The sequence below is a fragment of the Pyrus communis genome, chromosome 2, assembly GCF_041283825.1.
Source record: "Pyrus communis isolate YQ-2024b chromosome 2, ASM4128382v1, whole genome shotgun sequence".
In the NCBI taxonomy this organism is placed as follows: Eukaryota; Viridiplantae; Streptophyta; class Magnoliopsida; order Rosales; family Rosaceae; genus Pyrus; species Pyrus communis.
In genome coordinates, this window is record NC_142566.1 from 15,261,842 (window position 1) to 15,333,930 (window position 72,089).

General features: G+C 36.6%; 3 protein-coding genes and 1 long non-coding RNA gene across 4 annotated transcripts; 3 read left to right on the plus strand and 1 right to left on the minus strand.

The window, feature by feature from the left end:
• Nucleotides 1-32,872: 32,872 nt before the first annotated feature.
• LOC137748663 (brefeldin A-inhibited guanine nucleotide-exchange protein 2) lies at nt 32,873-42,000 on the plus strand. The gene is made up of 11 exons (XM_068488831.2): nt 32,873-34,432; nt 35,454-35,771; nt 35,966-36,311; nt 36,385-36,807; nt 36,905-37,194; nt 37,479-37,752; nt 38,514-39,013; nt 39,099-39,420; nt 39,547-39,928; nt 40,052-40,734; nt 41,157-42,000. The coding sequence occupies exons 1-11, from the start codon at nt 33,261-33,263 to the stop codon at nt 41,766-41,768; spliced, it is 5,322 nt and encodes a 1,773-aa protein (XP_068344932.2). The 5' UTR covers nt 32,873-33,260; the 3' UTR covers nt 41,769-42,000.
• Nucleotides 42,001-43,213: 1,213 nt separating this feature from the next.
• Nucleotides 43,214-44,232, plus strand: LOC137748662 (putative calcium-binding protein CML18). The gene has a single exon (XM_068488830.2). It carries the CDS (start codon nt 43,367-43,369, stop codon nt 43,982-43,984), a length of 618 nt encoding a protein of 205 aa, XP_068344931.2. The 5' UTR covers nt 43,214-43,366; the 3' UTR covers nt 43,985-44,232.
• Nucleotides 44,233-62,439: 18,207 nt separating this feature from the next.
• LOC148698628 (uncharacterized) lies at nt 62,440-63,333 on the minus strand. Its single transcript, XR_015955779.1, has 2 exons — nt 63,078-63,333; nt 62,440-62,918 (listed from the first exon to the last, which is right to left on the minus strand). It is a non-coding gene; the product is annotated as an uncharacterized LOC148698628 (long non-coding RNA).
• A 6,717-nt stretch (nt 63,334-70,050) lies between these two features.
• On the plus strand, nt 70,051-72,003 carry LOC137746474 (AT-hook motif nuclear-localized protein 22). The gene has a single exon (XM_068486492.2). It carries the CDS (start codon nt 70,675-70,677, stop codon nt 71,623-71,625), a length of 951 nt encoding a protein of 316 aa, XP_068342593.1. The 5' UTR covers nt 70,051-70,674; the 3' UTR covers nt 71,626-72,003.
• Nucleotides 72,004-72,089: the final 86 nt, after the last annotated feature.

Sequence of the window (72,089 nt, forward strand, 5' to 3'; positions counted from 1 at the left end):
TTCCTCAAAACCATCAGATTCGGCATCTTGCTCAATTTGCTCCACCTAAGCTTCTTCTTCATCTGAATTGATTAACAGGATCTTTGTTACTTCAATTTCAGCATCATCCTTCTTCTCCTTACTGCTCTCGACTTTATTCAGAAGCATGGTTGTCTCATCAAAGACAACATCTCAGTTGACAACCTTTTTCCTATTGTTGATATCCTTAAGCTTGAAACCCTTTACTCTTTTCTTTAAACCTAAGAATATGTAATGTGTAGACTTTGGTTTGAGCTTGGACCTTTCATCACTTGGAATACGTGTATAAGCACTACAGCCGAACAACCTGAGCTTGGAATAGTGCACCGGCTTCTCAGACTATACCTCTTCTGCACTCTTAAATCGAGAACTATAGATGGTGATTTGTTAATCAAATAACTTGCATGATTAACAACCTCTGCCCAAAAACTATCAGGCAATCCTACATGAAATCGCATGCTCCTCACTCTCCATGAGAGTTTAGTTCATCCTCTCAGCAACTCTATTTTGTTGAGGGTTCTTTTTTACTGTGAAGTGCCTTATGATGCTTTCCTGCTTGCAGTAATCGGTAAATTCATTACTTGTATATTCACCTTCATTGTCACTTCTCAGGTACTTGATCTTTCTTCCAGTTTGATTCTCGATTTCTGTTTTCCATTCCTTGAACTTTGCAAAAACCTTAGATTTTTGCTTCATGAAATATACCCAAACCTTTCTAGAAAAATCATCCATGAAAGTAAAAAAATACATGGCTCCACCATTTGATTTAGTTGGAGAAGGGCCCCAAACATCTGAGTGAATATAGCTGAGTTGCTCTTTGCTTCGGTTATCTACATTGCTACTTATGAACGATACATTTCTTTGCTTCCCAAGAGCACAGTATTCACAAAAGTCCAGTTTGCAAGATGACGTGCCTTCCAACAGGCCCTGCTTGTGTAATTCTTGCAACCCCTTCTGGCTTATGTGCCCGAGCCTATGATGCCAGAGTTCAATCTTGTCTTCTGTACTCTATTATATAGAAACAGCTGATCCCCGGACTATAGTGATCCCAATTAACTTATACAACTTATTAGGTTGTAGGTCACCCCGCATTACCATTAGCGATCCTTTGGTTACCTTGAGTCTTTCTTTTCTAAACTTGTACCCATAACTGGCCTCATCTAAAGTACCCAAGGAAATCAAATTTTTTCTTAGTTTAGGGACATATTGGACGTTCCCCAATACTCGTATCATCCCCTCGAACATTCTGATTTGAACAGTGCTGATTCCTTTTGCAGGACATGTAGAATTGTCCCCCATTAAAACTTCCCCGTTGCTGACTTCTTTGAAAGTATCGAACCATTCTTTTACTGCACACATATGAAAAGTGCATCTGGTATCCAAAATCCAATTTGTGAAAGCCTTGGAGCCTGATGTTATTGAAAAAAGCTCCCCATCACGCTCAATGACTGCACTAGCTGAACCTGAGCTTCCTTCCATCTTGGCTTTTTTCTCTTTCCAAATCTTGCAGTTCCTCTTCCAATGATCAGCTGAACCACATTCAAAGCAACCTTCCTTCTTTTCTTTTTTTCTTCTTAGATTTTGACCTACCTCTGTTGCCTGTTTTCTCTTCCTTTGTCTTTTCCAGCCCCTTGTCCTTGCCTTTGGCATAAAGGCCTTGAGAGCTTTCAGTTATATCATCTAGTTTAGCATATGACTAAAGAGCTTGAATTACATCTTCATACTTTAAGGATTATTTTCCAAATATTAGAGTTGTTCGAAAGTGCTTGAAAGACGAAGGTAGAGACCTCAACAAAATGATAGCCATATCATCATCTTTGTAAGTTTCTTCGACCTTTCGAAGACTAACTAAGGAATTCTAGAACTTGCATACGTGATCTTCAATATTACCTCCTTCTTCTAGTCGAAGCCCAAATAGTTCATCTTTTAGAAAAAGTTTATTGGACACAATTTTTCCCATATAAACATGCTCCAACCTTTCCCATGCTTCCTGGGCAGACATCTTTTCGGTGATGTGTGACCGAACTGATCTTATAAGATGGATCTCGATAGAACTTTTGGCCTTCTTGAGAACCTTATTCCATGCTGCTTCTGTCATGCTTTCCGGCTTCTTACCATGGAGTGCATCATCCAAATCCTGATGTATCAGTACGTTCTTCATCATCCTTTGCCAGTCCGTGAAGTCATCCTTGCCGTTAAAGGGCTTTAACGCAGGTCCTTGATCCACATTCATCTTCCCTTTTGACATCGTTGAACACCTTAATCCTAGCTCTGATACCAATTGTTGAAAAAACCTACACACTAGACCTTGTTCTTTAATGTAACCAACGGTAATAGACTAAACTAGCAAATATTAGATAACTTAGAGACACACAAGAATTACACTAGTTCGGCAGAACTTTTGCCTACGTCCAATTGTGATTTCTCTAGGTAGAGAAATCACCGCTCATTTAATTAATAAAGGAGATTACAAAACTTTTGCAAAACCCTAGAACTAATCTCTCTTTCTTGTCTTGGCTACCACAGTTTTTCTACCTCTTAAAAATAAGCCTTACCACACCCTATTTATAGGCATAAGGTAGGCTTACATGTCCCAAGGCTGATTGAATTCCTATTTCTAAGTGGACTAGGAAATTACACTTATCCAAATCCAAATAGACTTCTAGAAATCCAAACCTAAATTGAATAAGGAAAACTGAAATTCTTTCCTAATCCCTCTAGGACAAGAATCGGTATACCTCTAATTTTTCTAAAACAATCATAAACCAATTAGGACATATTTGTAGAGCCAAAAACCTAACAGTCCTTTGCCAGGCACTTTACGTAAAATCTACACCAATGTCCAATTTCTTCAAGGTGATGAGATGTTCTGGAGATTCTTCAATATAGTCTCTTTCCATTTCTTCTATTTGTGGACAACGACGATAGTAGATCTCCATCTGAATACTTGCCCTCAATGTTGTGTCATGTTCGGAATGCAGCAAGGTGGGCATAGGGCTGGACGATGATATTCGTTTTTACTTCCAATTTTTCTTTTTTGCTAGGGGCGGGGGCTTGTCTCCCCATTTATGTGAGAATTTTCCTGTCTTGTGCATCATTTTTCATAAAGAATTTCTAATCTAATAAATGTTTCCAAAGTAAATGAACTTCGAGAAATAAAAAAAAGCAACAGAACGAAATGCGAATAAGTTTGTGGGTCCAAGACAGAGTTAAAGAAAAAACCCCCTTGATAATGTTGGCTTGGAAAAACATTACCTCCAAAATTTTGCATCTATAAAGGATTTTCATCACGATGTCTGGAGTACCACCTTACTCCGGTACCAGAAACTGAACATTAAACTCGTGAGGAACCCCGCGCTCCGAGCTTTTTTCTTTGCATTTATCATATTTGAGACTACCATGCTTGCATCGAAAATATTCTGCAGGAAACAAGTTAGCAAAACCTATTAAACATCTCATGTGTTTATGCTAAGGGTTTCGATAATTGCAACACAGTAAGGGATTTTTCTTCCTAGACTGGATTGCATGTCTATTTCCAGTGAATCTTAAACTAAAGTTCTTCGGAAACATAGCCGCTAGCAATGTGGGTTGGAAACACTTTTTGAATCCTTTTGCCAAACCCTATATGTTGGACTTGAGCGTTTACGATCAAACTACTTTGAACTAACTAACCCAAAGTATTTTCGCGTATCTGAGCTCTTTTGGAATAATTTCACTTGGGGATTGCCTAGTCTGGCTGCCCCTTTTCAGACCTATTAACACATGGCGATGCAGAGCATACTTGACTTAGTATATTGGTCAGGGATAAAAGTAGTCGTACTTGGGGTCGGAGTTCAGAGCCACCCTCGAATGATTTCTGGACCACCCTTTTGACTTCCCCTCAAATGTCGTAGAGCACAGGTTTAAATGTTATAACCCACAACCTTGTTGGTTATATAAACTTTCTAGGGGCTAGATGATGCATTAGACTTCCAGGTTAAGGCATACATGTGCCCATGCCTGTAGCTCGCCAATTGTTATCGCACTTATTACGGTATCGGTTTCCTAAGCTACTAACCATTCAAGACGGACTAGGCTAAGGGAAACTCCTCTTAAAGTGTTACATTGAACTTTTTTTAGACTTGCATTTTTGCAAAGTTTTTTTTTTCAGATTTGGCGCCTTGTTTGAAGTAAGTAAGGTACTCTATTGCATCACAACAAAAATGAACAACAAATATTTATGACAAATAACTTTTCTTTATTCATAAATTTAAAGTAGAATTAGATTGATGAAATGGTGTGATTGAATCCGAAAAGGATTGCCTACATATCTCTGGTATGAAGAATCAATTCAATGGTGTAGTTCTAGGGGAAAAATGATGTTATGTAAAAATTACATCAGAGATCATTTTTGACAACAAGCCTATGGTGGGGTATGAGAAGCTGTCTCCATGGACTTGTTTTCATGTAGATGATGGCGTTGCAATTGTGCCTCGCAAGGACTTCCTATATTCCTTAAGAGGAAATTAAACGACATGTAGTTCGTGTGGGGTGTTTACAGATATACTTTCTGAGCTTGGCAATGTTCCATTTCTTGGTGATCAGGGTTCCATCCATATGTTCTAGGTGATAGGGCCCATTACCCCCCACTCTAACGATCTTGCAATCTCTTAGGCTTGACTCCTTTATTGTTATAGGATCGGATCTGTTGGTAGTCTACTAGTCGAACTTGAGCGCATTCTCAACTTTCTTTCATGAACTCAAGATCAATTTTTAGGATCCCTGCATTTTCCAGGATAGTCTGTTCTTCGGTATGAAAATTCGGCATGGTTGTGACTTGAACTAGGATGACGACCTCTATTCCGTAAGCCACAAAGAATGGTGTTACTCCAGTGGCTTTCCAAATCGTCGTGCAATATGCCTATGAGACTCCAGGTAATTCTTTTGGCCACTTGCTTTTATCTGCTTCCAATAGTTTCTTCAAACATTGCAGGATGGTTTTTTTCGAGGCTTTTGCCTGTCCATTGCCTTGTGAATATTCTAGAATCGATGAGAGGTGACGGATCCCGAGTTGTTTATACCAATATCTAACACAGACCTGGTAAGCTGTAGCTCGTTATCGATTAGTATGATATAGGGAATCCCAAACCGACATATAATGTTCTTTCAAACAAAAGAATTGATGACCGTGACTATGTTCATTGTCAGTAGCTCTTATTCTATCCATTTCAAAAAGTTGTCTGTTGCATTGGCGAGCCAATAATACCTTGCATTTAATGCTTTCTAGGCCAATGACCTTCCTGTAGTATGATTTCCACATACCCCGGAATGAATGTTATCTAGAATTTGTAGCTCGGTTTTTGGTGTGACACACTGATGCGAGAATTATACGCACACTTTTTGTCAAGTTGTAGTATAGATATAAGTAGGGATCGTTCTTAATCGGGGATTAGGAGGGATTGCAAAATCACTTGGAAACTGACTCAAAAACGTAAAATAAAGTTTAAAACACTAAACTAGACTCAAAGAATGCAAAACTAAACACTTAAAACACTAAAACAAACCAAAAGACTCAAACAGCACCCAAAACACTCAAAACTGCCTTAAAAACACTTTCTGGGCAGTTTTGAGCACTTTGACTACTTTGGACGAATTTGGGAAATAAATTGATTCAAAACACTTAGAAACACAAACTAAGATACTTTCTAACTAAATTGGACAATAAAGTAAAGGGGGATTGAGTTTTGGACGAAATTAAACTAAATGCACAGATTGCAATTTAAAACAGAATGTAAATATGAATTTGATGGAATTGAATGGATGGGAAGCTAGCTAAGGGGTTCATCTCCACACATGTTATACTTGCATATAAAACGATTTCCAATTGCTTTTCAATAAGCCATGAATTCTCAACGCCCCAGATTAACCGTGAATTGCACTAATTAACCCTCAGATTTTCCTAACGTTATTGAATTGGATGATTGCATACGACAACCCAAAGCATTCCCCACAAGTTCCCTACATGAATTACATAATAGAGATACAAGCAAGAATCATTAAGTTCTTTGAAAACCATAAGCATTGACGAAGCACTCGTTACTATGAACTGCATGAAACTTATGCCAAGAATTTACTTAACGCAATTGAGATCATCAACTTTTACTACTTGTGAATATAAGTTTGTAACGATTAGGTGAAACTTCCTTATATCCTAGCATTAGATTTACGCATGATAATTAAGCGTGGACTCTCAACCAACACACACAAATCAATGTAATCCACATAGATAAGTAAATTGAATTCACAACTTATGAAACGCAATTAGAAGTAATCAAATCATATCGTAAGCATAAACATGTATTTCGAATCCCCCCCTAGCCAAGGGGGGGTTTAGTTCCTCATACGTACAAGACAAAGAAAATTGAAATTAAACATTGAAATCAAAGGAAAAGAAACACCTAAACATTCCAACAACTCAAACTTGAATTGTATGAACGTTTAGGCCCTCTTCTCTTCCTCTTTGTTACGGCACAAGGTTTAAGGATAGGTTTTGGGGTGGTATTTGTATGGAGGAATGGTTGTGTGATGGTGTGAAGTGTGTATGAATTTCTGGAATGGTGGAGGAAGGCACGACACAAAGGGATGAATGGTGCTGGAATGTGTATGAAATGGTAGTGTTTTGCACGGCTAGGTGTTGTGTTGGTGTGAATGGCTGAATGGAAAGGTATGTGGATGTGTGGAATGGAGTGAATGGATGAATTTCTGTGGTGAATGGGAATGGTGTGTATGAATGTATTGCATGGTTTTATAGGGAGAGAATGGATGGGAGAGCATGTGAATGACAGCTAGGATGAATGATTAAAGGGTGCTGCTAGGTTGGAAATGCATGTGGAATGGCTGGAATGAAGGAGTAATGCACGGCACAAAGAAGAATAAATGTGTGGTTGAATGGTTGAATGATTAAGAGTGCATGTGGGTGAATTATAGAATGGGAAAGAGTGGAAAAACAGCTAAGGTGAATGATTTAAAAAGGGAATGCATGTGCAATGACAGCTAGGTTGGTTGTAGAAAGCTGGAATTGCAAAAGGGGAATGCATGTGCACGGCAAGGTGTGGAGAAAAGGGGTGAATGGCTGAATGTGGTGCAATGATGAAGGAATAATGTCTTGGTGGCTGAAATGATGAAGTGGGATGGCTGGAATTGCAAGGGGATGCACGGTTTTGGGAGAGAATGGGAGAGAATGTGCTGCAATGATGAAGGAATAATGTCATGGTGGCTGAAATGAATGAATGAAAAGTGAATGAATAATGAAATGGGAAAGCATGTGAGTGACAACTAGGTTGAATGATGATGAGTGCATGTGGCTGAATGAAAATATGTGAATGAATGAGAATATAGTTCGGCTGCAAGGTTGTAGTTTAGGGTGTTTGAGTGAATGGTTGAGATGGTTTGATGAATGAATGTGTTTAAATGGTTTAAAACAGGAAACAAGGCCCTTCCTTGCCCCCTTCCTTGCACGGCAAGGAAGGGAAACACCAAGGGACACACGGCAAGGGTTTTAATGTTGCAAGGGACATTGTTTTGTGACCTAGAATAGGTAGGAGTCCTTGATATTGCTCAAACATAAGATCTTTAGGTCTTCAATTTCGTCCATTCCTTTTGCTCCAAACATAAGTTATCCATTCCAAGTCCAATTTTGCTCCAAAATGCTCCAAAATGCATCTTTTTGCTTCCTTAGCCATATGAACCTAAAAACACACGAAAATGGCTTAAACTACTAAAACAACTAGGAATTAACAATATAAATGCACGAAAACAAGCTAAGTAAGTCACCTAAATATGCTCCTATCACACACAAGGTATGAGGTCTGGAGTAGGAGCATATATAGAGCTTTTCGCGAATGACTGTGCATCTTGACGAGTTCTGGATTAGATTTTTGGCCAGGTTGCTGTCCTCAGGTAATTTTTTATCTCATATGTAGTTGATTGTTTTGTCTATCCAATTTTCTCGAGCGTCGATGATAGTGACTACCTTAGGCTCCATCTTATGGATACTAAGAGGGCTTATAGATATTTGAAGGGGATCATTCTTCGGAATGAGTAATCTATGTTTGAAGTTATCCCGACGAGTGCATCAGCGTGACTATTCTCTCCCTTAGCGATATGTGTGATCTCATATTTTTCGAACTTCTCGAGTAGCGTTTTAACCCTATCCAGGTACAGCTTCATGTTGGGATGGTAGGCAACATAGTCGTCTATGACCTAATTAATAATGAGCATCGAGTCATAATGGATTAACAGTTTTTTTACTTGAAGTTCTTATGCGACTCTAAGTCCTGCCAGGAGGGCCTCATACTCCGCTTCGCTGTTGTTTGCTTTGCCCATTTTTAAAGCCTATTCAAGTATAGATCCGTCCACCAACCCCATGTATGTTAGATGACCCGTCTGTGTAAAACCTTTAAAGGCGTGGGTTTTCAGGAGGGCCTTGGGAGCTTGCTACATTTGTGGTAATTCGAGTTGCCAGTGTCTTGGGTTGATAAATTATCTCATATTGCCCTACTTCGATAACCTATTTAGTGACTCTAAACCAAACATCGGGGCTGTGCAAGATCGATCTCAATAAATACTCTGTCATGTAGATTACTATCATTACTAATGTCAAGATGCATTTTTCCATTTTCTGATACCTCTTCTCTAGTTTGAGAAAAGCTTTTGATATGTAGTACATGGGTTTCTACTCTGTCGAGTTTTCTCGAATCAGAGCTATGTTTATCACACAGTTAGATACGACCAAGTATAAGTACAGGTCTTCTTAGTCAAATGGTTTAAACAGTAGCGAAGGTTGGAAATGTACTCCTTGAGTTTAGTGAATGCCTATTCACATTCATCCGTCAAGAGTAGACCTTTTATCTTCTTTATTGTTTTGAATAGTGGTTTACACTTGTCAATAGATCATGAAAGGAATTTGTTGAGGGCTGTACCTCGCCCATCAGGCCTTGTATTTCTTTTATGGTTCTGGGTGATCTCATTTCTATGATAGCTTTGATCTGACCTGGGTTAGCCTCTATTCCAGGTTTATGGACTTTGATAATGAACTAGGCATCTTTGAGTTTGTCTACTTTAGCTTCTATGATTTTACTGCACTATGTTTCACGGTTTCATTTATGTTGGATAACTGGTCTAGCAGTTGGATCCAGTTAGAAATAATGGCAAATTACAGAATGATCGATTTCGAGCTTGTCCTTTGTTGACAACGTGTAAAACTTCTTTGTTAGCCCGTAAGAAGTTGGTGAACAATTTTTTTTGTTTTGTTTTTTTTTTTTTTTTTTTTCGGTCGGTCAATTTCAAGCGATCTTGGCTTTCCGTTCTAGTATATCAGCATTGAGGTGGATGCAAACGGCATCTTCGTCTAGTTTTGAGTCTGGTGTGCTGTCGTCTTGGGGATCAAGATCCACGTCGAATTTCGTATAACTTGTCTGCTGACCCCTTAATTGTGATTATTATGCTAACTCATTGATGTGATATATTCTAACACACAAATTAAACCCTATAATTGTAGTATGTGTAAGTAGGGATCGTTCTAGGCCGGGGATTAGAAGGGATGCTAATCTACACAATTTAAACTCTAAAACACAAAACTAGACTCAAAAACAGAAAACTAGACTCTAACAACTCAAAATAAGCTAAATTGACTCAAAACACACAAACTAAGTTAAATTGACTCAAAATAGGTTCTAGAAAGTGATTCGGACGAAAATTAAACTAAAAAGACTCAAAATACTCAATTTGGACAGATTCTGACGAATTGAAACTAAACTAACACAAATAGGAACTAAGGGGTTATTTAGACGAATTTCAAACTTAACTTGATTCAAAACATTAATATAACTAAACTTAAACAAATTATAACTAAGTTAAAACACAAAATATTAAAGGGGGATTGATTTTGATGAAATTGAAGTAAAAACAAACAAATTTTAAAGACTCTAACCAACTTGGAGGAAATTGGGTGAAATATGGGTGAATGGCTAGCTAGAGGGTCCTTCTCCACACATGACACATATGCAAGACAAATTGATTTCCAGTTATTATTTCTTTAAACCATGAATGACAATGCCACAAATTAATCGTAAAAAGCACAAATTAACTTTCAGATTTTCCTAAATTCATTGAATTGGATGGAATACGCATCGGCAACCAAATTATTCTTATCAAGTTCCCTACATGAACAGCATAATAGAGATACAATCAAAGATCATTAAGCTTTATGAAAATGATAAGCATTGACATGACATTCGTAACTATGAACTACATGATACTCCTGTCATGGATTTACTTAACACGATTGTGACTAGCAACCTCCACTACTTATAAATATAAGTTTGTAACTATTAGGTGAAACTCCCTCATATTTTAGCATCAAATTCATGCATGCAAACTAAGTGTGCACCCTTAATCAACATACAAGAATAAGTTATCAATCAAACAGATAAGTAAATCGCATTCATGTTTTACGAAACAATAACTGGAGGAAATCAATTCATATCACATATATGTTCATGGCTTTGAATCCACCTCTAGCTAAAACCAGTTTAGTTCCTCATGTTCGCACTTAAACAAAGATAATTTAAATTAAACATTGAAAGCAAAAGATAGAATACACCTAAAAACACTCCAACAATCCAACTTCTTGAATGTGATGGCATGGCTAAGGCTCTCCTCTCCTTTCTCTTTGCTAAGCTGCAGCACAAAAGGGATTTATGTGTATGATGGATGTGTGTTGTGAATTGTGGTGAATGATAGGGTTGTGAATGAAGACTGCGACACACTCTATTTATAAGGTGAAAGGAAGGCATGGCAAAGTTCAAAAAGAGGAGAATTAGGACTTCAAATCACCAAAGAACAAGGACACTTTCAATCAGATTATAGGGAGGACAAGGAATGGTCCTTGTGGCAAGAAACATAGCTTCTAGAAGGGATAGGTGCGGCACCAATGTAGGGGAAGGATAGGGCTTCTAGAAACCGGATATTTAGGTGTTCTAATGTCATTTGGATGTCTTCCTTGCAACAGGAATTAAGGTAGCAAAGAATAGGATAGGATAAGATAAGGTTGGATAAGGTTTGGATAAGATAAGGTTGTTTGGATAATGTTCCATGTTTCTTGCTTTTTCCTTATCTTCTTTGTCTTGAACTTGTTTCTCCAGATTTGTAACATGTTCGTAGCCTCTTTTGACTTCAAATTCGTCCATCCACCTTGCTCCATGCATATGCAAGCTATCCATTCCAAGCCCAACTGCTCTAAGTAGCTCCAAATTGGACGTTCTTGCCAACTTTGTCATTTGAACCTACAAACACACGAAAATAACTTAAAACACTCTAATAAATATAAACTAACAGAGTAAATGCAATAAAACAAGCTAACTAGGTCGCATAAATATGCTCCTATCAAATTCCCCCACACTTAGCTTTTGCTAGTCCCTGAGCAAAACAAAGAAAACAAAACAAAACCTAAACCTTTCAACAATTGCCTTGGGGATTTCCAATGCAACATAACATGTTAAAAATCACTACTCCCACATATTTTAGCTATCCCTACCCTTGAGCATATACTTAACCGCAATCACCACTCACTAGCTTGCATTTAATCAATTAAAACAACATTTTGAATGTAGTAACATGCCTTAGATAATCCCTCAATTCCTCATCAGATGTACTCTCTATTTTCACATATATTTTCTGACTACACTTCCTACATTAGGTATATGTGAGAAGATTGATGTAAACATGTAGACTAACACTCACATATGTTATAACAAAGAAAGCATTTTCTGGAATTATTAATATGTATATGATCTCATGAATGGAATGTCACTACTTAGATGCGAGAACCAGGGATACCATATGCTCATACCAATTTTAAACTCCACATATTGAAACACATAACAATCAAGATCAAAGTCTAAGGTTGTAACGGGGCTAAGGTATTGACTAATAAAGAAAGGCAAAGATAAACAAAAGTTCTTAAAGCAATAGTAAGCAAAGTAATGAAATAAACACTTAGAATTCACTTTTGAATGAGAAAGGAAGATTCACACAACACTTAAGGCTAGATTCAAACTTTTGGACCCTTTCTTCAACAACCAATACTTGTGAGTTCAATCTCACTTATTTCTCAACTCTTTTTCTTTCTTTTCTTCAACTTTTCTTCTTTTTTCTTTCTTTTTCACGTTTTTTTTTCCGTGCCCTTTCTCTTTCTTTGGCACATGATGCGAGAATTATACGCACACAAATTAAACCCTCTTTTCGTCAAATTGTAGTATATGTATAAGTAGGGATCGTTCTGGACCGGGGATTAGGAGGGATTGTTAATCACTTGGATTTGACTCAAAAACGTAAAAATAAAGTTTAAAACACTAAACTAGACTTAAAGAATGCAAAATTAAACACGTAAAGCACTAAAACAAACTAAAAGACTCAAAACAACACAAACACACTCAAATCTGCCTAAAAACCACTTTCTGGGCAGATTTGAGTACAAACACAAATTTGGACGAAATTAAGTTATGACTTGACTCAAGACTCTTAAAAACACAAACTAAATGTAATTCTAACTAATCTAACACTTTAAAATAATTGGGGGATTGGTTTTGACGAATTTAAAAGTAAAACAGAAACTTGGAAACAAAACAGATTGTACAAACGAAATTAATGAAATAGAATGATGAAAAACTAGTTAGAGGGTTCCTTATCCACATATGAACATAAGCATATAAATTGACTCCCAGTTATGACTTCAACAAACGATGAATGACAATGCTCCAAGTTAATTAGGTCCGCTTAAATTAACTTTCAGATTTCCCTAGATTCATTGGATTGGATGATTGCATACGACAATCCAAAGCATTCCTAATCAAAGTCCCTAACCATGGAATACGCATGATAGAGACATTCAACAAAGATCATTACGCTCTATGAAAATTATAAGTATTGACGAGGCATTCGTTACTATGATTGCATGAAACTTTTGCCAAGAATTCGTTTAACGCGATTGTTTATAAGCAACCTCCACTACTTGTGAATATAAGTTCATAACGATTAGGTGAAACTCACTTATATTCTAGCGTCATATTCATGCATGAAAATTAAGCGCGCATTCTAAATAAACATACATAAATAAGTTATCAATCAAACGGTTAAACAAATTGAATCCACAACTTATGAAACGCAATTAGAAGTAATCAAATCAAAATGCAAGCATAAACATATATTCAAATCACCCCCTAGCTAAAGGGGATTTAGTTCCTCATGGTACAAAACAAAGAGAATCAAAGAAACACCTAAACATTCCAACAACTCAAACTTGAATTGTATGAACGTTTAGGCCCTCTTCTCTTCCATTCCTCATTCGTACAAAACAAAGAGAATTGAATTTAAACATTGAAATCAAAGAAACACCTAAACATTCCAACAACTCAAACTTGAATTGTATGGACGTTTAGGCACTCTTCTCTTCCTCTTCATTGTAGCACAAGGTCTAGGGATAGTTTGATGGTGTGAATGGTTTGGGGAGTGGTGGAAATGGAAGGATGGTGTTTGGATTGTAAGGGAGAGTCACGGCACAAAGATGGTTTGATGGTCTACATTTCTGCAATGGATGAGTGAATATGGAAGAGTGTATGAATGAGTATTTCTGAATATGGGAATGTGGGATGAATTGAGGTGTGTATGAATGCTTATTTATAGGTGAAATGGGGGGGAACATGACAGCTAGGTTGCATGTGCAAATGCTGGAAAACTGATGGGAATTCACGGCAAGGGTGGTAATGCATGTGTGATGGTGTGTGTATGTGCTGGAATGGTATGGGTTGTGCACGACATTGAGTGTGGATGAGCTGGAAATGCATGTGTGTGCATGTGAAAGCTGCCAAGATGCATGTGAAAGTGTATGAATGTGCACGGCATGGGTTGTTGATTTTCTGGAATTGAATTAAAGGATGCATGTGGCTGCAAGGTGTGGTGAGTGATGATGAATGCATGTGAATTATTTATGAAGGGAATGCATGTGCAATGAAGTGGATTTTCTGATGGAATGTGCACGGCAATGAGTGGTGGATGGGAGTGCATGTGGAGTGGCTTGTGCAAAGAGGGAAGTGCATGTGGCTGCTGGAAATCTGATGGGAATGCAATCTGAAATGCGTGTGAATTATGTTTGCACGGCATGGGTATTTTCTGGGTGCATGTGGAATGAATGATTTCTTGGTGAGGGGATGCATGTGTTGATTAAAGGGGGAATGCAAACCCAACACACGGCAATGATGGTGGATGGGAGTGCATGTGGATTAAAGGTTGGAATGACAATGAGTGCATGTGGAATGGCTGAAATGTAAAGGGGGAAGTCACGGCCTTGGGGGTTTATGGATTGAGTGTATGATATGATAAGTGAATGATAAGTGTATGATATGATAAGTGGTAAATGATAAGTGGTAAATGATAAGTGGTGAATGATATGTGATAAGTGATAAGTGATGATGATAAGTGATAAGTGATAAGTGATAAGTGATATGATATGTGGTGATAAGTAATGAGTGGTGATGATAAGTAATGGGAGCATGTGGGTTAACTAATGAAGGAAATGCATGTGCAATGACAATGTGTTAGAATGGATGTGTGTTATGCATGGCATGATTGGGATTAGGAAAGGTTTAAATGTCCTAAAACTAAAGAGAACAAGGTTCCAACACTTTGGTCTTCAATTAGGTCTTCAATTTCGTCCAACACTTTGGCTCCAAGCATAAGCTATGCATCCTTAGCCCAAAAGTGCTCCAAAAGTCTCCAAAATGCATCTTTTTGCTCCTTTAGCCCTTTGGACCTACAAACACACGAAAATAGCTTAAAGTACTAAAATAACTAAAGAAACATAACGTAAATGCACGGGAACAAGCCATTTAAGTCGCATGAATATGCTCCTATCAGCACACTAAACGTACAACCTCACAGAATTCCAACGAAAATCCTTCCCCCACACTTGTTTTTCTGCCAATTGTAGATCAAAAGGAATTCCCTCTAAGTCATGCTTCACTATGCTTTTAAGAACAAGGGTATGGATAGTCCTATTCTAAGCTAGGTAAGGATAATGTGGTTAACAAAGAAAATAGGCTACTAAGGCTCAAAAGGGTTAAACCTACAATACATATGCAAAGGGTAAGGCTTTTTGGCTCTGGTTTAACTAAACAACTTTATCTTGTTATTTGTTATGCACTCAATTTTATGCTTTGAATGAAATGGGCGTGAGTTCTAGTATTTGGAACTATAGTGATGAAAACGCATTCTAAGTAGCAACCAAGCAAAGAAATAATGAGATCATGCAATGACTTTAGAAAACAAGAATTCACAGATTAATAACTCTCCAAACAAAGTTTAGGCTCAAGTCTCTCAAGGTTGTGGTGTTAGTTTGAGTTCCTTCCTTCAAGCATGTTACAAAAACTGATTTTTTTTTTTTTATTTTTTATTTTGTGATTACATGTGAATTCGTAAATAACAACTACAACTAAGCATAAACCAAAGAGCATATCAAACTTCGATCCATGTTTGTAACTTTCTTTAACAGTCATGCAATTAAAAACCAAATCCTCATCATTGTGTTGGAAGGTATCCTAAGACACAACACACAAAATAAAAAACGACTCTAAAAAAAACTCTTTTTCGATTTTTTTTTTTTCAAATTTTCAAATTTTTAGTTATAGGACACATAAAAACACTTCAAGACACACTAAAAACACTTAAAACAGTGAGTAACAACTTTAGAAGTGATAGGTGATAAAAACCCACGAAAATCAATGCAAAATCATTTGTTTACCCCTCCCCGACACTTAAACCAAACATTGTCCTCAATGTTTCAAACATAGACTCACAAACAAATAATCATACAAACATGACAATAATGGCAAAATAGAAGCAATAAAGAGTAGGGTTTAGGAACGCAAATCTGATTGTGGAGCCGAAGATCCCTAGGTCTTCTTTATTTGAACGCATGGGTTACCTCCCAAGAAGCGCTTGCTTTAACGTCTTTCAGCCGGACGATACTCCTTTTAAGCTTCATTAGTTCTCACAGCATGGAGGGGTACATCTTCCACGACATGCTCCTCAAAATACTCATAATAAGGCTCAATGAATAGAAGGGGATAGTGATCCTTCCTGATTGTGACGTTGAACTTCCTAAAGTCCATGTAAACTTTTTCACCTAGTCATTGTCAACAAAATCACTAGGGGTGCTTTAGGCCAAATTGGGTTTCTTGATGGCAGGGGCATATCCCTTGTGCTTCATTCCAATTCCCTCTTCGTTGGTGGTCTAAAATGCATCCTTCTTAATTGGTGTTGAACGTTCCTGCCCTATATTTTTAATTACATCAATGGAAAAACAAGAACAAACATCATTAGGATTCTTAATAGATTTAGAAACTTTAAAGTTAATCATATCGCCACCAAACTCCATAGTTAAGGCTCATTTGGCCACGTCAATCTTGGTATGGGCTGTTTTCATGAAAGGTCATCCAAGTAAGATTGGCAATGGTGGAGAATGGGATGAATCCTCCATGTCAAGCACATAGTAATCTGCAGGAAAAATCAAGTGGTCTACCTGCACCAAAACATCTTCCAAAACTCCTTTCGGGTATACATTAGATTGATCGGCTAATTGAATAATAACACCATCATTTTTAAGCTCTCCTAGATTCATAGATGCATAAACAAAATATGGTATGACATTAATTGATGCACCTAAATCTAGCATAGCATGTTAAAACCTTGTATTACCAATTACACAAGGGATGGTGAAACTACTTGGATCTTTACATTTAGGTGGCAGCTTTCGTTGCAACATGGCAAAGACATTCTCACTTACATGTACCACCTCTTTCTCCCGAATCTGTTTGCTTGTTGTATAAAGCTTCTTCAAAAACTTAGCATACTTCGGGATTTGCTTTATAGCATCAAGGAGCAGGATATTGACGTGCACCTTCCTAAACGTCTCCAAAATGCCTTTTTCATCCTTTTCTTTCTTAGCTTGCATAAACCTCATAGGAAAGGGCACATTTAGTGGAATAGAACTAGAAAAATTCGAATTTGGACTTACCTTGGTGGTTTGGGACGATTTTGAGGCCTTAGGAGGTTGCGGCAAGGATTGGTCTTCCCTTGCCGTGGCCCTTGCTTCATGTTCTTCTTCTTACAGCAGCTTTTCATCCTCGTTAAGGCCTTGTTTGGATAGTTTTGGGTGATTTCCAAGCTCCTAGCCACTTCTTAACGTAATGGCCTTGGCAGTTTCAAAACCTCCCTTTGGATTCACAACGGTTAAACTAGGAAGTTTGCCTTGTTCTTGAAACTGCCCAATGATCTATGAGATCTGCCCTATTTGCTTCTTCATGTCACTCATCTCCTTGTCTTGGTTCGCTATTCTATTATTTTGATTTTGTAATCCCTGCGATACAGAAGTTAGTAATTGAATAGCTTGATCATTATCAAATAGTGAACCTGAGTTTGGTTGAGCAGTTTGTGATTGTGGTTGAGATTGTGCGAATGGCCTTTGATATATCCCAAGGGGTGGCTGTCGAAATCCTCCTGGTTTTTGAAGTTGTTGAGGCTCCCTCCACTTGAAATTTGGGTGATCTCTCCATCCGGGAAGGTACAAGTCAATATACCACTTCTTGATGCAATAAAGCAAGTTCCAAACTATGCTAAATTTTTGAAAGTGCTTTGTACAACAAGGAGACAGATCTCAAGCAAGGAAGTGGTACGGGTAAGTAAGAATGTTTCTACATTTTTGCAAAGAATACTGCCACCTAAATGCAAAGATCCAGGTAGTTTCACAATCCCTAGTGTTATTGGTAATACCAAGTTTAGACATGCTATGTTAGATTTAGGTGCTTCCATTAATGTCATGCCTTAATTTATCTATGCATCTATGAATCTAGGAAAGCTTAAAAATGATAGTGTTATTATTCAATTAGCTGATCGTTCTAATGCATATCCAAAAGGAGTTTAGGAAGATGTTTTGGTGCAGGTTAACCACTTGATCTTTCCAGCATATTTTTATGTGCTTGAGATGGAAGATTCGGCCCATTCTACACCATTGCCAATCTTACTTGGAAGACCTTTCATGAAAACAGCCCAAACCAAGATAGATGTGTTCAAGGGGATGTTAACAATGGAATTTGATGGCGATGTCATTAACTTTAATATTTCTGAAGCTATAAGGTATCCTATTGATGATCATTCTTGTTTTTCTATTGATGTATTTGATTCTTTGGCGTAAGAATATCTTGAATTCTTAAGTAGGGATGCACTTGAAATAACCATTGTCGAAGGAATTGAACCCAAAACCAATATGGCCGAGCCTAATCATGCAGAAATTGTTGAAATGGTGGCTGCCCTTAAGTCTCTGCCACAACATATTGGTAAGCCTCTAATCCCAATTCCAATTTTTGTTTCTACTAACAAATTGTTACCTTCAATGATTCAAGCACCCCCAATTGAGCTTACACCATTACTAACAAATTGTTACCTTCAATGATTCAGGCACCCCCTATTGAGCTTACACCATTACCAAATCATTTGAATTATGTTTTCTTAGGAGACAAAGAGATTTTGCTAGTCATAGTCTCTTCAACACTCACAGCATTAGAGGAGGAGAAACTGGTTAGGGTGTTAAAAAAGTACAAAACAGTCATTGGATGGACTTTGGCTGACATCAGGGGAATAAGTCCTACAACCTGGATGCATCGCATACTTCTAGACGAAGGGGCTAAAGCAACTCGAGAGGCTCAACGCTGACTCAACCCTCCAATGATGGAAGTTGTGAAAAAAAAGATCATCAAGCTTCTTGATTGTGGAGTTATTTATCCAATTTCGGATAGTCGTTGGGTTTCACCGGTTCAAGTAGTACCAAAAAAATCTGGAGTCACTGTGGTAAAGAATGCAGATAATGAACTTGTGCCCATTCGTATCCAAATAGGTTGGAGAGTTTGCATTGACTATAGGAAGCTCAACGCCACCACAAGGAAAGACCAATTTCCTCTACCATTCATTGATCAAATGCTTGAAAGTTTAGCTAGTCATTCTTTTTATTGATTTCTTGATGGTTATTTGGGATATAATCGAATTTTTATAGCTCCAGATGATCAAGAAAAGACTATTTTTACTTGTCCATTTGGTATTTTTGCTTATCGTCGAATGCCATTTGGTTTATGTAATGCACCAGCCACTTTCCAAAGATGCATGGTAAGTATCTTTTCAAATTTTGTTGAAAAGATTATTGAAGTTTTCATGGATGATTTTAGTGTCTTTGGTGACTCTTTTAATGATTGTTTAACTAATCTCACTTTGATATTGGAATGTAGCATTGAAACTAACCTTGTTCTAAATTGGAAAAAAAATGTCATTTCATGGTAAAACAAGGCATAGTTTTAGGTCATATAGTTTCAGAAAAGAGAATTGAAGTTAATAAATCTAAAATAGATCTTGTACGCTACTTACTCTCTCCCACGTCGGTGAGAGAAGTTCATTATTTTCTTGGACATGCAGGATTCTATAGACGGTTTATCAAAGATTTCTCAAAGATTTCAACACCCTTGTGTCGACTTCTAAAAAATGATGTGTTTGTTTTTTATGAGGATTGTGAAAAGGCATTCAATCACCTCAAAGAGATGTTAACTTCAGCCTCTATCATTGTCCCACCAAATTGGAGTCTTCTATTTGAGCTTATATGCAATGCTTCAGATTATGCTTTGAGAGCTGTGATGGGACAAAGAAAGGACAAGAAGCCGCATGTCATCTACTACGCTTCTCGAACCTTGAATGATGCTCAATTGAATTATTCCATTACTGAAAAAGAACTCCTTGCTGCTGTGTTTGCTTTACATAAGTTTTGTTCTTATTTACTTGGAAGTAAGGTTATAATTTACTCTAACCACGCAGCTTTGAAGTACTTACTTACAAAGAAATAAGCCAAGCTAAGGCTTATTCATTAGATGCTTCTTCTCCAAGAGTTGACGTGGAAATCCAAGACAAAAAAGGAAGCGAGAATGTCGTAGCTAACCATTTGAGTCGTTTGGTACATGAAGGAGACCCTCTACCTATTCCAGAGGCATTCCCAGATGAACAGTTGCTGACCATTAAGGTAAGTGAGCCACGGTATGCTAATATTGTGAATTACATTGTGTCTAAACAAGTTCCAAACACCATCAACAGGCACTAACGTGATATACTAAAAAAAAAAAAAAACATGTTTTTATGTGTGGGATGACCCTTATTTATGGAAATATTGCCCTGATCAAATTATTCGTAGGTGTGTGCATGATTTTGAATTCAATTCAATTTTAACTTTTTGTCACACTTATGCATGTGGAGGTCATTTTGGTATTCAAAGAACAGCACTTAGAGTTCTAGAATGTGGATTTTATTGGCCTACTATATTTAAGGATGCTAGAATTTTTTGCCTGACTTATGATCGTTGTCAAAGAACAAGCAACATAGGCTCAAGAGATCAAATGCCACAAACTCTTATATTTTCTGTGGAGATTTTTAATGTTTGGGGCATTGACTTCATGGGTCCTTTTCCTTCCTCTCATGGTTTCAATTATATTTTACTTGTTGTAGATTATGTTTCGAAATGGGTGGAAGCAAAAGCCACCTGTACTAATGATTCCAAAGTGGTTGCAGATTTTATCAAAACTAACATATTTGCAAGGTTTGGAATGCCGCGAGTACTTATAAGTGATGGGGGTTCTCACTTTTGTAATCAAACCATAGAGGCACTGCTCAAGAAGTATAATGTCACACACAAGGTTTCGACACATTATCATCCCCAGACAAGTGGACACGCCGAAGTTTCTAACCGAGAAATCAAGCAAATCTTGGAGAAGACAGTTAGACCAACTCGAAAGGATTGGAGCTTGCGTTTGAATGATGCATTGTGGGCATATTGTACTGCCTACAAATCACCAATTGGAATGTCTCCTTTTCGGCTCATTTATGGGAAACCATGTCATCTTCCAGTTAAATTGGAGCACCGTGCACATTGGGCAGTCAAGACTTTCAACATGAACATTGATGCTACTGGCCTTCATAGGAAGTTACAATTGAATAAGCTTGAGGAAATTCGAAATGAGGCTTATGAGAACGCTCATATTTACAAGGAGAAAACAAAGGCTTTCCATGATAAGATGATTCGTAGTAAAACATTTTCTGTTGGGCAGAAAGTGTTGTTTTTCAACTCTCATCTTCGATTGTTTCCAGGTAAGTTGCGTTCTAAATGGATTGGTCATTTTGTTATTACTAATGTTTTTCCCTATAGTGCAATCCAAATTCAAAGTTTAAAGACGGGGAATGAATTCAAAGTGAATGGACACCGTTTGAAGCCTTACTATGAGTGTTTTGAGGAGCATGTCGTGGAGGATGTACCCCTTCATGTCGTTGGTCCTAGTGAAGCTTAAATGGAGATATCATCCAGTTGGAAGACGTTAAAGCAAGCGCTTCGTGGGAGGCAACCCATATTTTCAAATCAAGAGACGATGGAATCCAACTCCTATAACCAGATTTGCTCTCTTTTACCTTTCTCTTTGTTGTTTTTACTTTACCATGATTGTCTTGTTTGCTAGTTTTCTTTTGTTGCTTTCTTGTTTAAGTTTATTTTTGAAACATTGAGGACAATGTTTGGTTTAAGTGTTGGGGGGTAAACAAAATGTTTTTCATGACTTATCTTCGAATTTCACCACCTATCACTACTAATATTGTTATTCACTATTTTAAAGTGTTTTATTGTGTGTCATATAACAAAATTTTGAAAAAAAATAATAGAAAAAGATTGAGAAAATACCAAAAAAAATCGTTTTTATTGCTTGTTTGTGTCTTAGGGTTACCTTCCAACATAATGATGAGGATTTGGTTTTTAATTGCATGACTATTAAAGAAAGCTACAAACATGGGTGGAAGTTTGATATGCTCTTTGGTTAATACTTAGTTGTAGTCGTCATTTACGAATTCACATATAATCACAAAGAAAAGAAAAAATTAGTTTTTGTAACATGCTTGAAGGAAGAAACTCAAACTAACACTACAACCCTGTGAAACTTGAGCCTATTCTTTGTTTGGAGAGTTATTAATCTGTGATATTTTTGTTTTCTAAAGTCATTGCATGATCACATTATTTCTATGCTTGGTTGCTACTTAGAATACTTTTTCATCATTTTAGTTCCAAATACTATAACTAATGCCTGTTTCATTCAAAGCATAAAATTGATTGCATAACAAATAACAAGATGAAGTTGCTTAGTTACCACCAGAGCCAAAAAGCTTTATCCCTTGCATATGTTTTGTAGGTTTAATCCCTTTGAGCCTTATTTCACCTATTTTCTTCCAGTATAGGAATATCCATACCCTTATTCTTAAAGAATAGTGAAGCAAGACTTGTTGGGAATTCCCTTTGATTTATGATTTGCAGAAAAACAAGTGTGGGGGAAAGATTTGTTCTTTGATGTGGTAGAAACTAACACACAAATTAAACCCTTTTTAGACAATTGTAGTATACGTAAGTAGGGATCATTCTAGGCTGAGGATTAGAAGGGATGCTAATCAATACAAATTAGACTTAAAAACAAAAAACTAGATTCTAATGACTCAAACTGACCAGACTGACTCAAAACAGCGCAAAACAAACAAATTGACTCAAAACAAGAACTAAAGGGTTAACTTGACTCAAAACACTAATGGAGGACAAGTTTGAACGAATTTTAAAACTAAACTAACACGACACAATGACAGGGGGTTTGGTTTGGACGAAATTTAAAACTAAAACTAAGTAACTTGCAGAAAACAAACTAATTGATACTAAATTGTGGTGAATGAAGAAGGAAAAGGCTAGCTAGAGGGTCCTTCTCCACACATGATACATATGCATACAAATTGATTTCCAGTTATTATTCCTATAAACCATGAATGATAATGCCCCAAGTTGACCGTGAACTGCACAAATTAACCATAAGATTTTCCTAAATTCATTGAATTGGACTCAGCGACGCAATCAAATTATTCTTATCAAGTTCCCTATATGAACTGCATGATAGAGATACATATCAAAGATCATTAAGTTCTATGAAAATCATAAGCATTGACATGGCATTCGTAACTATGAAAAACATGATACTCCTGTCAGGAATTTACTTAACACAATTATGACTAGTGATTTTCACTACTTATAAATATAAATTCGTAATTATTAGGTGAAATTCCCTTATATTTTAGCATCAAATTCATGCATGCAAACTAAGTAGGCGTCCTTAATCAACATACAAGAATAAGTTATCAATCAAATAGATAAGTAAATTGCATTCACGATTTATGAAACAATAACTGGATGTAATCAATTCATATTACACGTATGTTCATGACTTTGAATTCACCTCTAGCTAAAAAGAAATTTAGTTACACATGTTCCTCATAACTAAATAAATACAATCTAATTTAAACATTGAACTAAAACTAAGGATAGAATACACCTAGAAGCGCTCCAGCAATCCAAAGGCCTTGGATGGCATGCATGGCTCCAAGCTCTCCTTCCTTGCAAGTTGGGGCACTCTTTATATTTTATCTTTGAAATTCTCTCTGAAGCTTTCTCTCTCTCTCCAAAATTGGGGCACAATGTGTGTATATATAGGGTAGGGTTCACGGCACCAATCCTTGGAGGACAAGGATAGGGCATGACACAATTCTAGGAGAAAAGGAATTTAATTGTTTGCATGATTTCAGGACTTCTAGAATCAGATAGGAAGGATTTAGAATAGGATAAGAACTCCTTTTGCAGCTGGAGATAAGTTTAGAAAATGTTGGATTAAATAGGATAATGTTTGGATAATATGGGATAAGATAAGATAAGACTGGATAAGATAGGATAATGTTGGATAAGATCTCCTTGTTTTCAGCTGATTCCTTGTTTTCCAAGCCTTAATTTAATTCTTCCAGATTTGTAGCACATGTTTAGCATCATTTGTCAACAAAAATGTCCATTCATTATGTTCCATACACATGCTATCCAATCTAAGTCCAAAACTGCTCCAAATTGCTCCCTTTGGCCATTTATTGTCATCTTCACAAATTGAACCTACAATAATACGAAAATAAACTAAATCACTATAATAAATGGAAATTAACTAAGTAAATGTAAAGTAATAAGATAACAAAGTCGCATAAATATGCTCCTATCATTCTTTTGAATCCGGTGAAGTAGTTCTTATGTTTTATGTTTCAAAGAAAAGAAAAAAAAAGAAAAAAGAAAAGAAAAAAAAAGAAGAAAAGAAGAAGAAAAATGTTGAAAAAAAAAAAGAGAAAAGAAAAAGAGGTTGAAAAAAGTGAGAATGAGTTCATAAGTGTTAGTTGTTGAAGAAGGGTTCAAAAATGTGAATCTGACCCTAAAGTTGTACGAATCTTCCCTTTGTGTTTATAGTTGGGGGCTGCAATCAAAAGTTGAATTCTAAGTGTTGATTTCATTACTTTGCTTACTATCACTTGAAGAACATTTATTTATCTTTAACCTGTCTTTGTTAGCCAATACCTTAGCCCCATTACAACCCTTAGATTTTGACCTTGATTGTTATGTGTTTCAATATGTGGAGTTTGAAATTGGTATAAGCATATGGAATCCCTGGTTCTCGCTTCTAAGTAGTTGCATTCCCTTATGAGATCATATACATATTTGTATTAATAATTCCAGAAAGTGCCTTCTTAGTTATAACATATGTGAGTGTTAGTCTACATGTTTACATCAATCTTCTCACATATACTTAGTATAGGGAGTGTAGTCAGAAAATCTGTGTGAAAATAAAGAGTATATCCGATGAGGAATTGAGTGAACTCTCTAAGGCATGTTACTACTTTCAAATGTTGTTTTAATTGATTAAATGTGAGCTAGTAAGTGGTTGCAGCGATTAAGTATAAGCTCAAGAGTAAGGATTGCTGAAATCTATGTAAGTAGTGATTTTTAACATGTCATATTTCGTTGGAAATCTATAAGGTAATTGTTGAAAGGTTTAGGTTTTGTTTTGTTTTCTTTGTTTTGCTCAAGGACTAGTAAAAGCTAAGTGTGGAAGAATTTGATCGGAGCATATTTATGAGACTTTGTTATCTTATTTCTTTGCATTTACTTTGTTAATTTCCATTTATTTTGGTAGTTTATGTTATTTTCGTATTATTGTAGGTCCAGTTGGTAAAGATAATAATAAATAGTCAAATGGAGCAATTTGGAGCAGTTTTGGACTTGGATTGGATAGCATGCGTGGATAGCATATGGGTTGGACGTTTTTAGTGTTTAAATGGTGTTAAACATGTGCTAACCTCTGGATAAATTAAAGTTGAGGCTTGGAAGACAAGGAATTACATAAGAAAAAGGAATCCTAGTGCGAGGAGCATTATCTTATCTAATCGTACCTTATCTTATTCAAGTTCATCTTATCTTATCTTATCTTATCCAAACCTTATCTTACTTTATCTTATCTCCAGTGACAAAGAGGAATCCTTATCACATTCCAACAATTCCTATCTGATTTTTAGGAGTCCCAAATTAATTCAAATAACCTAATCCTTTTCCTCTTAGGATTCAGTTGTGCCTTTACCCTATATATACATTATTGCCGCAAATCAGAAGAAAAAAGAGAGTGATGCATCTTGCATCCAAAGAAGAGTGCCGAATTTGCCATTCAACTATTTGAGTTTCTCAGAGTTCTTTCTCTCCTTGTTTAGTTTTAATGTTTATTTTAGATTGTTTTTCAGTTATGTTGAACATGCGTAACTAAATTTATTTTTAGCTAGAGGTGAATTCGAAGCCATGATCATATGTTTTATATAAATTGATTACATCCAGTTATTGTTTCATAAAACGTGAATGCGATTTACTTATATGTTTTATAGAGAACTTATTCTTATATGTTTATTAAGGATGCATACTTAGTTTGCATGCAGGGATTTGATGCTAGAATACAAGGGAAATTCACCTAATCGTTATGAACTTATATTTGCAAGTAGTAAATGTCACTAGTCATAATTGAGTTAAGTAAATTCTTGGCAGGAGTATCATGCTTTCCATAGTTACAAATGTTTCATCAATGCTTATGATTTTCACAGAACTTAATGATCTTCGAGATGTATCTCTATCATGCTTTTCATAGTTAGGGAACTTGAGGAGAATAATTTGATTGCATCGCTGAGTCCAATTCAATGAATCTAGGAAAATCTGAGAGTTAATTTGTGCAGTTCACAGTTAATTTGGAGCATTGTCATTCATGGTTTATAGAAATAATTACTGGAGATCGATTTGTATGCATATGTTTCATGTGTGGAGAACAATCCTCTACCTAGCCTCTCACCTATATCTCGTACAAGACCTAATTCGTTTACTGCAATTTACTTTATTTTTGTTAAAATTCATGTAAAAATCCCCCTCAGTTCTTATTTTGTGTTAGTCTTGCTTAGTTTTCAGTTTTTAAGTTTAATTTGTGTTGATTAGCATCCCTCCTAATCTCCGGCCTAGAACAATTCCTACTTGCTCATACTACAATCGTCTAAATTATAGGGTTTAATTTGTGTGCTAGTTTTTAACGCATCAAATATGGAGAGTAGCCCAACCTCTTATAAGTCCATGCAAGGTCCCTCCTCCCATCAATGTGGGACTCATCTCAACACACCCTCTCACATGTGGCGAATTTTCAAGCCTAAAACATGGATAACACAACGGGGTGACATGGAGTGCGTGTGGCCGTTTAGCTTCACACGTAGGACAACCTGCTTTGGTACCATGGAGAAAGTTGAGGTTCCACCATAAAACCAATTAGAAATATGAGGAGTAGCCCAACCTCTTATAAGTCTATGCAGAGCTTATCCCAAGCCATCCAGTGGATTCTCTTGGTGTATTTTGATTCATTCCACCAACAGGATGCAATCAATTGGTTTAGCTCATCACAAAAATATTTTGGCAACACGAAGCAATTCATTGTATATAGTAGGATAGTTAGCCCCACAACCTTCACCAAAAGTTCCTTTCCCGCGACACTAAGGAAATTCCCCTTCCATCCTTGGAGCTTCTTCTAAAGGTGTTCTTTGATATGGCTAAAACACACCCCACTATTTCTACCAACAAAAGTATCGAGACCCAAGTACCTTTCGTGTCTACCCACAGGCTCAAAATTGAGAGTGGAAGCCAAATGGTCCTGGATATGCCGCTTAATATTTTGACTAAAGCAAATAGCACTTTTTTGCAAGTTAACTTGCTGGCCCGAGGCACGCTCATAACAAGATAGAGTGGCTTTAACCTTCCCACAACCATTTCTATTAGCCCTAGCAAAAATGAAGTTGTCGTCTACAAAGAGCAAATGATGAATAAAGGGGGCATTATGGCAAATCGTAACACCCTGTAATGCACTGGGTCTTTCCTCCTTAGCAATCAAAGTCGAGAGCCTCGGCACAAAGAAGAAATAAATAAGGGGAAATTGGGTCTCCTTGACATAACCCACGGGAAGGAATAATGTAACTCCTAGGGGTACCGTTAACTAAAATGAATATGAAACAGAGGTCAGGAACAAAAGCACTTTGATACAGCAAAATAATCTGAAGTCAAGTGGCAAGGACTTTTAAGTTGATTTTATAAACGACATTACACAGGCTGATGGAGCGAAGCTGACTCGTATGGCGAGGTTGTTGTTGCTTTGGAATAAAAGCAACGTTGGTGAAGTTAATCCTTTTTAACATCCACTTAGGGGAGAGGATAGATAGCACTGCACTAGTAATGTCGGGACCCAGAATAAACCAATATTTTTGGAAAAATAAAAGGGACATACCATTCAAACCAGGGGATTTTGAAGGGTGCATATGGACAAGAGAGATCTTGACTTCCTCCGGCGTGAACTCACGACAAAGGTTTTCATTCATCTCAGCGGTCAGCTTACATTCCAAAGCTTCGAACACATCGTTGTCTAGATTCCGACCACAGTATTGGGTGCGATAAATAGAGTTGAAGTAATCCAAAATATCTCAATGCCCTGCACATCTGACTGCTGGGTACCACAATGATCGACAAGGCTCCTAATTTTGTTTTGCTGCCTGAAATTTGCCTTATGATGGAAGAAACGGGAATTCCGATCACCTACCTTCATCCATTGGATCCGATCACCAGATATTATGTTCATGGGCTATAAGGAGAGTCTTGTTTACAACACCTTATCTTTCTTTTTTTTTTAATACAACTATATATTTATATTAAATACATAATATTTTGGCCAGCCATTATAATTTGGTTACAAACTTGTTGCCCACATGACTCAAACATAAGACATTCTACTTATAAGTGAATATCTAGATCGTAGTGCTAAATAACTTACTTTTTACAAGTTCTCCCTTTTAACAAAAAGAAAAATTACAAGTTTCCCTATTTTCCCACAAGAGATAACAAACAAAAAAAACCAAATTGTTCAAGCTGGCCCAAAGACCTCCCACTTAGATATATTTTTTGCCTACAAGTTATTTCTATTTTCATAAAAATAAAATAAAAAATAAACTCATCTTGATTCTAAAAGTTGTAGCTCAGCTCTACAAATAATACCCATGAAACACATTGTCCCTTGAATTTGACTAGACACCCAGTACATCAAGTTTCCTATCCTATATCAAAATTAGTGAATAATACTTGCCCAATGAAAAAAAAAAATGATTTTGGAATGTCAATCATCCAGTATAACATTTGAATTAGATATTAAAATTCTCCGAGTAAACTACGTTTGATTGTATCACATAGTACTACGGTTTAGTGATATTTCACTTGTAAGTGAGAGGTTTCAGTTTTAATCTCGTTTTATTTTAAAATATAAGAAAAACTAATGAAAAGAGCTTGAAAACTTTAAGTTTTAATGATAAGGACAAAATAAAGGGTAAAGTAAATAGTACCAGAATTGAGTTTTTAGTGTAAAAATGTGGTTTTTCGTTAAAGTGAACAGTACTACGAACTTTTCGTTAAAACTCCCTCAAATATATATATATATATATATATATATATATTTAATTGTATTTTAGGTCAATTGCAACCCCATGCTAATTGTACTTATGAAAACATCATTTCATATTTTGGTTAATCACTTTTCTATTTGCTTGTTGGTACAATTATTTCTTTCTCCCTACTCTCAATGTTGGTTGCAAAACTTACATATATCATCCAAAGGGTAGGTAAGCATATATCTCGTCCAAATATTAAAGATTTTACCTTCATTAGCAAGGAGTTTAGTGAAACTATAATTTTTTTTTTTTTTTAACAAACGATATTATCTACATTAAGGGGATGGATGAGTGGGCTAACCCTCACAATAAGCAAGCCATAATAATGTGGTTCAAATTAGCTTTTAGCGAGAATCGAACTTAAGACTCTCAGTTACAAATAAAGAGGAATACCACTAGATCGTAGCACTAAGTGGCAGTGAAACTCTAACCTAAGATTTCATTTTTCCTTTCTTTGTTTTGGTTTGAGAATACATCCCAAAGCTTTGTGCTTTGGATCATGAATTATTTTTCAATGAAACAAAAGCTTATAAGCGTCTTTTGTTTCCCTAAAGAAAAAGCATATAAAGCAAAGTGATTTCATATCTTCGTTTCCTTGATTAAGAAGGGAGACATTGCCTTAGAGTTTACCCTACCATGATGGTGTGTACTTAAATAATTAAAACTCATCTCCCATTCTACGTAACATCAAAAGCCAATGTCCATTCTCCAACACTAAATTTACCACCAACAATCATAAGAATTAAATATCTGTATTTACTTATTATATTGGCTATGATTTTACGGCTACAAATGCTTTAATGGAGGGAGCATTTGCGAGTTGAATGATAATTTGATTGTTTACATTGAGAAATATATATTTTAATTCATAAAATAGTGAAGCTATTGTTATGTTTTCAAACTATGAAAGCTCATCAGAACAATTAAGCTTGAATTGTAGTTTTTATCATGGTTTATGAATGAAAGTATTATCAGTTTTTTTTGGTATCTAGTGGTTTTTCATTCTTAAAAAATTACATTTGCTCTGTACATGAAAAAACACTATTTTGAAAACGTTACCAAACATGCCTTGATCTATTCTAATTCAATCCCACCAAAAAGGAATGTTTGGGCACGAGCCTTCCTAGCTGAATCAGGGATGAATCACTGTTAGACAATAGAGATTGGAAATATACTATGAGTATTGCAAAGACGTAAGAGAGATTTGTGAATGACTCATTACAAGTATAGATTTGCAAATCCTTCTCACAAGCATTTAAAATGCTCAAATGATGCATTTCTGTCTAATGTTTTGTAATGTATATTTGAACATAGTCACTTAGTACTAAGGTATAACGATATTCCTCTTTATTTGTAAGTGAGAGATCTTAAGTTCGAATCTCGTAAATGACATGTTCGTAACTAATTTATTCTCCCACCCCCTTAGTGTAAAATTGTGAATATATAATTGTATAATAGAAAATATTTGAACATAATGAGTTATGATCCATTCCAATCAAACCCTATATATCAAACAATGCCAAACGTAATCATAAATCCATTATCTTACGATTCAATGACACTTTAGCTAAAGCTCAAGAAAAAGCAAAAAATTATAATAGAATATCACGAGATCGAGCGACTCTAGCTATATCAGCAAGTAAAAGACGCCGACAAAATGGAAAAGCTCGCTAAAAAAATATTGGACACAATTATATAAGGGTTAATCTTAGTTTACTACCCTGAAGTTTCTTGGTTTTCTACATTTCATACATTAAGTTTTTTCTGTCCTAGTCTGGTACCTAAAGTTATAATTCTATAACACTTTCAAACATCCGTTAAGCTATTTTTAAAACAGCCGTTAACTTGTGACTTGGTGCCCACACGGACAATGACGGGCGCCACGTGTCAATATGGGTCTACATGGATATTAAAATTTTGAAAAATGAATAAATTAGAAAACAAAATTGAAAAATTAAAAAAAAAATAATCAAATTAACAAAATGACCATGAGAAATTTTTTTCAGACCCATTTATCCTCTTTTAACACCCAACTTATCATGTTTTCTCTTAAAATTCCAAATATGTCCAACAATTCTCTCTTTAAACCCAAAATAAAAAAGAACAAAAAATAAAATAAAATAAAATTCCAGCACTAGAAAACTCTGGTCACCCAATCTCTCCAAATCCTTACCAGCCTCAATTTCTAGCCCTCCCCAACCCCCCACCGCCACCTTCCCTACCACCCGCAATAAAAACCCCAAAGATCTCAACCATCATTACCCATTTCCTAATCTTTCACGCAATCCTTCAAACGGTCTGAATTTTTTGAAACAGTTGATTATTCGAATCTAACTCTGACTAGAGGTTAGATTGGAAGTTGAAAACTGTAAGTTCAAAACTTCAAATCATGTCGTAATCTTAAAACAGGTTTACGTTACAACTCATTCACAATAGGGAAAATTATAACCATCATTGAATATGATTTGATAAGAAAAAAGATTAATCAACTAATCCCAATAAAACCCTAAAATAGTTTGCATTAATACCTGGATTTAGTTTGCATTAGAAAATGGAGTTCAAACACTTGAGGTGGGAGTTTTTCGAATACCTGGATTTAGTTTGCATTAGAAAATGGAGTTCAAACACTTGAGGTGGGAGTTTTTCGCTAACGGTTTTGCTTCCAACGATTATGCATTTGCCCGCAAGCTGTTAGGTATCAATACCAATGCAAATAAATGGTCTACGCTGGAGCAATTCTTGTATTCTGCAGGGGAGAACTTAATGAGTTTTGACAATCCAACTCTACACTCTTGTGGACACACTCCCAGTTTCAAGTCCCTCAATGTTCTTCACTTGCGACAAGTTAAGTGAGTGATGGAATTCTTGAGTACCTTTTGTCTAACTATTTAATTCTTGAAAGACAAGTTAGAATGAGTCATGACTGAGATCTTTGGGGTTTTCATTGTGGGTGGTAAGGGAGGTGGCGGTGGGTTTGGGAAGGGTAGAAAATTAGAAATTGGGGGTGGTTGGTGTATGGAGAGATAAGGTGGCCAAAGTTTCCTAGTGTTGGAATTTATTTTTTATTTTTTATTTTGGGTGCAGAAAGAGAATTGTTAGATAGATTTGAAATTTCAAAATAAAAAATGATGAATTAAGTGTAGAAATAAGATAAATGGGTCTAGATAAAATTTCCTAATGACCATTGTGATGCGAAAAGGCACCAAACCCTCACTTCCTTCCTCCTCCCTCACTGTCCCTCTCTTCCTTCCTTCTCTCTATTCGCATTAAAACATCACCAAAGGAGACGTTAGATTCAAAACATCAAATTTCAATTTGACGACTGACTTAGCAATTTAACATATTATCAATATTTTCCTTCCACTTGATATGTCAAAATTTATTGTTTCATTTATGGTTTTGTTAAACAAAAATAATAAAAGTTGGGTTATTGTTAGTTTAAAAATAATAAAATAATACCTAAATAGCAAAAAACCATATTTTAAGACAGCTGCAAATTTGACATCTCTTTATCCATGTCAGCTTTTGACATCTCGATTTAATAAATGGTACATAATTTGTTACTATTATATGTCTGTAGCATTTTTTACGTTTCCCCTAGAGTTGGTCTTATACAATAGATAATGTTAGGGTGGATCAAATTTTTTAACCAAAATTATAAACCAAATGATATATTATCAATAAAAAAAAACACGTTAATCAAACTTAATTAATAATTCGTACAATCATATCATTTGATTTTACAAACAAATCTCTTAACATCACCTATTATATAATAATTTTTTCGAACCGATGCAAGTCCAAACAAAAATTTATTATATTGAACTGAATATCGAAAGCTCCCGCAGACGAGCATTGACAAGGGGAGTACTTAATTCCCAAATGTTCCGAAATACCAAAAACACCCATCGATTTCGACGGGTCTTCACCGCAGTTGTTCCCGAGGTGCTCAAGGTCATTTCCGTGATTTAAAATCCCACCATTGTAGCTCCCCCTTCCATGACAAAACGCGATCCAAATCTCAACTCGTCCCGCACTTCCTCTCTGAAGTTCTCTATGCCACTGAGTCAACCCACTCACCGAGTCACGAACCGTCCCCGCCCGGCACCGCAGTCCACCGTCGCAAGACGCTAGCCATTTCTCCAGATCCGGCTCACTGAGTCACACTCGCAGCAAGCTCGGGAATGGCTTCTTCGGAAGCCGATTCCCGTCTGAGGCAGGTGGTGTCCCCAGCCCTCGATAAGATCATCAAGAATGCCTCGTGGCGGAAGCACGCCAAGCTCGCCAGCGAATGCAAAGCCGTGCTCGAGCGGCTCAGCAAGTCTAAACCCGACCCGAATTCCGACTCTGACAACTCCGGCCCGGGACCTCTCCACGACGGAGGCTCCGAAGAGTACTCGCTCGCCGACTCCGAGTCCATTCTCAGCCCCGTAATCAACGCCGCCGGCTCCGGCGTATTGAAGATCGCCGATCCGGCCGTCGATTGCATCCAGAAGCTAATCGCCCATGGATATTTGCGCGGCGAGGCTGACGCATCCGGGGGCGCCGCGGAAGCGAAGTTGCTCACGAAATTGATCGAGTCTGTGTGCAAATGCCACGATTTGGGGGACGATCAGATGGAGCTGCTGGTGTTGAAGACCCTGTTATCGGCAGTGACGTCGATATCGCTGCGAATTCACGGAGATTGCTTGCTGCAGATAGTGAGGACTTGCTACGACATCTATTTGGGGAGTAAGAATGTCGTTAATCAGACGACGGCGAAGGCGTCGCTGATCCAGATGCTGGTGATCGTGTTCAGAAGAATGGAGGCTGACTCGTCGACGGTTCCTATTCACCCGATCGTGGTGGCTGAGCTGATGGATCCGATTGAGAAAGCCGATGCCGACGGCTCAATGACAATGTTCGTTCAGGGGTTTATCACCAAGATTATGTCCGACATTGATGGAGTTTTGAACCCTTCGACACCTACTAAGGTGTCACTGCGAGGGCACGACGGGGCCTTCGAGACCACCACAGTGGAGACCACGAACCCTGCCGATTTGCTGGATTCGACTGATAAGGACATGTTGGATGCCAAGTACTGGGAGATTAGCATGTACAAGACGGCATTGGAGGGCCGAAAAGGCGAATTGGCTGATGGAGAAGTGGAGAGAGATGAGGATTTGGAGGTTCAGATTGGGAATAAGTTGAGAAGAGATGCGTTTTTGGTGTTTAGAGCTCTGTGTAAGCTGTCTATGAAGACTCCGCCCAAAGAGGCATTAGCGGATCCGGAGTTGATGAAGGGAAAAATTGTTGCATTAGAGCTTTTGAAGATTTTGTTAGAGAATGCCGGTGCTGTCTTTAGGACCAGTGAAAGGTACCTCGCTGCCTGCTCTCATGTTAAAAATGTTTATTCTTAGATGTTGCCATTTCGTGTTCAGTGTTATTTGTCTTGATTATGTGTTCGGATTGAGCTGATTAGTCATTGCATTCAGCTTACTTGCTCGAGATTCGGCCTTTAACTTTGTTATGTTTGTCGAGTACGTTGTTTATATCTGTATATTTGAGATTGTGTGGAAAGAGGGTTTATAAATAACAGAGATGGTTCAAAGAGGATTTTGTTTCATTATTTAAATGATGGTTGGCATGATAATACAACACTAGGTGAGGTCTGAGGGGAGTAGGAGAATCACTAATATGTCAATTTGTAGTCGCCTAGCTGGTAAAGGCTGGTGGATAGATACGGTGGCTTCTTAGTTGATACTTCTTAGTTGTGGCCCTTGTGGGACTCTAGTTTTACCTCTTCCATACGATCATGAGCCATGGTACACATGATGCTGGAAATTCATGCTATTGTGAGTGTCTGGTAGCTCTTGATCAATTAATTGGTTTACATATTTGAGGACTTTGTTGGGATCTGAAACACGATTCAGTTTGGGACAAGCATATCTCCAGGCTTGCAGACTCATAATGCAGATATGTCACTCCCTATTCGGAGAAAAACTAACTGATGTGTCTCTTAAGGTATTAGAGTGGATCCCCAGATTAGAAACATCTGTGCAATATGCTACGGGGTTTATCCCTCGATGTTGCTACTTTTTAGATCTTGGTTTAGTTTTCTGACAATGCAATAACTATTGTACATGCTGGTCTCTTGTGGAATTTTGGTTTCTGGTGTGCGCACGTCTGTGCATGAGCACAAGACAGCATCTTAATAATATTCACAAAGTCTTCTCTAGTCATTCTTTATTTTTTGTGTTCATGCACCTCATATCTCTGAATTCAGGGAAAAAAACTTGCGTTCTGTATTATCGTCTTCTAGATATGTTTCAGTTTAGCTAGTTTTTTCTCCTACCTTGAAATCTCTAATGATGAATTTTGTGTGTGATGTGGAACAGGTTTTTAGGTGCGATTAAGCAATATTTATGTCTATCACTGTTAAAGAACAGTGCTTCAACTCTTATGATAGTTTTTCAGCTATCTTGCTCCATCTTCATTAGTCTGGTGTCAAGATTCAGAGCTGGACTGAAAGCAGAGATTGGAGTATTTTTTCCCATGATTGTTCTCAGAGTTTTGGAAAATGTCGCACAACCCAATTTTCAGCAAAAGATGATAGTACTTCGGTTTCTTGAGAAGCTGTGTGTTGATTCCCAGATCTTGGTAGACATATTTATCAATTATGATTGTGATGTCAATTCATCGAACATATTTGAAAGGTATGCTATGTTCTTTCCTGTAGAATTCACTATAAATTCTTCAAATTTCAAAACTATTGAACAATAATATTGATTATAAAATTCATTAGCAGATGTCCTGCATTGTTTCTACACCTGCATAGGATTGCGAGTGATTGGTGTTGCATTAACAATTTTTGTGTCTTCTTTCTCCTTTTTTCCGTTCATGTTGCCAGGATGGTAAATGGCCTACTTAAAACTGCTCAAGGTGTCCCTCCTGGTGTTGCCACCACATTATTACCACCTCAGGAGGCAACTATGAAACTTGAAGCTATGAAGTGCTTAGTTGGTGTTTTGAGGTCAATCGGAGATTGGATGAACAAACAATTGCGCATTCCAGATCCTCATTCTAACAAGAGATTTGAGCCAACTGAGAATAGTCCTGAACCAGGAGGTCTTCCCTTGGCAAATGGGAACAGTGACGAGCCTGTTGATGGGTCAGACACTCATTCTGAAGCCTCCAGTGAGGCCTCTGATGCTCTGACAATTGAACAACGCCGAGCTTACAAGCTGGAACTTCAGGTAAGGGTCTGGAATTCCATCAGATTCATCTTTAGGCTGTTTCACTTGGAATCTAATGATTGTTTTGTGGCAGGAAGGTATATCTCTTTTTAATCGGAAACCTAAAAAAGGAATTGAGTTCCTTATTAATGCAAACAAGGTGGGTAGTTCACCTGAGGAGATAGCTGCTTTTCTCAAAAATGCATCTGGTTTGAACAAGACTTTGATTGGGGATTACCTTGGAGAAAGAGAAGATTTATCGCTAAAAGTAATGCATGCTTATGTGGATTCCTTTGAATTTCACGGCTTGGAGTTTGATGAGGCCATCAGGGCATTTCTTCAAGGCTTTAGGTTGCCTGGTGAGGCACAGAAGATCGATAGAATAATGGAAAAGTTTGCAGAACGCTATTGCAAGTGTAATTCAAAGGCTTTTACTAGTGCTGACACAGCCTATGTCCTTGCTTATTCTGTGATAATGCTCAACACTGATGCTCATAACCCTATGGTGAAGAACAAGGTGAGTTAACAATTTCACATATACCTTGATTTTATTGGATGACTGAAACAGATAGCTGATTGATGTCCCTCTCTTTCTGGCCATTTAAATTATTCAGATGTCAGCTGATGATTTTATAAGAAACAATCGCGGCATAGATGATGGAAAAGATCTACCTGAGGAGTACTTGAGGTCATTGTTTGAACGAATATCAAGAAATGAGATTAAAATGAAAGAATATGAATTGGCTCCTCAAATACAGTCGGTGAACCCAAACCGGCTTTTGGGCTTGGATAGTATCTTGAATATTGTGATCCGTAAACGGGGGGAAGGAAATCAATTGGAGACCAGTGATGATCTTATCAAGCATATGCAAGAACAATTTAAAGAAAAAGCTCGCAAATCTGAGTAAGGCTAACTGAACTTCTCTGATGTCAAATGTTTGGAATCCTATTTGTCATTCCATTTTTATCACACCACATTTTCTTCAGAGGCCATAAAACATTACTTTCTAGGAGTTCTCTTATTCACTGATGAGGATTGTTATTCCTTGCTCGGCATAGTGGAAGTTTGACTAGACTAAGATATTGTGCATTTATATTTAGGAATTTTGAGAAATTCTTTAATATGTGTGTTATCTTTATATTGATTAGACTCTGTTCTTAATATAAACTTGTACGGACATTTTGTAGGTCAGTTTATTATGCTGCAACAGATGTGATAATTCTTAGATTCATGGTTGAGGTATGCTGGGCCCCTATGCTGGCTGCCTTCAGTGTTCCACTTGATCAAAGTGACGATGAAGTAGTTATTTCACTGTGTCTGGAAGGCTTTCGTCATGCCATTCATGTTACTGCTGTAATGTCCATGAAGACCCATAGAGACGCTTTTGTGACTTCACTAGCAAAGTTTACTTCTCTCCACTCTCCTGCCGATATCAAGCAGAAGAATATTGACGCAATTAAGGTTAGCATATTGTTGTACTCCACCATAGTTTCTGTACAGGATGTGAATAAGCTTAAAGATTGTACTTGTTAGTTGTCCTTAATTTCATGATGCTTTGAAGACTGAAGTAGTCTCATAGAGGAAATCATGTTACTTCACTAATCTTATCATAGATTTGAACACTTTGGATGCGAAGTTATTTTACTTTAATTTTTCATGCTTAACCCGTCATCATGGCTGATATATAATGCAGCAGAATAAGTATAAAGGTTTGCATGAAAATAGTATGTTCACTTGAACAATTACGCAGAAATCTCATCATCTAATTTTGTCCGTTTTTATTTTGTATGTCTGCCTTCTTTCCAATAAAATTGATTTCTCAAGTGCAAATGAGATCTTAAGTTGGCAAAAGTATAGACTTGAATTACTGGTCTTAACTAGAATAATAATGTGCTGTCCCAAGAATGAATCAGAAAAAGAAATCGAAGACATTTGTAATTTAGAGCTATAACTGCATAATTGGACACTTTGCATGGATGGCAGAAGAGTGTTTAGGAGAAGAGTCTTGCATGTGCTTGTATGGTTATCGGTGAAATAAATATAAACATGGTGAATAATTGATGTGTGAGTTAAAACATCTTTTTCGACTGTGTGCTACTAGGTGGTGACAGTCCGTCATAATGTTACTTATGTACTGTCATGTGACAGGTCTGTCACAGTAGCATGCTCAAATGCTTGCACTTTGAGATGTATCTAATATTTTGTTTGGTCATTTTTTATAGGCAATAGTGACAATTGCAGATGAAGATGGAAACTACCTACAAGAAGCTTGGGAACATATTTTGACTTGTGTTTCCCGGTTTGAACATCTACATCTCTTGGGAGAGGGTGCTCCTCCAGATGCTACGTTCTTTGCCTTTCCTCAGAGTGAGTCAGAAAAAACAAAACAGACTAAGTCCACTATCCTTCCCGTTTTAAAAAAGAAGGGGCAAGGAAGGATGCAGTATGCAGCTGCTGCTGTGTTGCGAGGTTCATATGATAGTGCTGGTATTGGTGGGAATGCTTCTGGGGCTGTCACATCAGAACAGATGAACAATTTGGTTTCTAATTTAAACATGCTAGAACAAGTTGGTGAAGTGAGCCGCATATTCACACGCAGTCAGAAACTAAACAGTGAGGCGATTGTGGACTTTGTTAAAGCACTTTGCAAGGTCTCTATGGAAGAATTGCGATCGGCATCTGATCCTCGGGTTTTCAGCCTTACAAAGATTGTTGAGATTGCGTATGGATCGCCTTACTTCAATCTTGTTTATGTTTTTTCTATTAAAAAACTGTAGAGTATGACCTAAATTGTTTTCTTATAACAGGCATTATAATATGAACCGCATCAGGCTTGTCTGGTCTAGCATCTGGCATGTGCTCTCTAATTTCTTTGTGACAATTGGCTGTTCTGAAAACCTGTCAATCGCCATTTTTGCTATGGATTCTCTACGCCAGTTGTCAATGAAATTCTTGGACCGAGAAGAGTTGGCTAATTATAATTTTCAGAATGAGTTCATGAAACCTTTTGTCATTGTTATGCGTAAAAGCAGTGCAGTTGAAATACGTGAATTAATCATCAGATGTGTCTCACAAATGGTATTATCTCGTGTCAACAATGTCAAATCTGGATGGAAGAGCATGTTCATGGTACTGGAACATTCCCAGTCCTTTTTTCTTTGTGATACGCTTAATTCTATAGCTGATCAAAATTAATTTGATTTCATGAATTATTCTTGTTGCATACTGATAATACTCCATTGTTATGTTCTTCAGGTATTCACTACTGCAGCTTATGACGACCACAAAAACATTGTACTCTTGGCCTTTGAAATAATTGAGAAGATTATTCGAGACTATTTTCCGTACATTACTGAGACTGAAACCACTACCTTTACTGATTGCGTGAATTGCCTAATTGCATTTACGAATAGTAGATTCAACAAGGACATTAGCCTCAATGCTATTGCTTTTCTTCAATTCTGTGCTACAAAACTTGCAGATGGAGGTCTTGGTTCCTCATCAAAAAATAAGGACAAGGAAGCTTCTGGAAAAATCTCGCCATCTTCACCTCAAGCCTGGAAAGATGGAAAACAAGAAAATGGTGAAATGCCAGATAAGGATGACCATATCTATTTCTGGTTCCCTTTATTGGCTGGTAAGAATACTTCATAAATTGGTGCCAATAAACATAATGTTGCAAAGCGTTTGTGTTAAAATTTTGAGCTTTTTTATATATCACACTGGGAAAAAGTTTTATATATTTATCTCCACAATGCAGGTTTATCCGAGCTTAGCTTTGACCCTAGGCCTGAAATCAGGAGGAGTGCCCTACAAGTTCTGTTTGAAACTTTACGTAACCATGGTCACCTTTTCTCACTACCTTTGTGGGAAAGGGTGTTTGAATCAGTGCTATTTCCAATATTTGACTATGTGCGGCATGCTATCGATCCATCTGGGGAAGGTTCACTAGGGCAAGGGACTGATGGTGATGTGGGTGATCTTGATCAAGATGCCTGGCTCTATGAGACATGCACATTGGCACTTCAATTAGTTGTTGATCTCTTTGTCAAATTTTATAACACTGTCAATCCGCTATTGAAGAAAGTTTTGGTGCTTCTAGTCAGTTTTATTCGACGACCACACCAAAGCTTAGCTGGTATTGGTATTGCTGCATTTGTGCGATTGATGAGCAATGCAGGGGATCTCTATTCTCATGAAAAGTGGCTAGAAGTGGTTTCATCATTAAAAGAAGCAGCCAATTCAACGCTTCCTGATTTCTCTTTCCTTAGTGGAGATGGCATCATTAGAAGCCATGAACATGCTTTGAGTGGAGAAGAGAATGGAGAGTCCACCGTGTCTGGCAGGAGTGATGAGGATTCAGAGAGACTGAGGACAAACCAGATGTATGTTGGAATATCTGACGTCAAGTGCCGAGCTGCTGTTCAACTTTTATTGATTCAGGTAATTTCTACTCCATTATGGGTGTTGGGGTAGGTTGGACAAACCATGTTTACGTTGATTATAGGATGCGGCTTGGTATATGTTTGAGTTGGCATGAACTTTAGTCCTTTTCCTAGGGACCCAATTGAGAGACAACCCAATCTACAGGGACCAAATTTGCATGTTCCCAAATTTGAAGTCGTGGAAGTATATTGCAATAACCATTTCTTTTGAAATTTATTGTTTTGTTATCCAGTTACAGTTTTTGAAAATAGAAAATGCTGGAGCGACAATCAATTTGAAGATAGGGCAAACCTTTGAATGCATATGTGCGTTGTGCGTGAGTGTGTGATATGTACATGTTATAAATTTCATCATATGATATTTACATGTTATCATGTCAATACGGTTTTGTGAGGTTTGTCTTTCACTGTATTTGGCAGGCGGTGATGGAGATTTACACCATGTATCGCTCTCACCTTTCCGCGAGAAACACATTAGTCCTTTTTGATGCTTTGCACGATGTTGCATCTCACGCTCACAAGATTAACACCGATGCCACTTTAAGAGCAAGGTTACAAGAATTTGGTGCCGTGACCCAAATGCAAGACCCTCCACTGTTGCGCATCGAGAATGAATCTTACCAAATATGCCTTACATTCCTACAGAACCTTGTAGAGGATAGCCCAGCAGGTTATGATGAAGCGGAGGTGGAGTCCTGCATCGTGGACCTCTGCAGAGAGGTTTTACAGTTCTATATTGAAGCTGCTAGCTCTGGAAAGGTATCTGAATCGTCCAAAGGGCAGCAGCTCCAGTGGCTAATTCCTCTAGGTTCTGGGAGACGAAGAGAATTGGCCCAACGTGCCCCGCTTATAGTGGCAACTCTCCAGACTATCTGTAGTTTGGGAGAGTCCTCGTTTGAAAACAACTTGTCTCAGTTCTTCCCCCTCCTTTCCAGCTTGATAAGTTGTGAACACGGTTCAAATGAGGTCCAGATTGCCCTCGGTGACATGCTCAGCTCATCTGTGGGGCCTGTGTTGCTTCGGTCGTGTTGAGCAGGTGAGATAAGACCGCGCAATTTGAGATGTATGATAATTTTATCCTAAGTCTTCGTAGTCTTCATTTTCGTATTCTTTTTTATTCGTTATTGGAAATATAGTTCGATAGTGTTATGAAGAGTTAGTAGCAATGCTTTGAATTTGATTGACTAGTGCTTCTAAACCTTCTGTAGTCTCATATGAGATTATAGCTCCATTTAGAATTTATACATCTCTTCCGGAGTTTTGATGTTGTATGCTAGTCAGTAGTCACATATTTTTATCTTTACATGGGGAGATTTGATTCAATCCGCCTTTCGTTGGAAAAACCAACGCAAATCTCATGTCGACTTTCTCTTGCCCAATTTTTTTTTTTTCTAAAGTTGTCACACAAGGATTTACATGCAATGGGCTTTACTGTCACTGTGGCGTGTTAATCTAATAATACAGTGGAGTGTGAACCCATTTTATGTGAGTTCTCGTTGTAATGCATACATTTATGAGCATCTTCTCATTGATTATAACTCACAAAATTCAGCCGTCCCTTTTCCTTGTGTCGTAAAACCCAATAGAAATGCTTGTTCGCACACAAGAAGACAATGGTGACGGGGAAATATTAGATTTATGATGGATGGACTTGGTAATGTATCTCAAAAAAATTATCTTGCCAGCAATGGCATAATTTATTATAGATTTGTATGGAGTAGCGGTAAGCAATATCTCAGATGCGAGTTAAATACTCTTAACTACTTGAGTTACGAGTCTCAGGCTCTGCCTGTCATCTGTGTTGTGGAACTTAGATTTGGGGTCACCTTTTCACTTGAGAAAAATAAGAGACAATTTGCAAGAAAACACCAACAAAAAGTGAATTAGAGACCTCAAATTGCGGAGACCACAAGAGAGCCAAGAAACAGAAAGCGGTGAGAGGGAGAGTACGTGATATCATATAAAACTCAGCTGGCATCCACCAAGCAAGTCAATCCCCCCACCCCCGGATTAAAAGACTTGGTCCGACTTCCTAGATCTACAGATATACATACATGCATTCACATGGATGAGGATCTTAGAGTTCTCATATCTCATTCATTCATTATGTATCGTGCGGTCAACTTTTCATTAGGTATTATTTGTGTTTAAATGTAAATAGAAAAATTCAAAATGATTTCTAACTATCCGATATATTATGAATGGATAGGATGTGAAGATCATTAAAATCCTCACAAAATGAATGCGGATGAGATCAAATCCCATAGGCAGATCTCTCTCATATATGTGTGCGCGCGCGCGCGCGCGCGTGCATACACCTTGGAGAGCCCAAGAGCCTATATATCAGTATTTGTTGGCTTCTAGGGTTTTGTAGTCGTAGAGAAATTGCTAGGCTCACCACTAGTCAAGTTAGTTAATTAGATCAATCTCAACTCGTTGTTAATCAAGTTGGTTAGAACCGAGTGTTTTTTTTTTTTTTTTTTTTCTCTCTTATCATTTAAACTCGAGTCTCTTTTCTGTAATTTAAATAAATTTAGCGTAGAACTCACCACTATTCGTTCCACTCCTTTTTCGCAAAAGCCTATAATTCTCTCTCTTTCTAGCACACAATCTTGTCAGCTCTCTCTTCAATGATGAGTTGTATCAGAATTTTCTTAGCGTCAACCGTCCAGAGGATGACAAGTGGATGCAAGAAAAGAAAGACACCGAAACTTTCTTCCAGGTTTGATGTGCGGCTTGCAGCTGCAACCTCATCTTTTGCAGGCATGGAAGTCTCCAGCCAATTCAGGCAAGTGTTTGAGGTCATGGATGCAAATGGGGACGGGAAAATCTCCCCTCTCGAGCTCAGCGCCGTGCTTTCGTGCCTCGGAAACAAGAAGTCGATCGCCGCAGAGGAAGCTGAAGGGATTGTGAGGGAAATGGATCGTAACGGAGATGGATGCATAGACTTGGATGAATTCATGAACGCAGTGAATGTTGACAGATCAAGAAGTAATGATAGTAATAGTGTTGGGTTTGGAAATGAGGAAGAAGACTCTGAACTCATGGATGCTTTTCGTATTTTCGACACGGATAAGAACGGGAAGATTTCAGCCAAGGAGTTGCAGAGGGTTCTGTTCAGCCTTGGATGCAAAGAATGCAGCCTTAGAGAGTGTAGGCAAATGATTAAAGGGGTCGATAGGAATGGAGATGGAGCTGTGGATTTTGAAGAATTTAGGTTGATGATGACAAGAAACTATGTGTGCTGATTGAAGGTGTCTACTTTAAGTTAGGCTGCAGCTAAATCATGTATAAATTAAATGGAAAGAAGCTTAGTTGGATTAACAAGATTTAAGAATGCATACATTTTGTATAAATTGTTGAGTCTTTTTCCAAACAAAAAGGGTTTATCACTTGATTTGTGTTAGAGATATGATCTTAGGAGCATAGTGGTGGATTGCTGGTGGGTATGTGGTCTTCATTTTTAATCTAAATCTACTACGTTTTTAGACTTAAACTCTTCTATTTTTTATTTAATTTAAGTAATTTAACCCATATCCCTTGTAATATAAAATAAATGATTTTAGAGAGGTAATAAGAAGATAGAATATAGTCATTTAGTATTACGATCTAGTGATGTTCTTCTTTATTTGTAAATAAGAGATCTTATATTCGATTCTCGTCAAAAACAAATTTATAATAACTCATTATGATATTCAGTTTGGCTCCCTTCCATGTAAATACTATCTTTTGTTAAAGTAAATAAAAAATGCAGAATACACTCCCCCACCACAACAATGCCGTCTCACTTTCTCACTCTTTGACTGCAGTTCTAGTTTCTTGGTTTCTTCTCTCTCTGGGACACTCTGTCTCTGGTGTTTGGAAAGTATCATCCATAATATGGGCCCTCCATCTTTTGTCCCAAATATGAGAATTATTCGTTAGTGCTTGTCAATCGGCTCCGGTTGCTTCTTATCTTGTGTGATGCCGATGTGATGTGTCCTGCCAATAAAAAACAAACAAAACAGTGGTAGCTTTCTTCAGTTGATAAGAACTTAACGAATAGGATTTCCTTCCCTTTTTTTTTTTTTTTTTTGTCCTTTTCTTTTTGGTATTTAAACGGCCCCAAACCATGTCATTTTATGTTAATTTTTTTTCAGAGTAAATTACACAGAACTACTTCAACTGCTTGGTCATTAACAATTTCATACATTATTTTTAAAAAGTTTCAATGTCATACCTTATCTTCGAATTTGTTGCAATGTCATACCTCCCATCAGTTGTCTGTTAATTTTTCCGTTAAAATGCTGACATGGCTAAAAACGAGACCCATTTTCTATTAAAAAACTAATTAAATATTAAAAAATTATATTTTTTAAAAAAAAAAAAACCAAAAATCCCAAACCCATATCCCTTCCCCACGAAACCCCCCATTCCCTTCCCCCCCCCCCCCCACACAACAAAAAACCCCAAAAACCTTCCTTCCAGGCCCAAAAGCCATTCCCCACCACCCAACCCCTCTTCTCCCTCCCAACCACCTCCCTCTCCTCCACTCTTTCACCTCCCCTCCCATTCAAAACTTAAAAAAATAAAAAAAAATAAAAAAAATCAACCAGTTGTGGTGGTTTGACGGGTGGGGAAGGAGTTCTAGGCTTGGGTGTTTTGGGGGGCGGGGAACCAACGGGGAAGGGGAAGATAGTTTAGGGGGGAAGGGAATGGAAGGGGATGTGGGTTTGGGATTTTTGGTTTTTTTTTTTTTTTAATATTTAATGAAATTTTTAATAGAAAATGGATCCCACCTCAAGTCATGTTAGCATTTTAACGGAAGAATTAACAGACAACTGACGGAAAGTATGACATTGCAACAAATTCAAAAATAAGGTATGACATTAAAACTTTTTAAAGACGAGGTATGAAACTGTTAATAACCCAGTAGTTAAGGTAGTTCTATGTAATTTACTTTTTTTTTTTTTTTAATAAAGAAAGACAAAGCAAAAAGTGTGAGAGAAAGGAAAAGTAAATTCTGATTTTGTGATTTTTTTTTATTTTTTTATTTTTTTGTATCCTTGATTTTGTCTATGTTGACCGTTGTAGGACATTTGTCAAACTGACATTACAAAACATACATAAAGGTAAAACAAAAATATAAACTCGACGAATTATAACAGAACACATGTATTACTAAATTTGACAAACGAGTCATATTTAATGTGGTTGTGTCATTGTCGTGTCAAACTCGTAATTTTAATAGGTCATACCATGATACTTGAATTATTTTAATGAATTTCAGAATTCAAACTTAAACACAACCCATTAAAATCAACGAGTTAGGCGATCCAACGCATTTGAACCCATTAAAAACAATATATATACTTTAATTCATAATCAAATAAAAGAATTCAAACGAAATCACAAAATATTAGCATGAGTTCGTAAGTTCCTTTTTTTCACCTAAACTTACATGTTGTCGCCTTAGGTTTTGCCCGACAAACCTTTGTCTCACAAAGCTCGTTGCATAAGGTTTTGTCTGACGAAAATTAGAAGGCTTCGGGCAATAGCAATTTGGTCGACAACAATTTCGACGACAAGACCTTCATAAAAAATCCGCACATGAAAATTTTGGCCAAAACAATGGTGGGAAAGAACTCTTGCTGATGAAAAACATATGATTCATCAGGCAAACCTTTAAAATGGAGGGAAATTTGACTCTTTAGGTAAAAACTTCGGGGAAAGTTTTGGGCTTGCCCGATGAAAAAAGTGATATTACCCGACTGATTGGGGTACCTTTGCCCGACGAAATAGTATGTGAAAAATACATATGTAAAAAATACATATGTAAAAAATACATAAGGAACATAGTATGTGAAATATATGTGCATGTATGATTCAACAACTTTGCTAAAAAAAATGCCAAACTTAAAATTTGCCCCTTTTTTTTATTCATACTACTTATTTATAGAACTCTCTCTTTTCAACCAAAATCTTAAAAAAATACTAGCATACCATTCAATGTATAACTGAAAAAAAAAAAAAAAAAAAAAAATCATTGGCATTAAGTAATTCTTGCAAAAAAATTTGTTTTTTTTACCACCCACACATCATCAAAACATATCTCTAATTAAATACTAGCATTTGTGACACACTCCGATCGAGATCAGGACATGCTGGGCGTCACGTGGAAGTGGCGAAACCATGTGCACAATGCGAAAGCTAATAAAATAATAATAAAAGTATGAATAAATAAAAAACCAGCTTTACACAAAGTAAGAACATACATGTGCAAGCGTAAGTGTGAAAAACAAAGTTCAAAACTCGAAGACCTAATGCAGTCCGGGAGAAATAACACTACAAAAACACACCCAAAGGTGGTCCTACACTGGTGATAATCTGTCAGATATGCTAGGGAAATCCTCTGGGGAGCCACCAAAAGTGCTAGCCAGTTAGAACCTGGAGGGGCGCAAACAAAAAGTGTGAGTGGGCAAAAACAAAACTTTTCAAAAACCATTTCATAAACAAGTTCTAACCCCTCGCCGTAAAACCTGTATACTTCCCAGAAAAGTAGAATATACATATATATAAGTCATGCTCAGAAATATGTCATGCCAAATGCCTCGAATAAATGCAAGTGCTCAGGAAAATGTCAAAATCAATGCCATGAATCTGTCAGCCAGAGTCACCTAACGTGACCTGTACGGCTGAATCTAGAGCTCAAATCTCCATCTCACTAACTGTACCTGTACACGAGTCGGAACCACCTAGAGTGGTCTGTATGACAGGACTGGGTGTATAAATAGTACGCTCAAGTGCTACGATCACGTGAAGGCTGGGTGACTAATCGCGGGTCACCTACAAGTCGGAACCACCTAAAGTGGTCTGTACGACAGGACTGTGCACCTAACTTGGATCCAAGATGAGCGTGTGGTGCGGGAGGTGAACATCACGTGAAGGACTGTGCCCAACTCTAGGCGGGAGCACTAACACCGGGGGTGTAGGTTATGAGCTCTCTATGCATCTCAAACCACTACTAAATATAAGCATAAACCATACTCACCTGGCACTTACCTGTGCACTCGCAGCACCAACATACACATATATATAGACTACTAACAATGCATAAACAAACGGCAAACATAATGCATGGCATGTAAATGTATAAACGTTTCCATTCACTTTCTGGGAAAAATGTAAGTATATAGGTATATACGGAAAACCAAAAACCCACTCACTGGTATGTAGAAGGGTCGTAACCCCCTTGCCTCGAGTGACCGCGCTCATCCTCGGGATAGGTCTCACCTATATGCGAAACAACTATAAAAACGTTAATTTTAAAACACAACCAACATCACGAAATAACTTCTCATACAATGCTTAAATGGGGTGTATGAATACACCAACGTGATCTACTCAACCTCAGGAACATCCCCATATTCTTAGAAAAATTTTCCACCGCCGCACGCGCCCCCACGCCCCGGCCAAGGCACGGCCACACGCGCCTTCCACGCGCAGGCACGTGCCTGGCACACTGACGGCGTCAGTTAACGCCGTCAGGAATATTCCGTTAAAACTGACGGATTCCGTTAACACCGTTAGGAATATTCCGTCCAAACTGACGGAATATTCCGTCATCTTCTCCGGCGAAGCTCCGGCACCGTTGCTGGCGCCGGATAATCGGGAAAACTTTAAAACCTTGTATCTCACTCATTTTTCAACCAAATTTCACAAAATTGGTACCAAAATGAAGCTTACAACAAGAGGAACAAATCCATACCACTTTCAAGCACTAAAACACACAGAATCTCGCCGGGAAAACATCACCAACTCCAGCCAACCTTGTAACTCACAATCCCGACGTCCAAACCTTCAAACAAACCACCCCGAGCCTCCTAAGGACCTCACCAAGCTTCCTACAAGCTTGAAATTCCCAAAAACACAAGAATTAACGTGTGCATGAACAGTGACCAAATCAGGGTATCCCGAGTTCGACGTGAAAACGAAGGTATCCTTACCTGAAATGGGTATGGTTGAACTCTTACGGACCTCACGAGCACGAATATGTAATTTGTTTCCTCGATCTGTGAAGGTTTGGATGGTTTTGGTTGTGTCCGTACATGTGGGGATAGAAATGGGAGAGAGAGAGAGAAAGAGAAAGGGACAGAGTACGAGACAGGGAAAGGGGTGAGAGGATGTGGGAAGGTGTGTGTGGTTCAGAACCAGCCAAACAAAACCCAAAACAACCACACAACGAAACCAACATGCTAGGGGCAAAATCGTCATTTCACCCCCACTGTTCGAAAATCCGGAACGGGCTGTCACAATTTGCCTACATACTTTGTGTGTATGAACACATTTTTTTAGAAAATGAGAAGAAGAAAGGAAGAAAGAGAGTGTGTGTGTGTGTGTGTAATACCTTGAAAATTTAAATATATGAATTTTATATTCATAATTGTGAATATGTGAAGAAAATCGAAATTAAATCGATTTACGGTCCCAAAGATAGAATTGGGAAAATCGTAAAGTTTTGTTACAGGAATTATTATAATGTACGTATTCGTGGTATTGAGAGTTTATATTATTTTTCGGGAATTTATATTAATTTATTTGAGTTCAGCTTTAAATTAAACTGCTTACGAGGTTTAAAGTTTGAAAATTAACTATTTTAAATCCGTGGACCTTTTTAGGTCACAATTTATATTTTGAATAGGGCTTGAACTCACGAACGCGTAGGCGCAAATCGTTCGTGAAACGGAGTTATAACGAAAGAGTTATTAACGTATAAAATCAGGACTATTTTGGTAATTTTATTTCCATTTAGAAGGCTCTAGAAATCAGGAGCCATGAATTGTGCCACGTGTGTGGCTGTGATTAAAGAGAGAAAAATAAATGACGGATGCTTGTGATGAAAAGAAAAGAATAGAAAGGAGGGTGACCAATGGGGAGAGAGAACGGCGAGGAGAAAGGAGAGAAAAAGAAACAGAGGATAGGGACCCGGGTCTTGGTGACCTGACCTGATCGGCGCCGTACATATTTCTGACGGGTTTTCACACTTTTTTCTAGTGAATTACATCAAACAACCACTTGGAAACTCCTCCACGACCTTCCCTCTTCCTATTACATCCCAAAAATGTAAGGATTTGGACTTTAAATCGAGAGAAACCGCACGGTGGGGTGCAGCGGGTGTATGTTCGAATCAACTAAATCTTAAGCAAGATACATCGATCTCCACCACCATTAGACTCCCCTTGAGGTCTGGAACAAATCCCAAACAATGGTAGGGGCGGCGGAGCACCGGAGGTGACGTTTTGGGGCCACCCATTTATAAGGTTTCCGGTGGGTTCAAGGAAATTTGGAGCCTTTCCAGGCCAAATTGGACTTGGCTGCAAGTATAAAATTTGCTCTATTCTTTGAAATCTTCATTTCTGTAATTTTTGAGAATTTTTAGAAATAGTTGAATTTTGCGGCGAGTCGGGGCTGCCGACCGCCACCCGCAGCGACGGGTGCGGCCGCGCACAGCTAGGGAGCCGAAATTGTGTTTTTATGTGAATTTCGTTAATTATGCTGTGGGACTTAACTGCTGTGATTTGAATATTAATACGATTGTGGTAAATGTTGGATTAAATGAATATATTTGAATTTTTGGAAATGTGAACTACGAATGGCTTGATCCCTATTTAGGGTATGTAGGCAGTCTAACGAGACGTTAGATGCAGCCAGACAATAAGTGAGATTAAATAAACGAGACAAAGCTTTGATTGAGAAATTGAACTAAGCAAGGAGTTTGGAATTTTATCATAAAATGAAATCTTATGTTTTGCATATATAAATTCTAGTTATAAATTGTGTGAACGTTTAATAAATTAAGCAGGAAATTCTGTAATTATGGTAATTGGACAATTGAGATTGATCTTTTGTTAGGAATTAGAGTGAATATGAAGGTATTGGTGCTAAAGTAAAAATATAAATGTATGTTTTGCTAAGTAGGTTTGGTGGATCCTTATGAGTAGTTAGGATTTTTTTTTTTTTTTTTAAATAAAGTGTACTGGTAATAAATCAAATATGAGAATTGAATTGGGCTTATCATTGGAACTATTTCCCGAAAATAAATATTTCGGGGTCGGGACGTTACAGAGAGAGAAAACATGGAGGTAGTGGGAGGTTTTTGTTTTGGTTTTTATTTTTTATTTTTTATTTTAAATATTAGAGATATTTTAACATCACCTGTAGGTGAGTCTTCAATAAAAAAAAGTAAAATTTGGACCTCTGAAATTACATTATTGCCCATCATTTTTTTGTGTGATACAAGACTAAGTTGACATATCCCGGCCCGGGGCGGATCACTTCCCGGGCCCGCTCCACCACCTTAGCACGATATTGTCCGCTTTGGGCTTACCATTCCCTCACGGTTTTGTTTTTGAGAACTCACGAGCAACTTCTCAGTGGGTCACCCATCCTGGGAGTGCTCTATCCCCCTTCTCGCTTAACTTCGAAGTTCCTACGGAACCCGAAGCCAGTGAGCTCCCAAAAGGCCTCGTACTAGATAAGGATGGGAATATGCATTTAAGGATCACTCTCCTGGGCGATGTGGGATGTTACAATCCACCCTCCTTAGGGGCCTGAAGTCCTCGTCGGCACACACGCGGCCAAGGTTAGGCTCTGATACCAAATTGACATATCCCAGCTCGAGGCGGATCACTTCCCGGGCCCGCTCCACCACCGTAGCACGATATTGTCCGCTTTGGGCTTACCATTCCCTCACGGTTTTGTTTTTGGGAACTCACGAGCAACTTCTTAGTGGGTCACCCATCCTGGGAGTGTTTTAGCCCCCTTCTCGCTTAACTTCGAAGTTCCTACGGAACCCGAAGCCAGTGAGCTCCCAAAAGGCTTCGTACTAGGTAAGGATGGGAATATGCATTTAAGGATCACTCCCCTGGGCGATGTGGGATGTTACAAAGTTGTCTTTTCACCGTCCTTTGATTGACAAAGAGGGTTTCATTAATTAGTAGAGATAATTCAAAATAAAAACCTCCCCACGTTCCCTTTCTCTCTCCGTTTCCAACTCTCTTTCATATATATTTTTTCTTTTTAAATCTTTTGTATGTACACACATAATATGTCGGCATTCTCTAGTTTAAATTAATTAATTATTTATATATGTTTCTTAAAAAATATTTTAAAAATACGTCTAGAATACGTGAATCATATATGTAATATTTAAAAGTTTGTTATTTTTTAACGTGAAAAGTACATATATACGTATATTGTACGTTGGATTTTCAAAAAATGTGTAATTTAACGAATCACTAAAACATATATGGAAAACGAAGCATTTTTTTAAATATGTAAGTACATATACAATACGTGTATTATACGCGAATTTACTCACTACGTTTATGAGAGAGCCAGGACTTTTAATTTAACAAATTCAAATGGGTTGAAACGGGTCACTCTCATGTAGACTTGAATCAACACATTATTTAACGAGTGCTTACGGGGTTGACCCGTTAACACATCCAATCCGTTAAGTCTTAATCTAAAATCCATTTTTTTGGTATCATTTTGTATTGAGTTACCAGGTCATGCATGAAGTTGTCAGCTCTTATGCACTCTTAAGCGTAATGTTTTTTTATGGGCATTATATTAAGAGATTACTTACCCCGTAAACGAAGTACTTGTTTTTGTATGTTAAAATTGAATTAGTATCCACTCAAATTTTGGGCTCTAAAAAGGTGACTATTAAGATATAAATGTGTGGGTTTGATTCTTTTCATGTGCTCTGAAGACTTGCAAGGGTTTCAATAACTTGTAGTCTTTTGATATTGTTGCCCAAGAATACAGTACTAGGGCATATAAGCCCATATATAATTGGTCATTAGGTCTTGGCCCTAGTGAAAGGTTGGTTTAGGGTTAATCTCAAGTAGTCCATATACCTAGGCCCACTGGTAATCAACTTTTTTTATTTTCCTATTTGCAATTTGAAATGGAAAAGAGTAATAGAGAAACTAACTTTTTGGACCAAATTTTGTAATAATATGATGTTGTTGTAGATTATTCAATTATTAAGTGTTTATTAAAGTACTTATTTATTATTGGTGACACATCATATAATTTGTAAATTTAGTCTAAAAAGTTGATCTACCTATCATTACTCTTGTGAAAACATTTGTATCACTTACTAAGGTTCTATTATTTCTTTTTTGGTGGGTATTTTGGTCTTGATATATGGTTTTGATATAGTTTTTTTTTAATTTTAATATAAGTGATGTTGGAGGAGGGTTAATCAAACCTAGCTAGAATCTCAGATGTAGAAATAAATGACCTCAACCACTTGAGCTATAAGACTCTTACATAATTTTGGTTTTAAAAAGCGAGACTAAAACTTGGTTGGCACAGCCAATTTTGCGTTCAGAGTTGAAGGCCAGCTGAACTTTGAATAGCTACATTCAGTTTTTTCAGATTATGCCCATTTTGCATTTAGAAGTGGTGCATGTTGCCAAGCTAAGAGCTAGAAAAGCAGTAAACGGGCACAATTTGATGAACAAATAATGCTAGTATATATATTAAGAGTTGTTATTAACATGTTGAAAAGTCATTATGCACTTTTCAAAAACTAAAAGAAGGGAGAAGTGTGTGATGATTTTTTATGAAGTGTAATGGTAAAAGTTTTCTATATATATAAGGAACCAAGTTTTGAACATCTTGATCTCCCATTAACCAATCACGAATGAATTGTTTTTGAAAGCCAAGATTGTCTAATTCTTGGTAAAAACTTCCATGACAGTCTCATGAATCTCACTTGTGATCTAAACAAAAACATACAAATACGTACTAAAAAATTGTTTCCATGTAAGTTTTTTTCCCAATCTTTACGTACGGAATTTAACCGTATAATGAAATCTTTTCATTTTACATTCCTCTCAAAACCGTTTAGCACTTCTAAGCAGTAAATATAATTAAGCACGAAACCCCAATTGCAGCTTTGGAGATAATAAATACACTAATAAGTTAATTATATGAATCAACTGCATGTTTATTTCAATCTCTGTATATATTATCACGCTACGATGGCTATTATACTAGCTAGTTACCTTCACAGTTCAGACAGATCCTCACTTTGGGTTCCTTCTTTTTAGAACAGTAGACATGTAACCCACAATCCCAACATAAATACAATATATATTGTTACAGTTACAGTATTTGAGTAAGTTGCTTGTCACACAGTACAAACTACAGTAAATTAAAAATATGTTTGTCATTTGTTAATTAACACAATTTTTTTTCTTGGATACTTTAAGTAGGTCTGACGAACATTGTCTTTATCCAGAACATCGTAAATCTAAGCAAAGGTTTTTTATCCCCAACTTGCGTTATCCATTTTTCAATGAATTATAATTTGTAAGATAAGCCACACTTAATTTCTAGTAGTGACTAGTGACCATATGTTTATTAATTGTTTTTTCTGCTGTTAAAATACTGGACTTTCTAATTCCAACGTTTATCATGTTGCGTATACATATAGATATGTATACAATTAATCTAATTGATTAGTGTATCGTTTAATTTAGCTGTCTAGTGTCGGGGCAAATTTTTTTTTTTATGTGAGTACGTATTAAACTGAAGAATATAAAGGTTACTTCTCTCCTAGCTAGTCTCCCTAATATATTAATCTTACCAAAATCATAAAAATGTTTAGTTGGACTTCCAAATATGTGGGAGACAATACTTTTTAGACATCTCAAATTTAAGATATAAATTAATACTTTGGTTAATAATACAAAAATTCACTTGTTTCATGGGGGATAATGTTCTTAGGTCATCTCCAAGGCAACAAAAAGTTTGTTCCTCAGCAAACTGTCCACTTCTTTTTAGCCGTTCCAATGTCGCATGATCGATGATGGTGGTTCTCATGCTCATAAATGCGTTCCTTTTTTTTACTTTGTATCTGATAGTTATCCTTGCAAAGACAATATCAAAGAATATATAAGAAATATAATGTAAGAAAATAAATTTTGCACTTAAGATGACCTTAATATTAATCGAAGTTTTGGATCCACTATTGTGAACATGTATGTTGCCTTGATGCGTGGATGACATTCGCTGTGGATATTACTTATGTGTTGATTAACGTGCTTATTTTCTATTAGTGACACATAATTTGGTTTAAAATTTTGATATCCCTAGCATTATCCTAAAACAAATGGACGGTTAATCATAACTATGCTACTTAATTGTTACTGCAATTGCTGATTGGTTTAACAAATGGACGGTTAATCATGACTATGCCACTTAATTGTTGCTACAACTGCCGATTGGTTTAACACATAAGGATGATTAAACGACCTCTCTGAATGACTTTTTGCATATATGATCTTTAGATGATGATAAAGAGAATGAGCGGTTCCGATTATAATATTTGTATGATAAAGATTCGTTAACTGTAAGTGGGGGACAAGTCCTCCAATGGGTTACACACGCATTAACAATCTTCTTCTACTATTGATTCGGTTCTTTTTTGGAGTATGATTTATGTCTTTGGATTTTTTTTCTTTTATGGCTTCACACTTGTGTCAACGAATTTCAGTGACGGAGTCCAAAATTCATGTTAGAAATGGTACACTTAAGACTAAAATGCACATAATATATAGAGAAACAAAGTTTCGTTCTTTTGGTCATCCTAGTGCCCAATGATACATGGTCAACTAAGGTTGGATTTGATGTATAGGGTTAAGAATAAAACATTAAAGGCACTTTCATTTGTTCTTCATTCTTGAAATTAAATTCAAACGTGAGTACTGAGTGACCAATATGCATTCTTTTCTCCTATGACAAAAAAAAAATAATAATTTGTAAAAACATAGAGCATGAGAGTTTTCTTGGGCTAATTAGGACATAAAAAATATTTTTCTCTTCTTGATTTTCTAGATGCTATAATAAAGGGAAATGAGAAATTAACCAAAATAATATAGAGTTTGCAAGCAAAGGGAAAATATGATCAACCAATATTATTGAAGAACTGTAGTTTCGAATTTTCGTTAAAGGCTTTTGTATTTGTTGGTACTTTGACTGACCCAATACAAATTCAAGTTGGTAGTGGTATTATGAATTGATCAATGGTAGTAGAGCTTTATAAGAAAAAAAAAGTTGGTGTTGTTCACAGACCTCTTTTTACCTTTCACACACTCCTCTCAATTTTCGGCCGTCAAATTGAATATGTTAAAGAAGATCAAATGATAGAAATTAACAGAGAAGGTGTAAGAAATAAAAAAGGATATGTGGATAACACCATCTAAATTTTTTTTTTGGATAGGCTGCCCAAGCCCACTCTGGCAATAAGACCATTTGCAACGGAGATGTCAAATTAAAATGTTAAATTTTATTTTTATAGTTGATGTGGCAAAATACTATTTTGTAAAATCTCTCATTCCAACCGAGATGTCAAATTAAAATGTTTTTTGGTTATTTGTAAAATCAAGTGAGTCATAATTTAATAATAAAATAATTACTAAATGAAAAAAAATTAAAGAAATATGTGAGCTCGTAATTAAATAAAACAAAAAAAATATGGCATTGCTTTTAAATTTGGCAACAAAGTTGAGAATGTCAATCAATGTAGGATTTTGGCATCTCTTTTGAAACCAGAAAACCACCTTTATTTATTTTTTTTTTTTTGGTTAAAACATTTCACATAGGATTTTCGACACTTTCTTCGGAGATGCTCTAAAGTGGCTCCGTGACTAACCAATTCCATCTCCTTTTCATAGGGTTTCGATTCTTGTTCTCCTAGTAGTACTTGTTTTTACTTTTTATTAATAAAATGATTTAGAAAGGCAGGCGGCGAGGGGTGGGGTTTCCAGAGTGTGTAGGACTCCTCGCCTTCAGAATTGAAGATAGACTTGTCACGTCTTACTCTAAGGAGCTAATCTAGCTTGACAATGTATTTAATTTATGTAAGAAAAAAACCGTTATATATAGGGACAGAGCCATATATTTATGTTCGGGGGAGTCTTAACATAATGTACAAAGCTTAATAATCTTGTTTACAAGAGTACTTGGTGTAACAGATGAGTGATTATCATTTTCTGTTCAGTAATTTACCACATAATCATGTTGAAAAATATGATTTTACCTCATAGCTGCAGTGAGGGGATAAGCTTAACTAAAGCTGTCTAGCTATTTTCACATTTGTAGTTATACATTATATACGGATTACAAGGGATATAAAGAAGTGGAGGGGGGCCAAGGCTGGCTTGTGGTCTCTGCCTCCGCCACAACTTAAAGACTTTTTGAGCTGTAAATTATTGATAACGAGAAACACCACTATTTAAGAGCTAATCGGTTTGAAAGTGATTCTTAAAATATCATATGTCAAAATGGTTCTTTGTTGTTGTTGTTGTTGTTTTTTTTTTTTTTTCTTTTTTTTTTTTTTTTTTTTTTTTTTTTTTTTTTTTGAAAGGAGAAATTAATTAAAGCAAAGTCTCTAGGGCATTCAGTACAAACAGTATCTAATAGAAGTGCATTCTTAGTACACTCAGGAATTACATTGATCCAAACATGATCAGAAGAGTGAGAATGACCGAAATTAGCAAGAGTATAAGCAACAAAACAGTTCTTAGTTGTTTTCTGTAAAGAAATTAATAATTTCAAAAGGGTTCCAAATTTAGTACCCCACTGGTGTTAATGGTGTAATTAATCATAAAATGAAGGAGCATGGCCAACAAATTATCTAGTGTTTATAGAAGAAACCATATGTGCACCCACGATTTGTCTACCTACCAATTAAGTACCAACCAATATCATCACCCCAAACAAAATGAAGCGTTGACGTTAATACTAAGCCAATTGCAATTAGCATTAATTCATTTCAATGAGACTAAACAAGCAGGTGAAGAGATGACCATAATGATTCCAAATCCATCGCCATCTATCACATGGCAACCTCAGTTTGGTCGGTTGTTTAGTCCCTAAAATATTCCCAATGCTCAATGCAACTTCCATTAATTTAATTAAACCAAAGTCTCAAATGGATTTGGATTGGCTTTCAGTTCCATCGAGGACAAGAAACGGTGCAACAATCTCAAGCCACTTCCGAATGAAAAGCAGCTTGTGGGAGAGTGAGAACATGCAACATTGCGGTAGATTCGAAGCCCCATAGCCATAGGTGCTCTTCACATGGAAGATCGCAAGTGAGAGTAATTTTTAACTAATTATTTCTTAATTAACTAATTTTTCTTTCGCGTGGTCCATATATCTTTATGTATTAATTTTACTCGTATCTCAAACTTTTTTTTTGGGATTAGATAATGGGGGTTCAGTTACTTTAATCAAAAGGGATCGAGTTGATTAAGATAAGGATCACAGTATTATTGCTGCACTGCTCCAAAGCTTAGTTAGGGCACGGTAACTAGTACAGGTTTCTAAGCTCCCTAATTACATTCATTTCTTCGAAAGATTTTTCATTGTATCTATTACATGGGATGATATATCATATATTATTAAATAAGCGAAGAAAATACTTTTTTTTTTAAATATTCATCAACTTAAATAATGACATAAAGCATAGCATCATTTCTTCCATTTCTTCTACTTTACCCTCTTAAAGGGAAGACTATTTCTTTCTTGAAGACTTAAAACTTCATCTCATATGGTCACTAAATTCAACAAAAAAAAATCATTTCTTAATTTTGTGATTGAAATTTTGTTTCAATCAACCCCGTGAACGGAACGCTACTTTTGGACTTGGTTGCCCTTCACGTATGAACCCTAGAATCTTGGTCTTGCACCAACTACTCTTGGCTATATTATGACACAATTCCTTAAAAATCATTATACAATAAAACAACAAAATAAGTACTGTTATTAAGGATATATATGTGTGTGTGTGTGTGTGTGTGTACCATGCATGGATCAAGAAAAGTTGACAACGAAATACATCTAATGTACGATTGCTATAGCCATCTCAGTTGGTTTTGGATTGGCTACTGATTCACTCATGATGATAGTACTGTTTGTTTAAGGTGCGGAAGCTTTGGGTATTCAGAGTCACCAAAAACAGTGCTCTGATACCATGTTAAAAAAATAAAGCTGCTAGGGTTTCGGATCTCTAGGGTTTAGGATAAGCAAGGAAGATAATAATGGTAGTTTTATTTCATTCGAATTCTGCTTTACCTGGAGTACAAGATTTATACAATAATATATGAGGCTATTCTAGGAAGTCAACTATAAATATCAATACATGATTTACACGGATCAATTTATTCCTATAACTAAGGAAGACAAGCAATCTTCAATGATACTCCAAGATATTGTCGTTCAATATGACCAACATGGATAGAAAATTGGATGAAAATTTTCAAAATTTAACACCGAGAGAAAATTGGCTATTTATAAATTCAAGAGGTAAATTAGCTAAATTAAAATTTAGAGAAAAATTTAGCAGCTCTATACAAATTTGGAAGGCAATTTATCAAATAGGTATTTTCTAATATTAAGGTGGTCCTTTGCTTTCTTCTTAGAGAAAGAGAGAGAGGGCGCTTGGCCAAATTTTTTATTACAGGGGAGACCCATTTAGATTTTCCTTTGGCCAAAGAAACCTTATTTTCTCTGTTTATTTTCTGATCTGTCTCTTTCTTTTTCTCTCTGTCAACAAGGAGAACCAGCTTGGGCGTTGATATAATTTATAACTTATAATCTTATTTAGTGTTAGAATGACAGCTTGTATACACACACGTAAAGTCTATTGATTTTTGTTTAACAAGTTATGGATTCATGAGTGTCATATGTTTCAACTTTAAGTAATTAGGATTGTGAAAAAATTTAAGGATATGTTTGGTTTTCAACTTGAATTCAATTTAGGGGTTTTTTAACCTTAATCTTTCAAAAAGATTGAAATTTAAAATAAACCTTGTGTTAGATTACATATTAATTATAATCCCTAGATCCGTCCTTAATTCAAAATAATTAATGAGCATTTTATTTGATGTCTCCCATTAAATATTTAAATTTATTAATATATAAAATTTAATTTATTTTTTGACCAAAAAAGAGTTTTTTAATTTATTAATTTTATTTAATATTCTTCAAACTTGAAAGACTCAATTAATGTACATAAATGTATGTACCGAAATGTATTATATTGAATTAATGTATATAAATGTTAGTACCCGAAATGTATGTATAGAAATATACACACCAAAATGTATTATATTAAATTAATGTACCTAAATGTGTATACCAAAATGTATGCACCGAAATGTATTATATTGAATTAATGTACCTAAATGTTTGTATTGAAATGTATGTACCGAAATATGTGTACTCAAGTGTATACACCTAAATCTATTATAATGAATTTAATGTACCTAAATGAAGAAGACAAAGTACATCGAAATATATTGTATAACAAAAATTAGTTTATCTAAATGTTTACAACAAAATATATTACGATAAATGAAATGAAAATTATAATAAAATAAAATTAATACATTAAAAATTAAGAAGAAAAAGAGAAATAATTTAAAAAAAAATACAAAATATAATTAATAAATGAGGTTATTAATGTATCAAGGGACTAAAATTAAATTTTTGATCTTACTCTTGATTTTAATCTAAAAGTCATCTTTATCAAGGATTAAAATGAAGTTTTCTATTCAATTTATTTGACACAAAAACAATTTTTGAGTTTCAAGCCAAGAATCTTTGTTTAGTAGGACTACTTTCAGAAAAAATCAAAACCAACTCGAAAAAAATAGCTTATATATTGGAGTAAATTGTAGCAATGATCCCTTAACTTTAACTCAATTGGAGCCATGGTCCTTTAACTAAAAATCCATTACCATTGGTCTCTCAACTCATCAAAATGTGTAGCTATGGTTCCTCAACTAAAAATTCATTACCATTGGTCCCTCAACTTTAATCCAGATGGAGCAATGACCCGTCAACTTTAACCCAATTGTAGCTATGGTTCTTCCAACATAACCCATTTTGACAAAATTTTCTGACGAAGTTGACGAAAAAGACCATAGCTACAGGTTTTGATGAGTTGAGAAACCCCAATTGTATCAATGGTCCTTTCAACATAACCCATTTTGAAAAAATTTTGACGAAATTGACGAAAATTACCATAGCTACATATTTTGATGAGTTGAGAGACCAATGGTAATAGATTTTTAGTTGAGGGACCATTATTCCAATTTGATTAAAGTTGAGTGACCATTACTACAATTTACTCTATATATTGAAACACAAATAGTCAGTTTTTAGAGTTTTCAAACTCAACACTCTCTCTCTCTCTCTCTCTCTCTCTCTCTCTCTCTCTCTCTCTCTCTCTCTCTCATTTCTCTTGACCCTAATGCCAGATCCTCTCTCTCTCTCCTATCTTTTGATATCTCTCTCCTCTTTTCCTACTCTCATGCTAGATCCTCTCTTACCTCTGTCAGCTCCACCAATAAGTTGATGGTTGCATTTTTTTTTTCTTTTTTTAATAGTGAATACAAAAACAATTTGAATTTTATACCAAACAAATTTTTGAGTCTTATTAAAAATTGTTCCTAAGAAATGGTCTTAAGAAATATTTTTAAAAAGGAGAAATTTTTTTTAATAGGATACCAAACGGGTCCTAAAATTTTGACGGCCTTGAGTTGAAGAAATTATAAGAAGGAAATGGTTTGGTAGAGTATAGAGAGAATTATAAGATGAAAGTGCAAATTAACCTCTATACAAAAATCTCATTCATAATAAAATGAAAATGCAAGGGAGTCTTAAGTTAGATATATTGTTTTTTCTTATTATTTTATATCATGAATAATATTAAAAGGAATTGTCATGCTCCTGCCCCAAATGTAACAATTAATGTCATATCTATTTACAATGCCAAAATCCGAAATCGGAACACTCCGTGTAAGGTCTTGTGAGTTCAAATAATTAAATCGACTATGTTTCGACAAAAAAAAGTCAAAGCACAACTATGGAAGAGTAGTCTCGTGGTAAGTTGAATGAATTTAACTTCTTGTCGATACTCGATATATTACATTAAAAATAGTGGCAAAATATCACTTTTTGGTGTAATACTGATAACATAGTAATGCTTAATATATAAGCTACATTTTTTATTTTTTGTCACTGGGGTTAGTTGCACGTATATTCTTTGAGGCTTTTTATGTTTTCACAAAACCCCCTTAGGTTTGAAAATGACAAATACCCCTTGACGTTTTACAAACCTCCATTTATGACCCAAAAAAAAACTAACACCCTAACAGTCATGACAAAAGTTGTGAAAATACCAAAAAAAATCCTTGCAGCGTTAAAATAGTATTTAGCTACAAGTTTTGGTTAGACGATGAATTCTCCTAAGAGGTCTCACCAGTTAATTAGCCTCTAACAATAAACCAGTAGAAAGGAATTGTCTGAGGACATGCACCTCACCAAACTTTGTTTCAGTTCATACATTTCCGAGCGCCTTATTTTGCTAATTTTGTTTCAATTTTCTGAGGTAAGTATATGATATATTTCAATCTCAATAGTATATTAACAAACTTTGAATCTCATCATTGCTAGATACTTCAATAGTAACTAGTAAGATCCACCATTTACTAGTGATTATTGCTTTGTTATCTCTGTTATTTTGGTAATGCTCTTACAATTTTATGTGTATTTTCCTAAACAATTATGAACCTATTATTCTTTTACACAAAGATATACATTGTAATACCGAATATAAGAAAGATACACTACATTTTGATATCAAAATTGTTTCTTTAAATTGTGTGAATCAATAGGGGATTTTGATTTATGGGAGACAGTGACACCCCATACTTCAGTCTCTGGTGCATGTCTACTTACTCCTCTCTTTTCGTCGATAAAATTTTCATGGCGTGTTTACATATGGGGAAAGGATGTGGCGGAATGGGAATCATTCCCCATTCCTGATTATTCCTCCATTTACTAACTTAAGCGAAATGAACAGTTATACGGGTCCCACGTAAAATCAGGAATTCATCTCCTGATATTGTCGGAATTGGATTACCTAGAAGAAGGTAGTATTTGGATTCCGGGGAGAAGGCTCCATCCGGAATCAAATTTTCCTTCCCAAAATGCCCTACACCTTCAGTACTCCTTTCCATCTTCTCGTTGTCCTCCGCCATACTCTCCAGCAGCTCTTTGCTGCTCCGCCGCCTCCTCTCGCTCCACCACCTCAAAATCCTCCACGTGCTCCTCCATAGGATTCGGCACAACAAAATCAACCAAAAAATGGCAAGCATACCCAAAGCAAAAATCAAATCTTCAGAAAATCCGAACCCAGTTGCCACCATTGATAATAATAGAAAATTCGGCAACAAAAGGAAACAGAAGTGACGGAGAAGAGAGTGGTACCAGAGAGGCCGAGGGAGAGGAGTGGGTTCAGGTGAGAAAGACCCGAATTGGAGCTCAGGGTTGCGGAGTCCCACACTGAGGCACAGGCTCTGACGCCCACACGTCGTCAAAGAAGAAGTGGTAGGAGGTGATCTCTCCGCCAGGATGAGGCTATGAGCACGAGAATTCCGCGATAGGAGGTGATCTCTCCGAAGAAGAAGCGGTAGGAGGTGAACTCTCGGGGTTGCGGGTTCTAGATAATGCCAATTTGGATGAGGACAATGTGTTCTAGGTTAGTAGATAAGCACGAGAATTCCACTAAAAAATCCAAATAATAAAATAATAAAAGTTTTACTAAAAAAATAAAAAATAATAATGGTTCTCTCTTCTTAAAAAAAAAAAAAAAAAAAAAAAAAAAAGAATAAAATATTTACTAAAAATAATTAGTATATAAAATAGATTAATTAAACTAGGGTTATTTTAGTAATCATAATAGTTTTCATTCCGATTCATGTGAATTAGTAAACAGTTATATGTATCAATGTCATTCCTACTCCGATTCCAGACAGTTTTAGTAAACAACTTCAAAAGGAATCTGATTCTGATTCCACCTCATTTCTATTCCTCCTCAATTCAATTCCTCGTCAATTCAATTCCTCTCAATTTGATTACGGATTAGTAAACCCGCCATCAGTGTTTTTGAAACACAAAACAATCAAAACTGTTATTAAATAAGTGAAGAAATATTACCAAATATACTCTAGAATAATACATATCAACATTAACATTTACAAGAACACTTGATATACTATTTTATATTTCGGATATAAAAAAAAAATTCTTATATCCCTCTCTCAAACCATGCAAGACAAAGAAAACCAATAACCGTATCGTAAAACCCAACAAAACAAAGAGCCTTCTTTCCATTCGACCTCTCAGCACACAGAAAGGCCGCCCTCTTGGTTGCCTCGCTCGGCCATCACTCTGTCACTGTCAGCAGTCACCACCACCCCTCTCTCTCTCTCTCTCTCTCTCTCTCGTTCACGCCCACACGCTGTGGTTTGCCTTTCAACCTACACCAAGTACCATGGGCAATGAAGTCAAACTGTCTCCATATCATTTATGTTCGAATCTCCCCTTCTTATATTTGGTATACTACTGCAGCCATAACATATATGAGTCATTATTCATTAGTCGAACAGAATTATTTCTCACCAAAAATCAAAACACATACATTTTGTTTTTAAATATTTATATAATAAAACCCCTTATAATCTATATATGGCTTTCCACACTTTTGTGATCATCAACAATGAGCTCAGTCCAAATGACATCGCTTCCATTAAATGCTACTCACTAATCGATTCTAGTTAATTATTGCTAATTTTTTCATCCAAAATATTAGTTGTCAGCAAGTGTTGTATTGCCTTGGTGATTAGGATTTTTCTCTTCTTCTTTTTTGTGTACTTGAATTCACTTTCCCGTTTTTCTTAATGTTACGTTGCTTGCAATAAAAAAAATTATTAATTTTGAAAACTTAATTAAACACAAGAAAAAAAAAAAAAAAAAAAAAAAAAAAAAGGGAAACTTATTTGCATGAGTTGTACTTTTTGTATAGATGTCGAGAAGCATGAAGCAATGGGACATGACTTTGGTTGGAAGGGTTAATTAGTTCCCTTGTTTTCAGGGAGAGAATTTGAAGTTCAAGCAAGCGAGACTTTGAACATGCACGTGCGCGTGAGTTGGATGCTTACGTAAGTTAGTGAGACCCTCGCAACTTGCCAACATATTCAACGGTTCATTACTAGCCTTTCTTATCCATTTTCTTCATCAACTGTTGGTTGTTTTGTGTTCATCTATCGATTCCACTAATGGCAAATTGATTTGCAAGTCTTAATAAATCACTTAGTTGACAAATGAGGATTTGGACTTTTTACAAAATTACAAATTCAACACATGTAATGTAGTTAACAAACATTTAAGGTTACAGTCCATTGAGATATGCATGAATGCCAAAAATTGGGTTCAACACGTTTTTCCTATTGTTGTTGTTGATGTCAAAATTCAAACAGAGTTTCGACTGGGTTCAACACCTATTTGTCTCAAGTGTTTTTTTTTTTGTCATGTTACTTCACAAGTAGTCATATGTATTGCACCATCTTGGTTTGGACCGAAGAAGGGAGGTTTAGTTTTTGAACCCGTTGCACCAAGGGGACAGTGGTTCGGTTAAGTTTTTTATGTGCCTTGAGTGGACGATGACTTAAAATCCAATATAAGTTTGTGTGTATTTGCCTAAAAAGTAAATGAAAGAGAACTAAAATGAGAAAAAAATGTTACATTTCATGATGAAGTTGAGATGAAAGACGTTTACAAAAGTAAATCTATTGATGAGTCAAACTACATGACTTAAAATGTAAATAGACTGAAAATGTAAAGAAAGCAAGCAAGGTTCAGGTCATGAAGGGCGAGGAAATGCTAGAAGAGTCCACCAAACCACTGAGTTCGAACTGGACTTAATAGAAAACATGTGCCTCATAGAGGAAATCAAGGTGGCTGAAATTGCACGTCAACAGAATCAAACCATATGGTGGCAGAGTTGTAAAAATCTTAGATCACAAGGATTATAGGCAATGTTTGCTTCGAACGAAGGCTTTGAAATTGTAGCTAAAGAGCTAGAGGTTTTGCTAAAGAGCAATTGGATTTATGCTGAAAAGTAGTTGGGTTGATTCATAGAGATTGAGAACGTCTCCAGATGTTTTTGTCCAGAGCCTCGTGAGCTTTGCAAGTAGAACTTCATGAACTGGTGATCCCGTGTGGCGCAGACCACAATAGGAAAAGAGAACTAACAAAAAAATTGAACTCTTTTAGGCCAAATATTCATTAAAAAAAATAATTTGATTATACAAAAACTAGCTCAAATCTTGTCAATAAAAAAAATAAAGATAAACGAAAGTTAAACAATTTGTAAAGTTGGGGTTTGAGTCTCTGTGCATTGGAGGAAAAAAAATGATTGACTCTATACCTATAAAAGAATAATTCAACATGCAGGTCTAAAGTTTAGATTATTTTTCTCTTGCTTGAAGAATCTTTCAAATATTTTATGGTACAATAATGTTTTCGTTAATTGTGGTGAATGTTATGTATGTATGTGTATATATGTTTATATTTTTTATGAAAAGAAAACATGATTTCTATTCATTTTTAATTTTTTTTACAGGGTAGGGAGTATAATTTATCTTTTAATCTTTTCAATCCCACAAACAATGAGTTTTACTTAAATCTCATTAACATTAGCAGATACAAATCAGAAAGTAAGCGGGAAAGAGCCACGTCACACAAATCAGAAAGTAAATGCAAGAGAAAGCAAGCGAACGGCCGGTGCACCCCCACAAACTTGAAAAGAACGAGAGTAGTCGCCCTCAAGACACGCACTGACTCCACCCCACGGCTGACCCCCAAGTTCCAACTGCCCTCCGTCGGCCCCACTCCAGTTTCCCACGAGACCTCTCTGAAATGACAACTCCACCCCTACTTCTTCCAGTGAAATTACGGGCTCACAGACTCACATGCAGATGCAGTGCTCCCCTAGTTTTCCATATTCTGACTAAAAAATTATGGAACTGCTGCCTGCAGCTGCTAGTGCAAAGGGTTCGTGTAAACTCTTGGGTTTTTGCTGCGTTTTGTTACTTACATATACTCCGGAAAACGAAAGTTTTTTACTTTACGTCTGTCCTGATGGAATAAGAGAGATAAATACAAGAAAATTTGTGTTATGAAGGATGTTTTTAGTTGAGAAAAACTTTTGAAACTTCCATGACTAAGTTAGGTTTAGTTACATCTATTTAGTGAAGAGAAATGAGGTTTTACTATAAAATTAATTAGTAATATGATGGATAGTCAATTTACTTATAAGGACATGTAAAGTCCCTTATTTCTTGGATGTAGGATTCCCTCTCAACACGCTCCCTCACGTGTGACGTAAATGAGGTGACGTGGAGCACATGTGGCTGTTGAGTTTCACATGCAGGACAGCGTGCTCTGATATCATGAAAAAAGTTGAAGTTCTACCATAAAACACTTGGTAATATGAAGAATAACCCAACCTCTTATAAGTCATGCAAGGTTTCTCTTTTAACTGATGTGAGACTCTTTACCTACACATCCTCACACGCCCATTACATGTGACGAATTTTTAAGCCAAATACATAAACAACATAAATTAGATGATGTGAAACACGTGTGGTTGTTGAACTTCACACATAGGACAACCCGATCTGATATCATAAAGAAAATTAAGGTTCTACCATAAAATCAATTGGCAATACATAAAATATCTAAATTACTTATAAACACATGTAACGTTTTTTTTTTTTTTTTTTCTGTATGAGATTGATACTTAGATTCACGGAATAAGATAGATAAGTATAAAAGAATTTATGCCATGAAGTCTTTTCTCAAAGTTTAGCTAGCTAAGCTTCAAAAGCTCAAAATATGTAGAAATTTTGGTTGACGGCTACAAAGGCAAGAACTCATATAAGAAAGCTAGTTAATTTGTATAGTATAGGACATGTGTTTCTGATCCGTATTAATTAATTTCTGCATCGATCAGTGAGGGTGATATATATATATAATAGCGAAGGCATGCAGATTGCAGACTGCACTAAGCAGAAAGATATGTCTGTTATCTTCAGTTTGTAAGACCCAATTATACACGAAAAGCTTATAGCTGTGCAGTAATATGAGTTTAATTCTTCGTATTTGATGAGTCCATATTATACCATATATTTTATCTTATTTTTAGTTATAATTTAGGGAATTTTAACGAAAAGCTTATGGTACTGTTCACTTTAACGAAAAACCACATTTTTACACTAAAAGTCAATCATGGTACTATTCACTTTATCCTTTATTTTGGTAGAATTTTGATACTTTGTTATATATTTTCAATGTAGGACATTCGACTTCGTCTGGAGAAAAAAGTGATCAAACGGATGAATTTTGGGGTGATTCTAATTGGAGGATGCTTGTGAGTCTTTCAAGATGATTATGTCAAAGTTTCAGATTTTTCTACCAAGTCGTTTGACCGTGATGATGAAATTAAGGCTCAATGAGTAGCTTTCCCAGATTGACGTTTCTGAACGTTTTGGGTATTTTGAAGGTCAAGATGACATATTTTGAGGAAGATTCATTCTGAGGATTTGTCGACTTCTTCAGCTTTCAAAAGAGACCTTTTGGGACCAAATCGGAATTGAATTGGTCGGTCAAAAGTGTGATTTTCTGAGAAGTCCAAATTTTGGTTTAAATAGGAAACCTTTTATTTCCTAGTTATCTTATTCTATTGTGTTTCCTAGTTTTTAGAATAACTTTTCTAGTAAGGATTTTATTTTATAGTAGTATAAATAAAACTTTTTAGCCATTAGGAACGATGGAGAACGCATCAATTTAGAGAACGCACGCACTACTTAGGGAGCTTTGGAAGATTCAAGTTTATTTTTAAGGTGTTTTCTATCCATGTTTTTAATAATATTTTATTTTATGATTGTTAGTAACTAGTTTCGTTTGCTAGGGCGAGGCCACGAGCCTTAGCAAGAATATGTAGTTTCTTTTCAATTTACTTATGATATTATGCATGCAAGTTTTGACTTATTAATCACCGTGTTGAAACTATCTAACTTTATTGATGATTGGCCACCATTAGGATATTTAGAAAAGTAATTTGATGCAATTTTGGCGGAGGGTTATTACTGAAATTGGCGCTAGCTTCTTGTGGTTAATATGTGTAACTTTTTAGGATGGACGACATGTCTTAAAGGTTATATGGTTTTTCAAAATGATTTCAGTATTTAAGCTGAAACTAAGGCATATATATGCACATGATGCACGTTGCATGATGATACCTTAAGTTTTCATAAATTTGTAGTTCTGCAAAAAGCAATGCCTTCTTCTCTAAGTTCTTTATATGATTTGAAGAAAGAACATTAATTAAAGCCACATGAAAATTAAGATACAACAAATTTATGAGGGAAAAAAGGGTTATTGTATTTTCATTTTTAATTACAAGCTTCTTATAATTAAAAAAAAATTAATTTTTGAAGAAGAAAATTATATGATATTAGGAAGCAGTAAATCAAGGTTCTATCTTTTTTTTCTTTGAGCAAACAATATAATTATCTACACTAAATTCATTTAAACTCAAAAATAAAAAAGTTAAACTTGAGTACGGAGAAAAGCAAACTTCTCGAGTCAAATTAACTAAACTAACGTCTAAAAAATCTAGGTTTGAATGAACAAAGAAAACAATGCTACAAAATTTCTTGAATTACTAATTACTAATTAAACTGATGTTATAAGTTTACAACTCAGCTGAAGGAGAGATACTCTAATTACGAATTCATCACTTGGTAAACAAATAATAAACAAATGATTTACTTTTTAAATACGTAATAAGTATTTATTGATCAGTTGAGATCACTGGAAGATTAGACTATGGGCTCATAGTTAACTAATTAATTAGTGATAGTCTCATGACTCCCATCTCATTTGTAGCTCAGAAGAAACAAAATAAGAGACATAAAAATGAGGAGCTAAAGGGTGCATGGGGTTCCCCGGCGTTGGGCCCCCGAGGGAGGGAGAGTACGAGACAAAGGGGAGAGAGAGAGAGGGTAGAGAATTATTTACCCTTCTATTCTCATCTCCTTTCGATCTCTCCTCTCACATATTATTTTTTGTCTTATTATCTCTATAAAAAAAATCAATATAAGATAGTAACGTGGTTTAACCGTGACCGTTCAAATAGAAAGACATGAAATGATAGAGAGATTAGAAAGGTAGAGAATGAGAGAGAGAGAGAGAGAGAGAGAGAGAGGGACGAAGGTAGGACCCACACCCGCCCAGGCGCACGCTGTCTTACCAAAAAACCAAGAGGAGGAACCAAAACCTATCAGAAAATATGAATTCAATCAAAGCCATCCATCAACCGATCATGATACCACATCATCGATCCGGTTCAATTCCTCTGACCTAACCCTAAAACAATTTAAGCCAGCAAGGCAAAGGCACTGCCATCATCAACAAAAACAACATGCCCAAGGCCAAACAACTCAATAATCTCTTTCTCTCTCGCTCTCTCTCTCTCTCTCTAAGGTCTCAAAAGTCATCTCGATCAAAAGCAAAAGCCCAAATTCCAATCTAAATAGTTCTTCCAACTCTCTCACTTGTTCTCTTTCAATTTCTTTGTTAATTTCTCCCAAACTCTGAATCAAAACCAACTACTTTCAATTGGCTTCACATGATGAGAAGATGAGCTGATGATGCATGAGAAGAACAAGTAACTAGAAGGAAGAAGAAAGGTGGTTTGATGATATTTCTTCAGCTCTTTCAGCTAAGTACTTGGTGGGTAATTATTTGCCCTAAAATTTAGAACCCTTTCCCTTTTTTATTTTCTGGTAACAAAACCCTTTCCCTTTTCATTCTCAAAGAAAAAAGAAACAGATCGAAGAAGAATAAGAAGAAGAAGAAGTCTCTCTCTCTCTCAATTCTCAAATTTGTTAAGAGAGAGAAAGCTTTAGCTGCTTGAGCTAAAATTAATTAGCTAGGTTTGAGAAGGATAGAAGAAGATATGGATCCAGTTGCAGCACATGGTCGTCCAATCCCACCTCCTTTTCTTTCAAGAGATCTTCACTTACATCCTCACCACCAATTCCAACAACACCTCCACCCCCACCACCTCAACCACCAAAATTCCGAGGACGAACAAAACAGCCGCGGAATCAAGCGCGATCGCGGTGGCGGAGACGAGAACTCCGCGGGTGGCACCACCTCTCTGGAGGGAAAAGATCAACTGGGGTCCACCAGTGCCGGAGAGGCCGAGATCACAAGACGGCCGCGCGGCCGTCCCGCCGGCTCCAAGAATAAGGCCAAGCCCCCCATCATCATAACCCGGGACAGCGCCAATGCGCTGCGATCCCACGTTATGGAAGTAGCCAACGGCTGCGACATCATGGAAAGTGTCTCCACTTTCGCAAGGCGTAGACAAAGAGGGGTTTGCATTCTCAGCGGCAGCGGAACCGTCACTAATGTCACTCTAAGGCAGCCGGCCTCTCCGGGAGCCGTGGTCACTCTACACGGCAGGTTTGAAATTCTGTCCCTTTCAGGGTCCTTCTTGCCGCCCCCTGCCCCGCCTGCCGCATCATGCTTGACCATATACCTGGCCGGCGGACAGGGCCAAGTCGTTGGCGGTGGTGTGGTGGGTCCACTCTTGGCCTCGGGGCCGGTTGTTATCATGGCCGCGTCCTTTGGGAATGCGGCTTACGAGAGGCTACCCCTGGAGGAAGAAGAGGAGCCCGCCGTGGCGGGGCAAGTACAAGGAAGCGGAGGGTCCCTCGGTTCCCCAGGGATTGGCGGGCAAGAACATCAGCAGCAGTCACTTCAGCAGCAACAGCAGCAACAACAACAACAGCAACTACTGCAAGATCCTAATGCACCATCGCTTTTTCATGGGATGCCACAAAGTCTGCTAAACCAATTGCCTGCTGATGCATATTGGGGCACGGCACGCCCTCCTTATTGATTGAGTAATCAATAGCAAGAAAAAAAGAAGCTCACTTGTGTTTTAATTTTTGTCAATCTTCAGATGGATGGATCCCTTTTTCTACCTCTTCAAATTAAACAGCTTTTGCTCATTTTTCTTCTTTTATAAAATTTAGGTGGTGTTTAATTAAATAGTTAATCAAAGATGTTGATTAGTTGATCATGGTATTAATTCATCGTCAATAGGTGTTTGGCTTGAGAATTGGATGTACAAAAACCATGTATTTTGGTGGGGGTTTGGTTTACTTTTACCAGTGGAATATTAGTTTCTTTCAGTTCACCGCAAGCGATTGTAGCTGTATAGCTTAGAGATGAAGCAGCAGCAAATATGTTATGAAAAAGGTTGGCATTCTAGTTATTTCACCTATGCTTTTTTTCTTTTTTTTTTTTTTTTTTTTTACAGTTCTTTATTGGATGGTTTTCACAGTTCTCGTATAGTACAAT

What these genes read in the sequence shown, in the direction of transcription:
- LOC137746474 (XM_068486492.2), top strand. Translation starts at nt 70,675, where the DNA reads ATGGATCCAGTTGCAGCACATGGTCGTCCAATCCCACCTCCTTTTCTT.
- LOC137748662 (XM_068488830.2), top strand. Translation starts at nt 43,367, where the DNA reads ATGATGAGTTGTATCAGAATTTTCTTAGCGTCAACCGTCCAGAGGATG.
- LOC137748663 (XM_068488831.2), top strand. Translation starts at nt 33,261, where the DNA reads ATGGCTTCTTCGGAAGCCGATTCCCGTCTGAGGCAGGTGGTGTCCCCA. An exon ending in CTTACAAGCTGGAACTTCAG is followed by an intron (nt 36,312 to 36,384) that starts GTAAGGGTCTGG and finishes GTTTTGTGGCAG; the next exon opens with GAAGGTATATCTCTTTTTAA. An exon ending in CTGGTTCCCTTTATTGGCTG is followed by an intron (nt 39,929 to 40,051) that starts GTAAGAATACTT and finishes TCCACAATGCAG; the next exon opens with GTTTATCCGAGCTTAGCTTT.